General features: G+C 43.5%; 1 protein-coding gene across 1 annotated transcript; it reads right to left on the bottom strand.

Annotated features, from left to right (window-relative positions):
• Positions 1 to 20,198: 20,198 nt before the first annotated feature.
• LOC133111490 (A disintegrin and metalloproteinase with thrombospondin motifs 18-like) lies at positions 20,199 to 59,622 on the bottom strand. Its single transcript, XM_061221896.1, has 21 exons — positions 59,495 to 59,622; positions 49,424 to 49,677; positions 48,405 to 48,604; positions 48,076 to 48,159; positions 47,712 to 47,871; positions 47,243 to 47,348; positions 46,325 to 46,462; positions 45,735 to 45,888; positions 44,691 to 44,786; positions 44,288 to 44,436; positions 39,963 to 40,135; positions 37,654 to 37,784; positions 37,305 to 37,428; positions 35,752 to 35,996; positions 32,976 to 33,096; positions 32,403 to 32,529; positions 26,694 to 26,898; positions 24,018 to 24,212; positions 23,510 to 23,755; positions 23,005 to 23,158; positions 20,199 to 22,244 (listed from the first exon to the last, which is right to left on the bottom strand). Exons 2-21 carry the CDS (start codon positions 49,572 to 49,574, stop codon positions 22,123 to 22,125), a joined length of 3,081 nt encoding a protein of 1,026 aa, XP_061077880.1. The 5' UTR covers positions 49,575 to 49,677; positions 59,495 to 59,622; the 3' UTR covers positions 20,199 to 22,122.
• Between the last annotated feature and the right edge of the window lie 12,467 nt (positions 59,623 to 72,089).

The raw sequence follows: 72,089 nt of genomic DNA on the forward strand, positions 1-72,089 counted from the left end.
ATCCATGTTGCTGTGCATTCTGGCTTGTTTCCCTGTTCAGACTGAACTAAATGCCTGGCCCGGGCCTCCTCTGGGGGATAATTTAGTCTAGCCTCCATGGTCTCCCAGAGTAGTGGCATGCACAGGGCTCCAAATAAGATGAAGTCTGGTGTGTCTTCCTCTGAGATTCTTAAACAGTGGTCTCAAGAGCGCTCTTCAATTAGAACCTGTCGATATCAAGAGCCTAATAGGCACTGGCTTTCTGTCAACAACGGCAGCGGAAAACGCAAGGGTCACATCCAGACCCACCCCTGGTACTCTATGGGGTGTTTGTGAATATTACATGTCAACAGCTTTCTTACAATCTTACAAGGCACAGTTGAGTCATTAGAAAAGCCCTGGAAAATAAATAAATAAAATCATGGCAGAAATTCCATTACATTTAAATTGATTCAAGCAATGTGTCTATTGGGCTCAAGGGCTCAAGGCCCTAACTGACCTTAAATCAGAAATGGCAGTGTTGGTCCTACACAGTGCACTAGTTTCAACTTTCCAGACTTGATTGAAGTCAAAAGTGAAAATTGGTTTACAAAAGAGAGGCAAACTACGGTACTCAATGGCTCTTCAGGACTGGGCTTCTTGTCTTTTTAGTCTTTTAGCAGAATCAAACTACCTGCAGGGAGGATAGGAACTATACCTAATTATGCCAAACAGTGAACAATTACTGTTTGCTGAGCTGAGAATGTCATGTTCATAAGAGAGAGACTGTGATACTGACAATAGTATGCCTGCATGCTGAAGGAAATTCTAGATGTTTCCTTCAGTCAGAGACAGATTGCAGCGCACGCAGAGCCATGCAGAGACGGCAGGCCTACGAAGGATCCCCGCAGTGTTAGTGGTCGCAGCTGTGGTCAGGACCGCTCCTGCTCTTCTTCCGACCCCCCTGTGCTGCAGGCCTGGCTGCCTGCACGCTGACGTTCGAGGAAATGTTTGCGAACCGTGGTAATGAGCAGAGCCCTTGCATGTCCACTTGTGGAAATGGTGGGAACATAAACTCCTGGCAACAGCGATTCCCATTTGGCTCAATTAGGTCTGAAAAGAGAAGCTTCTGTGGCAGTATCGTTTGTGCGATTCCACCCTTGGGCACGGTGGGACACTGGCAACAAAATGGGTCTAATCAAAGTCAATAATTAGCTAGCCTAAAGAGCGGGGTTATGGCACATTTTGCTTGGCTCACTAAAGCCATAAAACCTTCAGATAATTTATATACCCTCTTGGTTATATCCTGTCATTACCTACAGTAGCTCTGGCATTAACCACCTGCACTTGGGATTTCCTCCCAGGCTGCATCGTATAACCAATAATTTATCACGCACAAAGCTGCACATGCTCTTTCGCGAGGAGGAGAATGGGTGAAAGTACGTATTATGTTGATTTTGTCCACAAATGAGCCTTCTGTATTGTGTGCACGCGTGTGTGTGCGTGTGTGTGTTTGGGGGGTTGATGGAGATAGGGTGTTGGAACCTGCATGGCCGGGCCAAGATCTGCTTCTGTCTGGGGGTCGGTATTAGGTCATTTCACTCCTGGTGCATTCCTAGTGGGGGGCAGGACTAATGATGAAATTGATTGCACGTACTTTTCATCCAGGCAGTTGGGAGGCAGGTGGTAGCCCTTTATAACAGAGCAGGCCTAGCAGCCTTCAAAATGGACTTCCATAACCGTGCCACAAAACCTCTGAGCATAAGGAAATTGACTTTTAATGCACTTTAAATGAATATTAATTCCAATGATGACAATCCAGTAGAAGATATGCTGTGGTTTTGCCTCGTTTAAAAGGGTTTGTAGGGAATCTAAAGTAGCTACTGATGTTTCTTGCCTAAAACTAGTAGATATAAGATGATACAGTATACTGCAAATGGCAGTGTGTCAATATGCACTTGCTGGACTGAGGTAGGGCTTATCGGTACCTGAAAGGAAAACATTTTATAAACAAAAACAAAAACAATTATATGAAAATTGAAACTATCTGTTAAACAAAAACCTATCCATGTGAAAGTCGATATTCCTGAAAAACACTCATCTTTCATTTAAAACTCACAAATGGCCTGTCACTTTTACTCAAATATCCTGAGGCTGGATAACATAGTAGGCCTTATTGTTTGACCAAAGGCATTTGGGAATTTAATTCTGAAATAAAGTACTTATTTACACCTCATTTTCAGACATTTGTTTTATTCGGTTAACATGCAATAAGCACTGGACTGAAGTGAATTACTTTCAACAAATAGTACAATTGGACTTCCTGGGATGGCCGCTCTCCATAATAAAACAATCATTAAATTGCCTCCCTTCGCCCCATGTCTGCGGTCTTGTTATGTGGTGCCTTACTGTGGGGGAAACGGTTTCTTTTAAAAAAGAAAATCAGTATGAGAGGGGGATTTTAATGGGTTGCAGTTCTTGTTCGCACCCTTGTAAGTTATTGTCTTGGGAGCGTGTGGCTGTCATGTTATCCGTTTGTTCCAGAGCAGCAGTGCTTCTGCAGACAGCAAAGTGCCCTGTAAACACGACACAGCACACCAGTGGGCCGTCTGCTTTGGCGCATTAGAAGCACAAAGTGCTATTTCATTTGACAGACTCCTCTATTGCAAACAAGTGGAACCTACAGCCAGAAATATTATGGCGCAGTAATGGGTAAGATGTTTATTCACGCAGAGTTTTCGGTTCTCGTTTCTCCTCAAGTGGGGAAGCCAGAGGCGGTTACCATGAGAAATAGAGGAGCACCATGTGAGCTGGAGACTGGTTCTTCTAATCAGGTCAGCCGCGGCAAGACATTGGAGCGGAAAACATAATGGCTAATTTTCCAACATTCAAATGTTACCACCGAATTGTTGTTGTCAGCTTATCTGTTTCACAGATGAGCAAAATCTCCACCTATAAAGCAGCCAACCGTAGGATTAAAATAAGATTAGAAATTGAGCTCGGAGTTCAGAGCCGAGGTCATAGATCTAATTTTTCAGGGAGGGAAGCGGTGTGCGTCAAAGCTGCGGAACACGTTGGACCCAGGGCGGGGTGTGCGTGTGCGGACGTGTGGATGCTGTGTGCTCTCGCACGATCAACGCACAGCCTCTGACCTCAGCGCTCTCTCGTCTGCATGTGCGCTGAGGACTGCCAAATGCACATTCGAGCAAAGAAAATTCTCATTATAAACTTTAATTATCATGGCAGCTGTGTGTACATATAGACCCATGAGGGAGGATGCTCTACAGAGGGATAGGGTTGATGGAGGTGACTCCTCGGACAGCAATTCCCCATAACGCTTCGCCATTTTCCCGGCAACAAAAATAATCAGCCTGCCTGCATTTTTCCTTTAAAAATAGAAGCCTGTGTCACGTGTACACTACTAACAATACTAACAAAGCGATGCTAACAAAGCGCTTACAAAAACAGGCGATACTGTAGCTCGTAGTACAGTGTCAGAGAAAGAAATGTCTTTCTCCTTCCCTGTGCTGCATGGTTTCCCTCTAATCGCGAGAAGCCATTTTCTGCTCTCCACTCCGCATCGGCCGTGTGACAGGTGGCTATTGGCAGTTTACCGCGTGCATCCAGAGCCGGTGTGTTTAACCCAGGGCTAAATTACTCCGGTTGCTTTCGGCTTAGTCTGCAGCACAACGGACACGGTCCACACGGAGAGACCACCTCCACGGCGGTGTGTAGGAGGCCCAGGGGCCACAGGGAATATGCAGGGGAGAGGCAGGGGGAAAGCGATGAGAGAGCCGGGCGCCAAACGAGAGGAACTTCCCCAGGTTTTTAGGTCAAGCTCTGTTTTTTTTTTCCCCCTTCTTGAAGAAGAGGGAGGGATGAGTATTGGTTGTTGAATGTTTAATCAATACCGTGGAGAGCCAGACTATCTGTCTCGCTATTTAGGGGGCCAACCAGAGAATGTCAACATCTGTCTAAAAATGTGACACTGAAAAGTCAATAGTTTCTGCCTCTTAGTAGCCCAGTCACAGATTGATTGCACCTGACCCTCTGCAGCCAGTGGAAGTGTGCTGTTCGGGAGGCAGTAGGGACTCGGTGCTCAGACAGTCATTAAAACAGATTGGAAGCCAAACATCTGGGGCTGGGAAATTTGAAAATAGATAATTGTACATGATGCAAAAGCCCTTATATAATGGCTTTTACTTTTGTATACTGCTCTCTCTCTCCCTCCCCCTCTCCCTCTCTCTCTCTCTCTATTGCTCGCTTTCTCTGAAACTCTCTTGCATCTCCCTCTCAGTATCTCAGTGTCACACAAATGTAAAGCTATGAATCTCAGCTGTAGTTCTTCACCACAATGCATTAGCTCTGTATGATGAGGAGTTGGAAGAGCTTGTCCTTTGTTGTTGTTCTATGAAGCATAATGTGGATGCCTAAACAGCCAATGGCAGTCAGGGTTTTTAAAAAATCTTTTCTTTGGCTGGATTGCATCCTACTGTCATTTTAAACTGCACTTTTATTCATGTAGTTTCCAAAGGTCAGGCGTATATATATGCTCTAACTAATCACATTTCTAAAGGTTTTGTCAGGCTCAACTGCCATTCATCTATGGAAAATACGGAATAGGTTGAAAAAGATCTTTTGAGATGCACTAGGCCTTTGAAAGCATTTTCAGAATGTGGTATCATGAAACCTAGGAGAGCTTTATGATGTTCAGAGAGGGGATATCAGACAGCGTTTCCTATTGATTGAAGGTGACATTTACACCCTGATGAAGGCATGTGGGAATTATTAATAAATTACAAGTGAACAAGAAAAAAAAGTTTACAACGTTTGAATGAGTAATGCCCTGACAATTGTAACCTTGCAAACTTTGGGTCAGCATCTACTACTGTATGCTCTGTCAGAACAAAATGACGGATGAGCAACAGTAAAAAATTGGTTATAATAATCACGTATCATAAAAATACGAATTTGTCAAGGGCACATACACAGCCACACATTTGATGGAAGCATCCTTTTCTGATGAAGCATTCAGAAAGAATAATTCACTATTATTTTTCGGTACAGCAAATCATGTTGCACAAGCCCAGTATATCCGCAAGCCTAATGCCCTCAGTAATGAGAAGGAAATCATATGACACAATAATTTATATTAGATATTGATTGATGATTTTGTTGTATTCATTAACAGGCATTGCAGCTTCTTTTTTTCCACAGTTTGAGGTCTCAAGTTAGCCAGCCAGCGTAATGACTGGAACAAAGTCTTTTTTAGTATGGTTATTGAGGAGGCATACTGCCATCTTGTGAGGAAGAGAGAGACAGGTTGCAGTCAAAGCTCAAATCGGGGGCCTGAACCGTCGATAACGCGCGGTTCTGTTACTTTGACTTGACAAACGCATTTCGTCAGGACTCACGAACCTCATTCGGCATTCTGCTTCAAGAGGAAAAACACCGATGTCCGGAGCAGTGCTGAAGTAGGGCTGTAATGAAGCTTTAGACACGAGCACTGCATCTACAATGCCAGCCTAATCAGGGTTCTCATTTGGAGAGACTGTCGAAAATCCTTTAATGTGCATTAGCATGACAAAGGCGTGATCTTGCACACGGGGAAATTAAAGCCGCGGCCATTGCCTTATAATTGGCAGGGCTCGATTATAAGTGGAGCGGGGGGGGGGGGAGAAGAGGAGGGAGGGATTCGCAGATAGATGCTCAGTCATTGCATTGTTGCGCTGCATTGTTCACCCCCCCCCCCCCCCCAGTGAAAAACCTGTTTGCTTCATTGACAGTGCAGCGCATCTGCAAATCTGGTTTTAAGACCGTCAGCGCTGATCTCAAAATTTTTTCTGTCCGCCCAGGCTTTAGCTGCGACTACCATTTCAGAGTTACGCAGTGTCATTTGTACCAGGACATTTATATAAATTATATCACAGGTTAGGGCGATGGTTTCCAAGAAAAATAAAATAGAAATATTTACGGTATTGTCGTGCACTGACTGCGCTGCAAATATATTCCGCAATATCACTACAGGACTTGTTACCATTAACGTTTTATGTGTTATCCCTGTGCAATTTCCCGCTGGCCTCTGTCTTTGATATTATCAATGCATCAGCCAATCATAAAAGAGGAAAGCTGTAAATAAAATGAATGCAGCCATGAATATATAATCACTAACCAGCAAGCAGAAAATGTAAAAGTCTAATTGCAGATAGAGGATGGTGATACTCAGGTCCGTATCTCTGCTATTCAATGAGACCCTGATGACTTTGATGATATTGCGGTGTTGATGTCATTATTTTTAATTGCACAGTGAAAAATGTTATTGCCTCATAATTATATGTGTCACAGCTACAGAAACATCTGTTCACGGTCTTACAGACTGGAGTCTGGCTGTAATCAATGGAGGAGAAAAAAAAAAAGAAATAAATATCTATTGAAATTCTCATTCTGTAAGATTTTTCATTAAGAAATACTCATACCCCTGTTGAGCAAAGCAGTTGCCATGGTGCACTCAATTCTTTTCATTAAATGATTGGATTTCTGGGTGAAGAGTTCATGGGGGTGGGATCGATGTGTGTCCCACAATGCTGTGTGTTCTCTGACAGACCGGGCACCAGACGTTGGCGGCTGAGGGAGAGGCCCTTTGGAAAAGGTCAGAGAATCTGACAGAACAGATATACCTGGATTGAGTTCCTGCTATATAGCATACATACAATCATACATACAATCCAGTCTGTAACTATTTGAACAGTAACACAATGACAGACCTTGACACTTTGCTTTTGTTCTTTTGACCATACAATCCAGCTGATTGGATTTGAAATGAAACAGTAGGTGGTTCAAGTGCACACTGTCAACTTTAACTTGATGGTGTTACATTTGAGGATATAAAAACACACTCTAGGTTATTATTTCTAAACACTTGACAGTTCCGAGGACCTCTATCAGTGGGGCATTAATCATTTTTTGACTGCTGGCTTTAGCATGCTGCTGCTATCATAATGGGGGGTGAGTCCGTGTAAACAGCTCATTATTACAGCCGAGAATTGTACTTACCAACATCATCCTCACAGGAGGGAACGTAGTGTGATACCTATAATTCAGTAATGAGATCATATAAAACACTTTTCACATTGCCAGCGAATGGAAAACGGCCACACCACACACGGTTAAATCTTAAAATCGATGAAATGCGAGGGATAGCTAACCGAAACGCAACAGGAAAGGGGGTGGGTGCCTGGCCTGCTCTTGGTGAAGCCTCGTTCGCCTCGTTGCATGTGTTTTTCTGGGTTTGTACGGAAGAGCTGGCGTTAGTCAAGGTGCGCTGCAGTGTATCCCGGACTTACGTACAGCGAGCCAGTCATTCTCCGGGGAGAAGCAGGGAGAGCGCTTCAGAGCATTGCTCTTCACAGCACCAGGCTTCAACTCGCCTCCCTCAGGACAACCATGTCTTCATGGTCTGCCACCTCCTACAGGAATATTTTGACACAGCCTCATCTCCTTCACCCCTGCTGACCCCCCCTCCCACTGCTGCTCGGCAGAACACTTTCTGTCTGCCTCGACCCCCGTACCCTTTCTCCGGCTCCTTCTCAGCTGGAGGAGCGGAGGGAGCCGTGTCTGGCAGCAGCACTGCGGCGGGACTGCGGCTGATTGACCAAGCGAAGGGACTGCTTTTCTTCTCCTGGAGGTGCTCAGTGAAGAGGATGAAAACACGCTGGCTCGTGGCGGTTTTATTAACATTTCGCTACAGTAATCGTCCCAACTGCACGTTGACTATAAAAACTAACAGTTATGAAGAAAGACTTAAGGCAATGCCTCTCTTTTCCAGATTTGTTATAATATACTTGGTGGCCAGGTCAGTTATAGAAGCCCAGATCGGAAAGGCCGGAGGAGGTAAAATCCTTGTCTGAAAGCTACTGCGACTCGAAAGCAGCAGACCTAGCATTAGCACCCAATGGTGCCTGCCTCCTTGCTGTCAACCCACTCAAACTGCCTTTTCACGTTTACCAGTGTACACAAAGAGTGAGCAGAAGGGAGAACACAACTTTTTCTGACAGCACACATCTCCTACTGTTAGGTAATACTAAAGGAGGAGAGCTTTTTTTATGATTGCTTTCTTGCTACGGTGTCTACCAGAAGATGCCTTCTGTCTGGGGAGAGCTACATGTTGCAAGGAAGGGATGACCAATTAGAAGCTCCCCCAGACGGACAGCCTCCGGCCTGTGTGGAATGGACTATTCCACCTCGGATCAGCTGCAACCATTTCTTTATTGTCAGGTGTCAATGTAAATGTAACTGCTGTTGTTCAAAACTGTAAAATATTATTGGGAAGATATAAACTTCTTTTCTCCTCCCACCAGCTGTGTACATTCATGTGTCTGAAATGTAAGCCACAAGGTACTTTAAAACATAAGTGTAACAAAATTTGACATCACCTTATTATCATTTTAATTTTAGATATTAAGAAAATAAAACTGCCGTATTAATTTAGCTGCCTTATTAAACTGCTCCAAAATGAAAAATGAAAAAGAAAAAAATGCATTGATTACAGTTCAAGCAGAGCCTGTGGCTTAGCACAATAAATACAATATATTAATTAAAAGCATCAAAACAGCAGCACATGGACTGTTAATTGGATGTGACTGATTTCAATGGGGCCCTGCAATGGATTGGTGACCTGTGCAGGGTGTATTCCTGCCTTTTTCCCAAAGCCTGCTGGGATAGACTCCAGCCATCTGTAGCCCTCACCATGAGTCAGCAGTTCAGAGGATGGGTGGATGGATGGATGATTATTGTGAATCATTACATTTTGAGAAACTTTTGAGACGGGATGTCATGTATCAAACATACTGTATATTTTGTAATACATAAACATTAGATTGTGAATAACAATTTATTTCCTCTTTCATATTTCCTCTATTTTATACTATAAGCACTCAGTTGTAAATGGTGTGTTTTCTATTTTTGTATTCATTTTTTAAGTAATATTTTCTCTCTTTTGTTTACCTGTTGGTAAGATTACAAATGACAGTCAATGGCTCGAGAAAATGAGAAAATGTTTTGCCAAAGAATGTACTCATAATGTATAGTAATGTGCAATATACAGACTGGCTTAAATTACAAAATCATGAAGCAGCTGTGTTGTTCAAAGTGATATCATCACATCATTGAGCCACAATGTTTCAGTTGATTTGACTTCATGAAATATTAATTTCAGCATCAAGTCTTGTTTTTATCAGGGTAAAATAAAAGTGTGGAAACTTAAAGCTACAAAAATAGCCAGTGCTCATAGGCAACAGGCATGTCCAAGTGCAAATGCTGTAGCAACATTTCCATTGCAAACTCCCCCACTGAGCATGTGCATAAGCAGATGTTTATCATTTTCAGATACAAAGGAAACAGTGAGGAAAATGGCCTTTGTAATACTGGCCTCCTCTGCCATTGCAGACCTCTGTGGAGAGCTTTGTGATGTTAGAACAGCTTGCAGCAAGGAGTCAACCTCCCTCACCCTACCACACCACACACGCAAACACACAGCCACCAATCCACATCTGATAACAATGCCTTTTGTTGCTGGGCTATGGACACTAAGGGTCATCAGATTTGATCAATGACAGCCAGCTGACAGTTCCTTAACAACCTTCTTCTCCTTCACTGGCACTAACGGAGGGGAGGGGGGTAAATACACTCAGGGAGCACTTTATTAGGTATTTATTAGATTTATTTTTTTACTTACTTTTTTACTTCTGCTGCTGTAGCCTATCCACTTTAGAGGTTTGACGCATTGTGTGTTGAGAGATGCTCTTCTGCATACCACTGTTGTAATGTGTGTTTTATTTGCATTTGTGCAAATCAGCTTTGACCAGTCTGGCCATTCTCCTCTGATCTCTCTCATTAACAATGCGTTTTTGCCCGCAGAACTGCTGCTCACTGGATGTTCTCTTTTTTCACACCATTCTCTGGAAGTCACTCAGATCACATTTCTTCCCCATTCTGACATTCTGTCTGAAAAACAACTGAACCTCTTCACCATTTCTACATGCTTTTATGCATTTAGTTGCTGCCACATGATTGGCTGACTAAATATTTGCATCGACATGCTGGTGTACAGGTCTACCTAATAAAGTGCTCACTGACTGTATGTGCTAGCTGAAAAACATCACCTTGTATGTTGCTTAAACATGTAACGCTATATATCAGATATAGAGCACATTATACATCCTGGATACCAACCATGAATACTTTCCTGTACCAGTTTGGACTGCATTTGTCGGCAACTCTACTGATTTCTGAACATGTTGTCTCTTATCTCCTTTTTATAATAATACTAGTGGTTTAGTTGGCTTAGACATTACCCACTTGTATGTGGCATCATTTCCCCGCAAATTTTCTCTCTGCAGTGTGCCAGACTGTCTTTGAGTCTACAGCTGCCATTACTCTGCTGAGAGTGGCCCTTATATTATTACCCATGGTGCTTAGCTCAGCATGACAGCAAATCATTACTCATTCCGAATGCAGCAGATGATGCTTGACTGTTCCTCTTTGAGTCTGTGGGGCTGAACTTACAGACAGGGTGGTTCTCATAGCAACCGCAGGTCGACGAGAGCTAACATTCTAGGAATTTTACACATCCACAAGGTTTACCCTCATTGTCTATGGGGAGGTCAGGGAGAAAACAGAACGCAGCGCTCTTCAAAAACGAGACAGGAGGATAGCGTCAGGCTCCCGGAGACCGGAGCTGTAATGAGTCTGCAGCAGCGTCTCTCTGTTTTTAATTAACAGACCTGGTTAAGCTTTTGACATTACAGAAAGCAAAGTGCTTCGCTGTTAAAATAGAGGGAAGCCGAAAGCTTAACCAGGCAGATAACCTTCCCCCTCTTCGGTGTCTGACCCCGGCTGCGGGAGAGGACTTGTCTGCCTTCCCCGCCACCAGAGAGGCGTCTTCGACACGAATCAAAAGGTGAGCGATAGATTGGGTCCCGCTGCAACGGAGGGATTTGCCATGAATGAAAACAGGACCTCTGACTCCCGGGTTCAGTCTAAAAGCGAATCAAGATTCTTTCCAGAACGTATGCTCTCAGGCCAGTGCTGCTGTGCTAATTCACTAACCTTCCCTGGAAAGGTTTAAACAACATCTTCAGATAAAGTGCATCAGCCACTGTGACTCTGGGGTATTAAGGGGCTGAAATGCAGCGAGAATGTCAAGCAGTCCAAGACAGCGGACCTCAGTGTTCACATCACAGCCGTTACCTCCACAATCAGCAGTTTTACAATCACATTATAAAGGCCTGACATTTTAATGCCGTCGTTGCGGTGAATGATTTGACCTTGCGGACGGTATACTGCACCTGTTTAATGTTTCGTGTTTTGACACGTTTTATGCTAATCGTGGAATTTAAATTAATTTTCCAAGTTCTTTAAGCAGCTTAAAATACCTGAGCTACATCAGGACCAAGTAGGTCTCTCCATCCTACATATAAAAAAAAAAAGCAAGAGTGTTTTTTTTGATGTAGCACGATGCCATACATAACAGATAATGATACTTATCTGATCCTGAAGTGCATACAGGTGGGCTGTTTGCAGGCTTACAGGAGTGCCAGCACTCCAAGTTTTTCCCAAATGCAGTCCTCTCCGGTCTACCGTTGGACAAAGCCCAGTGTACTCCTGAGCCTACTCTCTCGAGTGATTCTCTTCTGCCTTCGGTAGCAAATATGCATAGAGGTAACACAGATAAATGTTTAATGCCGGAGCGCTGAAGTGAAATTGTATTCCAAGAGAGGTACCATAACTCTCGCTAAATTATTGATCTGCTGAGATGATGCTCTTATCGAAGTCGTAATACATTTTACTTTTTTTCATTTTGTTTTACATATCGCGCAATCGGTTATTTGACGAGGCTGTTTCGGGTTAAGCATCGCACGCAGGAGGTACGACAACAAACACCCTGCCTGGGATTCAAACACAAAAGCTGTGTTGATAAAGCCGGTTCCCTGAGCGCCATTTCAGAGAGAGCAGGCCTGTTTTCTCTGTCGCGAGGCAGACATAATGGAGAAAGGAGGAGTCCTAGGCATCCCGGGGGAGCGGACCCTAACTGAAGTAAGGCCAGCAAAGATAACAGCAACCCCCCCTCCCCTCCAAAGCATGTCCCCAGAGATGAGTACATGAAAGTCATACCTTCCGAGAGAAAAATAAACATCAGCACATTAACATGTTAATAATTGTTTCCCCAGTGTGGTGGCTGTTTAACTGTTATATTTGCTATATGTGCTGCTATCGTGATCGGTTGACAGCGTTTCATACAGCATAAGCAAGCTTATAAGAGATCACACTTCTCTTACAGCTACTAATAAAAGAAACCAAGTACCATGTATTTACCCTAAGGTTATTATAGGCCTGTGCTTCTTTTGTTTTGCTTAATTCTGCGGCATGAGACGCTACAGCCCGTCAGAGCTGCGATCTCAATTCGGTGACAGTTGTTTTTCCTCCAATAATAATAGCAGGTACGGTTGCCGTGACATCACCGTCACTGATATTCTGTTCACAGAAGGAAACGCGTAAAAAAAGAAAAGAAAAAAAAGGAAAACATTGTCACAAATACTGGAACTATCCTCCGATTGCCATGTCGATGCTGACAGTCATAAGCCTTAGAAATCCAGGAAGTCTGATGCGGCTTGTCTTGAGAGATGTGGGATGGTTTTGAAGCCTGTACATGTATTATTGGCGCTTGTCATGTGTCAGAATGATGCATGTGCAATGACTGAAGACAATGGTAAAAAATAATTCCTTATACGAGTGTTATGAAGTATGTCATGCTGACAATGTTAGTTTATATCTGGGCTGATACTCACTTAAGCAGACCGAACAGATAGCAGAAAGCACTGTTGAATTTCAGGTACAAAATTCAACAGGGTATCCTGTTATCTGTTATCGCTTTCTTTAATAATTACTAAAAAGTATACTACAATAGCAGAAGTTCATACAATAACAAGTGCGTGGAAATGAGCAAATATCTATTTTTACAGCACAAACAGTAGCACAAACATAGGCTTGTTTCTTTGTATTCTGGGACAGCAAAGAGCAACATAAGTGCATTGTATGTTTGCACAGATGTTGGCAATTTGGAAAGCTTCATCAATTTCGTTTCTTGGCACTCTGTGGCCAGGACAGTCATTCGGAGGTGTGGATTGACACAAACAGATTTAACATAACTATCAGAAGCCTGTTGTTAGTGCAAATGCATACATTCCAGTTTGCCAGTTATGCCAAACACTAGATATGGGGAAATTGGGAGCTGAGAAAAATAAAATTGATTGAATATGTCATGGCATGGGTGACAAACTGCAGTCCTGGAGCTATCTGCTGGTTTTCAGTGTTTCAGCACAAGTGATTAATTTAAGGTATCGATTAGCGAAAGAGTCCACACACCTTGAGTTTTACAGGCCTGATTTACAGGGAAAGTGAAAGTTTGCGGATTGGCCAGCGAGCAATTCTACTTTCACTACACCTAGAATTCAGTGCAGAAATCACACAGATGAGCCATTCACTTCCTACATTGAACATGGAGCCTTCAGATACTGCTGCTGATTCAGACATGCCTCTTTTTTTATCTGCACCAGGGCTAAAGTTTGCTGACTGCTTTAGGTTATTCATTAGAATTGAATACCAAATACATGTAAGAATTATCATACATATTTAAGTATTTGAAATTGCACACAGTTAATACAGACTGTACATAAAATATTTCATTTGTGATGATCCTGTTGCTCTTTCAATGTGACACTTTCACTTGTAGTTGGATGAAAAAACTGTGATAATTCCAACCTTGTTTATTTGTGTGTACAAATGTTTCTCCTTGGGTAATTGTATTAAGTTCTGTCCTTGGCATAAGGAAGAGTATTGCACTAACTGTATAGCACTGATCTAAGTAAAGCACTCCTTTGTTCCCATAACTAAAGGAATGAACCTGCACTTTTACTGGTTTATTGTGAAACATGTGCAGGTTCATATTACTTTTCGATGTTCTTTTTGCCTAATGGTGTCAGTGAAGTGCCATTTATCCAGACTTCTCTCTAAAGGAACACGTAGCTCTGAGACAGACTGGAGAAATATCTTTTTGGGCATATTCTATTATTTCATTAATAATATTTTCTCTGTTTTCCTGTGCTTTGTTTTATTCTCTGCGGTGTCATATTCAAGGTTCAAACAATAGTGAGGGCTTTTTCTCCACCGACAGTTTGCCCTCAGCAGCAGTGACATTTCCAGACAAACAGCACCCTCCGGTGGAGGTTTGAGAAACTGCCACAGTCAGTAATTACGGTATGCTCATGAGTCATGACTAAACAATTAATCACAATTTTATTTGCCGAGGAACTTATTTTACAGTTCACGTCCCACATCCCACATCAATATGCATTAAGTGTTTAAATTAAACGGTAAACTGATCTGAGCATTACCTTGCAAGATGCTGTGAGAAATCGGTTCAGCTCCACTAACTGTCACCTACCAGCCCAGCGCTCATATTTGGGTAACGTTAAATAAACTCACAAACTTCCAAAGTCACAGACCACAAGAGAGGGTATACCGACGCACAAACCAAGCACACGTGGGCAATGTTGGAATTCACCGATGGCAACGAACTCACAACTTGGCAGTAAATGGATTACTTTAAAATGTATGAAAAGGGAAGGTGCGTATTGCTTTGGGTCATTAATGCGATGCAGCGGGACCGTGGCGAGGCAGCCTTGGCGCAAGAGGGCTGGCGCAGATCCCGAGGCACGCCGCGGTACCCGATTCCCCCAGCAGCCCAAGGTCAGAGCACCAAACACACAGCCACGGCAGCTGTGTGCGTCTGCGGGGACGCAGAATCTAATCAATTCTTACATTTCAAGGGAAAATGATCTGAATGAGCAGCTCTAAGGAAGATAGATGAGTGTGTACCGTTACCATCACTTAGATCAATAATATTCACAGCCTAAAGGACAAAGCAAAACCATGAATTAAAGTCTGAAATCAATGGGCTTAATGAATGTTGTAATTAATGGTTTGTTCTTTGTATTCAACATTCAGAGGGTTGAAATGGGATTGGTCGGAGCAATCATTTTGAAAACATAACCGTATGACTTGCTTTCATCAGTTCTTTTTATTAATACCACAAGAGTCGGTAATAACAGTGATATGAAGGTATAGTTCTTTTCAGTTAGATTGCTTGACCTTGAAAATAGAGAATTGATACTATAGAAAATGAGACGCTTTTATTCAAATTTTCAGACATGCAAGCATTTCCACTGTGCAGCTTAAACGCAGGCTTCCAAAGACCAACACAATCATCGTAAAATTAACAGTAAATGGAGTATGTTCTCCAAAGTGATTTGCCATGAGTATAGGCTTAACATTATAGTCCACTAGTGGTGTACTAGTTCATGTCTAATGGTGTCATTAGCAGACTATTTGAAGGACACGATTGACTCACAGGCCTAGATAGGTGCGGATTAGGGAAGGGTTCTACAGGTATCGATTCAGGAGCACGTTCAGGTCCTAGGGATCATACAGGCTACAAGTGGTCATCAATCTGCAAAAAACCCCTTCACTAACCAGCTCCATACTTTATGCAGTATGCACAGTGAGTAGTAGAAGTGCAGTAAAGCCCATGTAGTTGCAATGCTTTCAGAGTTACAGATGAGAATAAAATAATTCTCAAAATGGGTTAGCCTAGAAAGCCAAACTAGATTAGGTGGCCAAATAAAAGCTGCAATGTTGATGGCCTATGTGAGAAGACCTGCATGCAATGCCTATCATGAGACCGAATGACAAACTGGCTTCCTGTCACAAAGACAAATACATTATCCTTTTCAAGAAGTCTGGGAATCCAAGCCAAAGAAACCAAAATATCTGGCCCTATAGCTCCTCAGGAATAAATCCCACAGCCTCCTGAAAACCTGTATTTAATACACATTGATTGGGTATGCTAACAGGTGTGATCCAATTAACCAATTAGCAGTCTGTTAGCACCCTGTTCCAGTGGTTCTCAAACTCTGTCATGAGACACAACTGTGTATGCTGTGTTTCCTTCCAACCACAAGTGTAATCCCAGAATGTTACAAGCTGTTCATTTTTTCTAATTACATTATTTATGTTTTGAGGCATTATATACCTTCTTAAGCCACATTACGTCAGAAATAGCTATGCATATTTGCATTGGGCTATTACAAGCAATGTTTTAACTAATCCAATCTGATGTGACTAATTATGCTCCTAATTTGAGAAAGTGTAGACGCATGACCACTCAAACAATCCAATTGGTTTTGAAGAAATACATTTTGAAGAATTTAAAGACAAAACAAATTTACCAAAGCCAAAGATGCAATGTTTTAAGTTTAAGGAAATAAATACATATGAAAGAACCTCTTTTGTGTAATTTGCATATAGCAGTGTGAACCTTGGGCTTGTATTCTTCATGGCATGCATACGTATTTCTGACATGACGTAGCCTAAGTGGGGATATAATCCCTCTAAACATGAAAATCGTGTTTACCAAACCAATTTAACAGCTTTTGAAAACCACTGCACAAGTAACAAATATATCCCTGCAGAGAAAGCTGCAAATTATCGTGTACAAAGATTTAGTTGAATATTGCATTTATACTTAAATTTCACACATAAAGGTGTATTCATTTCCTTGAGCAGTGCAAAATAAATTAGGTTTCTTCTGCATAAAAGTAAAGAAAATACAAATAATTAATTGTACTTCCAGAACATACATGTCTAGTAACATTTGAAACTGTGATACTGTTTGACCTGACAGCTACCTCTCTTGGAATGTGTGAGTCACTGGAAAAGTAATGTTTTGAGCGGACGTATATAACATCATAGTCAAATGTAGCTTACGTGCTGTTCTTGTGTGACCTGAGTTGTTGAACAGAAATCTGTCTCAGCTAATTCCCAAAGCCATAAAGAGCTGAACAGGCGATTCATAGTCAGATGAGGACATTCATGACTGCAGTGCAGTGGGCAGGACTATGGACCATATGTTCAACATGCACATTCAACATTCAACATTCAACCACATATGCAGCATTGTTAGTTGAACTGTCGGCGTTACTCATTTTGAACTTTAGCTGTGAGAACACGTCTTTGAAATTACTGTGCTTTAGAGACGACTGTCTGTCATGAGATCGTTCATCAAGGTGCACAATTGTATGGCAGCAGTTTAAAGCAACTGATTGTGCATTTTTGTGTATTAATCATTTGCTGAGTAAGGTGAAAACAAACCCAGCTGATTGTCCTGGCCCAAGGTTGGGGACTGGGACCATCATTGGCTCAAATGATGTTACGATAGGTGGCGACACACACGCACACTTTATGAAATCGCTTTCCTATCTGAATTTGGCTCTTAACGCACTTTCAGCTGTTCACACTTTGCCTTGCAATACATTGAAACGTATCAACTTCCTTAATGCCTTGCAGCCCTCTGAGACAGCCCGACGAGTGTGTGCTGTTTCATAAACCGTGCTGTAAAGAGGAATTTCAGACAAAGCTACCTCCAGTCAAGTTTGCAAAGTTGGAGGAGTTTGTGTTCGGAGTGGGGAGGGGACTGGGCTCCTGGCTCTGTTGCTCCTGGCTGTTAAATGAGCCTATGCGATCAGAACAGAGGTGGGCCAGGCAGGGCTCTACTGCTTTGATATGATAATCTGAGCAAACCGCCCGTGACAAAGGGGGCCGATGAACCTGCCGTCTCTACTGCAGGAGAAAAAGGCCAACTCCACCTGACAGCTACAAATGGGCTCGGCTCGCACCGCGCTCTTTCAGCGAGCTCCCCCTCACCGCTCCCCCTCGCCGTCTCCAACGCCAAAACGCCTCCGGCCACCGCCGTTTGACAGACGGGTCTGAGAGGCGCGGACGGACTCGCTCCGCGGCGAACTGGCGGTGACAACGGAGGCGAGGTGTCGGAGTACAACAGCTCTCGCGTCGACCCGAGTGAGGCCCGGATCGCAGCCAAGCGAGGAGAGGGTGTGCAACAGTATAAACACTCACAGGCTGCGACGTGTGGGACCGTCAGTCCTAATGAGCACTCCAAAGCAACGCTGGCTGCTCGCTCAGGCAAAACAGAGTGGGCGAGGGGACTGAAAAAAGCTGTGGGCAGTCGGTGGCGATGATTCAAAATGGCCCGATGAAGACTGGCACTTCTACCGCGCAGCCAGAACACGAAAAAGACACCCAAATTAGTTTCCACAGAGAAAAACGGGTTTAAACAGCAAACTAGCCTCTTATACGTACTGCTATATATTCAAGCTGTGTCACCTACTTGCGTCACAGTTGCGATCGATCTGGTTGTTTTGTTCTAAAAGGCCACATAGACAGATGTTTTTTTTTTTCGAATTGGAGAGGGAGAACGTTTCCAAGAAAGGCTGAAATTCAATATTTTAGTTAATTAAAATATTTTAAGTTTATCTTTTAACTCTTACAAAGTCAATGCTACAATAGCATTGTACAGTAATTACGAGAATGGTCTTATTAAACACATAGTGTGAGTGACACTGTTTACACAGGTGGCTGGCCAGGACCTCAGCCATAGCAGCCCAATTAAACCAGAACCGTTCCAGAATCTTCTCTCAGTGTAAGATAAAACTTGATAAAAAGTTACTTCGCATAGCGCCAGAAATGTATGACAAGCCATAAAGGGAGTTACGCAAAAATAGTATCATGTACAGCACCCCAGGCCAAAAATGACATGCCGTTCCTTTAGACCCACCACTAATCTAGAGGAAAATGGCTTTACTTGTCTGGTTGCTTTCATGATGTGATTCACTCTGTCAGTGATGCTGGAAATAGCCGTGCAATGTTTTTCTTCATGACAGTTAGCCTGTTCAGGAATACTACAAGACTCTGTGTGCAATTAAGTGATGAATAAAGTTTTATTAAAACCTTTGAAAAATGAAATTGTACCCTCATGTTGTGCTATTTGTACATCATGAGGAGACTATTATCCATGTTTCATATACAGACCCAAAGTTGTGTCACCTTCAGGAACATGTTTATCCCAGAACCTATAAACACAGTAATACATTACATGTTTTACTTTACAATGACAGAAGGGTGGACATCACAAGAAAATAACTGAATGTGGAGTGTACCAAAGAAAACTATTAAATTCAAATTCAAAATCTCCCCTCCTAAAAATATATATTCCCACAGGTTCCAGCCTCTTTCCTCTTCTCCCCCGTGTTGTGTAACCTGACATGTTCTGGACTGTCCTGTTCCCTGCTTGTTCAGCCTGCTCATCCCGGTCAAAGGAGTCTGACATTGTTGGCAGATGCTAATTTTAAAAGGTGCCAAGAATAGTCAGAAGAGAGTGGACAAGAACACCCAGGGAAAGGGTTTAGCAGGACGCATCTGAGACGACTGTCATGAGATTGTTCCTCAGGGTGCCCAAATGTATGCCAGCAGTTAATTCATAAAATATTACATTACATTACATTAATGGCATTTGGCAGATGCTCATACAGTTGATTAGACTAAGCAGGGGACAATCCTCCCCTGGAGCAATGCAGGGTTAAGGGCCTTGCTCAAGGGCCCAATGGCTGTGGGGATCTTATTGTGGCTACACCGGGGATCGACCCACCAACCTTGCAGGTCCCAGTCATGTACCTTAACCACAACGCTACAGGCGGCCCTAAAAGAAACTAATTGATTGTATAGTTAATGCTGCTCACCTGGTTTTTGAGAATTAATTGTTTGCAGAGTAAGGTGAAAACAAACCCAGCTGATTGTCCGGGCCCAGAGTTTGGGACTGACCCAAATGCTGTTACAATAGGTGGCGACACACACATGCACACTTTATGAAATCACTTTCCTATCTGAAAATTAAATATTACCTATATGTTGTGCTATTTTTACATCATTACTTATTTTTACATGTTTCATAACAGACCCAAAGTTATGTCACCTTCAGGAACATGTTTATCCCAGAACCTATAAACACAGTAATACATTAAATGTTTTACTTTACAATGACAGAGGGGTGGAAATCATTAGAAAATAACACTTCCATAAAATTATAATTTGAGCATTCCCTTTAGTGTTGATGTCAAATTATCCCCTATCTCCCCTCCTTAAAATATGAAAACAATTTCAATTAGTCCATAAAAGGAGGTTTCAATTTTTATTCGTACCAAGGGCACAGGGCACAGAGCACTTTTACATTTACATTTGCTATTCACTTTCACCAAATGGACAAGGGTGTTCAGGGTAAACTGCAAATGTTTTTCATCGGTATTAATGTTGCAATGCAATGGCAAAACACAACCAGGAGAAAGCTGCCACGTCAACCTGTGATATTGGCCAGAAGCCCCTGTGACTGGAGCACACCATTAAATATAACTGGGACTAGCTAGGCATGTCCAGTCTTGCAATCCTGCTTCCCCATGCCTGTCTGGACCTGGCCATTTCCACATTTGAGGGAGTAGAGGGAGAATCACCATATTGGTTATGAGTTGGGCAGAACATCCAGATCCCTTTCTCACCATGGGGACCATGGGCCGCCAGAACTGCCTCCAGTTTGGACCGTGCAAGGAGAATGCAGGACCGTTACCGTCAACAACCGTCTACAGGTTCCAGGCTCTTTCCTGTTCTCCCCCATTGTTGTATAACCTGTATGACATGTTCCAGAATGTCCTGTTCCCTTCTTGTTTTTCCTGTTCTTTCAGGTCAAAGGAGTCTGACATTGTTGGCAGACGCTAATTTTAAAAGGCACTAAGAATAGTACGAAGAGAGTGGATAAGAACACCCAGGGAAAGGGTTTAGCTGGACGCATCACGCTTTCAGAATCCTGGCCTGTGGCCAGATGTATGCTTAGTTAGTCCAGGTAAACACCAGGTAAGGCAGTCCCCCAATTCTAAGAGAATAGTCTGAAGTGAGCCAAGGGCACAGGGAACTCACTGCAAAAAGCATTTTAGTCTTCTCATAAGACTTAAGATCTTATTTTTTAAGTATAATATGTTAGCTTGTTTTAAGTTATTGTTTGCTTGAAATGTTCATATTCCATCGGCAAATCTTGAAATAAGTGCCTTACCTCAATCTTATTCAGCAAAAAGAGTAAAAGAACAATTTCAAGTCTCACTATAAGACTAAAATACTTGTTCTTTTTTTATTTTTGCAGTGGTGTTCCTGTTCCTGGATAATACGTATCAAAGCAAAGGTCTGCCAGAGACCACCCCGCTAACCACAGTTCCCTCACTCATCACTCATCTCACTTCAAACCCTGACATCCCTCTGCGTTAATGAAGACAGGCAGATTAATCTGTGCTACCCGCACTGTCAGGCAGGAGTGATATGGACTCTGTCCTTGGTCATGGACAAAGAAAGACACATCCAAGAACATCCGCAGAATTCACCAGCCAAGCAAAGGACCGCGCATAACTGTAAACATTATTACTCCTGGCAGGGGGATAGGAAATGCAATCATTTAAAACAAACAAATTAACACACAAATACTACTGTGATTGTAACGTACACTTGATTGTGTAGGTTTACTTGCTCCAAAGCCAATCCAGCGATAGCATGGAGGGGCCGGGTAACATAAGTGCATGTGATAATTGCGATTAAAACAACAAGTAGAGTCGGAAGTGATGCATGGAAAACAAATCAATTAAGTCTATTAAGATGTGTTCACTTACATCTTATAAAGAGCTCACAAGGGCAAGCCTACCGTTTACATATAAGTTAATAATTGAATTCTCGCTGAAGTCTATTTGACTATATACACGTGTAAATAGACATCAACAAGAGTTCACAGGGGCTTCCTTAAAATTCTCATAATGGCTTAAAACAGATGGTTACCATCTCAAGACATAGTACACAAGAACGTCGATAACATATTTACATTATAAGTATCTTGCAGTATGTTACAATACTGAATTTCCAGTCAAGGGACAATAACTGATAGACAAAGAAACAGGAGCATTTCCCACCGACAGCCATAAACATTTGCCTTTTCTCCCCACTCATCAGTTATCAAGTACTCCAGGACAGAGACTCGCTTCAGTTATTCCCCTGCAAAGTCATCCCAAATCCAGTTTGGGCTGCCTGACACATCCCTGTGTTGTCATGACTTCAGTCAGCACGGTCCTGAAGTGTCAGCCGCTGGCTGGAGGCTGGGTCCGACAGGGAGGGCTACCGCCTCTTCAGGGAGCAGGATTTGCAGCACTGCTGCCCGTAGAACTTGTGGTTGCACACACCGTGCTGGGGAACCAAGTGGCACCAGCTGAAGGAGTCAATGCAAGGCTGTTCTGTGTCTACAGGGAATAAATAACCAAAACATCTGAATTAGTCCCCTGTTTAATCTCAATCAAGCTACACCAATGTTCAAGGCTCTGAGGCAGCAGGGCCCAATCGCTGAAGCGAGAAACAAAACCTACAACACGGCAGGTTTATTAACAATAAAGGAATAAAACAATGGCCCAGACTACCCCTTCATATGAAGAGTAGAGCTGTAGTCAGTTTGGGTAAAGGAAATGAGAACCTGTGTTTGTATCAATGGACTTTTTAGCATTGGTGCCCAGAAACTCTTTAAACCAGCCATATGAACACAATTAATATTGACACTTTCTGTCAGTCTGAAGATGTACTGATGCTAATTTAGAACATGTGACATGATGTCACATGAGTGATGCCACAGCTTTAATACTGTTCCTGAAATAGCGCAGGGCTCTACAAAATGCAGGGATGGAAAATGTGACAGAGCAGATCTGTACAGGACGCAGTGCTACAGGATGTGATTGGTCAGGCTCAGAGAGGAGTGAGCAGGGCTATGGCTCTGTACTCTACCTGTAAGGACAGGGCTGGAGAATGTGATTGGTCAGGCTCAGAGAGGAGAGAGCAGGGCTATGGCTCTGTACTCTACCTGTGAGGACAGGGCTGGAGAATGTGATTGGTCAGGCTCAGAGAGGAGAGAGCAGGGCTATGGCTCTGTACTCTACCAGTAAGGACAGGGCTGGAGAATGTGATTTGTCAGGCTCAGAGAGGAGAGAGCAGGGCTGTGGCTCTGTACTCTACCTGTGAGGACAGGACCGGGCGCTGGGCAGAAGTTGGTGTTGCAGGCGCGGGAGGCCACAGGCCTGTGATGGGGCAGACAGCCTGCCGCGGCCCGCCCCTGTCTCAAACACTGGACACTGCGCGTCTGTACTCCTCCCCCACACGACACTGAGCACTGCCAAACAGAGAGAGGACCAGAGAGGGTGAGAGAGAGAGAGAGAGAGAGAGAGAGCTGACCTGGGTTTGTATGCGTGTGTGTGTGTGTGTGTGTGTGTGTGAGAGAGAGAGAGAGAGAGTAGGTGTGTCTGTGTGTGTGGGGATTTGCATATGTATATGAGAAGGGGTTGTTAGTCTTTTTCTTCCCTCCTTTCTTGGTTGTGGGTGTTTGTTGTTGTTTGCAATGAATGTGTCTCAATGCTTTTGCAAACGTGTGAATTGGAGAGAATGTGTGTGAGAGAGAAAATGAGTGAGAGAAAGAAAGACTGAGAAAGAGAGAGAGAGAAAGATGGAGAAAGAGAGAGCTTACCTGCTGCCATGGAGAGGAGTACCACCCCAGCACCATGGTGGCTGTCCTCCCCGGGGTGGGCAGTGGGGGCCAGTGGGGTTGAGGTTCGGGGCAAGCCCCTCTGCTGCAGATCTGCTGGAGCTCCAGCGCTGGCTTGGCCAGGTTCCTGCACCTCCTCGGGGGGAACTCGGCGTGCTGGCCCTGGGGTCCCCTCTCCCCGCAGCGCAACTCCCTCCTCTGCACCCCCAGCCCGCAGGACGAGGAGCACTGCAGAGAAAGCACCGTTCAGCCAGGCCCGGTCAAGCTCCCTGTCCTCCCCGGAACATTAATAAGGCTCCATGGAAAAACAACAAAAGGCTGATTTGAACATCTGCAGATGGTGTGTTGGCACGCCGTCCCCGTTTAAAAGCGGTATCAGCCCTTTGGGGTGTGTTGAGGCAGCGGTAAGCCAGCTCGGAGACGGAGGTCAGTGAGCGCTCGGTCCAAACGGTGGTTAACCTGCGGCGTGTGTGCGAGCATGTCTCCTCACCTCGCCCCAGGGCGTGGCCAGCCACTGCAGCCTGTCGTTCTTGGGGCAGCGGCGCACCACGCAGGTCTCCTGGGACAGGGGCCGAGCGCTGGGCCGGCACGCGCTCTCCGGCAGGGTCACGGCTTTAGCCCCGGGGTCCGTGCTCCGGCAGAACACGCCGCGCTTCCTCAGACCCCGCCCGCAGGTCTTAGAGCACTGCAATACAGACACTCAGTGTGAACACTACAAGTACAGACACACAGTGTGAACACTACAAGTACAGACGCACAGTGTGAACACCGCAAGTACAGACACACAGAGACACTCTCAGTATGAGCACTGCAATGCAGACACAGTGTGAACACTACAAGTACAGACACACAGAGACACTCTCAGTATGAACACTGCAATACAGACACACAGTGTGAACACTGCAAGTACAGACACACAGTGTGAACACTACAAGTACAGACACACAGAGACACTCTCAGTATGAACACTGCAGGTACAGACACACAGTATGAACATGGCAAGTACAGACACACAGTATGAACACCACAAGTACAGACACACATAGACACTCTCAGGATGAACACTGCAAGTACAGACACACAGTATGAACACTGCAAGTACAGACACACAGAGACCCCCATTACATGTACATACATACAGAGATACTGTCAGTCAGTATGTAAATCAACAAGCTACCCACTTACTGCATGATGCCATATCCTGTCAAACCACTGTCAAACAGAGCTGCTATAAATGTAAACCCTGGTTGGTTTTTCTGTGTGTTAGACAACGTAGACAGGCTGGTGTATTGTATCAGGGTAGGCCTGCATTATTACACAGTTTTCTATGACACAGAATTCCCTAGTTCTAGTGCTGCCAAGAGGATAGACCTATATTTTACACCCAAGTGCACTACATGCAGGGCTGTTTCTTTATCCACGCTACTAACAAGAATGGGTGAGAAAAACCTTTTAAAAAGAGGACAAAATTAGGACAAGAGTACAGGGAGTACATTATTCTTTTTCTCCTATGCAGGAGAAGTGAAGACATCAGCCTCTTAATTGCACAAGGTGAAGATTTAATACAATGCTAAGTGGCACAGTATGAGGGGAAAAAATAACTTTGAAAGGGAACAGACAGAACAGAACTTTTATATTCTTTGCCACCTAATATTCTTCTGTTTCCGTCTCGCAGTACAAATAACATTTTCCTCTCACAGATTCCGTACGTCAGGAAGATAATGTCGACTGCTGACTAGGCAGAGGGAAAGGAACCACTGCCCTAAATGTATTGGTTGAGACACCCATTTCAAACAAGCCTCTTTAAGTTCTATTTCAGGACAGGTTTTCCAGGAAAACTGAAATAACAGGGAAAAAATAACACTATTTATTAAAGGCAGTTTCCAATGGGTAACAGCCACTGAACCAAAAATAAAAAAGAATCACCCTTACTTGAGAATCTCAACCGACAAACTGGCAAACGTAGGTTTATCAAATCATAGAAAATCTATGAGATGCTACAGGGGGGAACAGATGACTTATGCCGACACATAAATATTGTTAAGATAAACGCAGACAACACAGGAATAACCTCTCAAAACGTGCACACAATCTTAACTCAATCTGCAGTTTTAAAGACATGCACACGACGGTCCTTTTTCATGATAATGGACATGCCTCTCTCTAGACACTAAATGCTGGAAGTGATGTCATTTCAAGGTGCATGAGTGTTGCTGGTGATGGATGAACTTCCCCGAAGCATCAAAGTGACGGTTCTTGTCATGGCTGACGTAGATTAATGAGACTGTCACACTTTGCGATGACACGCACAGCTCATCCTGTGAGTGTCAGCGCATGAACTGTGCGGATCGAGAGAGTCTGGAGCATGCTGTAGGGTGAGGTCAGGGACTATCCTCATGAGATCAACACTGCGATGGTAATCATGTGCTGTGCTGATGCAGCCTTTTTTCACACCTAATCTCTTTGCGATTCAGAAAGTCACTGAAGTGCATTAAATTGCCGGCGTTAACGCGGAACCATTAAAAAAAGTTTACATCCCAGTTATTTTTTTTGTTCCCCAGTATAAAATGAATACTGATACAGGGAGAATCAGCACAAAACTAATTTTAACTTAATAGCTTGAAAAAGGATGCGAGATATCTGACTGCATTTGCAAAACATATGAAAACACAAAGTTCATCAGTTATCCAGCAGAGGGCAGTGTAGTTTTTTTTGGCAGTGACACAGTTTTGGAATGTTTTATTAAACGTACTAGTTCTTGCTTAAACCATAAAACGAGTTTCACTCCCTGGTTAAGATGCAGGGTCATCACATATTTATAGCATTTCAGTAGTGTGTGATCGCTTGTCAGCCCCTATGTGCAATGTTGATATGTGTCCTTTGGTAAACCTAACAAAAGTGTCAAATTGCAGAACACAGAGGCAGATCACACACCTAACCCAAGTTGACAAGTTGCTTCATTGTAGATCAATCCAGGTGAAAAAATATTCAGTTTGCACAGGAAAAAACCACCTGAAGTGCATCTGTATTCCTGTTTTTTCTAGGTAGAAAAGCTAATGATTGTAACACAGCACAGCGACCCTACTTACACCTGTACCCAGGTGTGTGCGGTGGGTTAGTCCGTAGTCCAGTTCGGAGAAGCGCTGAAGCTGAAGAGGGGGCTCACCTGTGACCAGGCTCCAGAGCTCCACTGCGGAGGGCAGGCCTGAAGGCCGCAGGCCTGCAGCTGGGCTGGAGCAGAGACGGGGCACAGGGAGTGCATCACGGGCTCCTCCCGCTGGTACGTCACCCTGCGCAGGCACCGGACCGGCCGCATCTGCTGGCCTCCCCCGCAACTGCGACTGCACGCCCCCCACTCCCCGGTCACCCAGCTGTGGAAGGGGGGAGGGAGGGAGAGAGAGTCAAAAGCCCGCTCCAGATTTCACTCACCAAATTAACGCAAAAACAGCAGAGTCTGCAGCTATGCTATTGACATAGCTATGTCAATCCGCCTTCTGTTGCCAAATGCATAATGCAAAGCAGCTCAAGGCCTGGGTGGGTTTTTTATGAGGGAAAACTAGGTTGCTGATATCACATGCCCAATAGGGGGCGCTCATGTCTCCATACCTCAAGTCACAGAGGAGTTAATCAGGATAGTTTACCATTATTACATGACATATGTTCCGCTTTCAAATACAGAACAGAGGAAGACAATATTGGAAAACTCTGCTAACAACATAACCTTTGATGCAATTCATTATGATCTGTTTGGTTAGCAAATGCCCTTATAATACTCTGTGTGATTTTACATTACCCATTCATAATATATGACTCCATATTTTACAGAAAAATTTGAAGTTTAATAGCTTGCTAAGGGGTACTATAGCAGTGTCTCCAATTTACTGAACTGCCAACATTTTGGTCATAAACCCATTCATTTAAGCACTGTTTCCTGTCAATAAAACATTAAAGATCCCATCGCACTTATAAACGAGTACGGTTCCTAACACTAGTTTAGAGAGGAGGCGCACTCTGATCTCCTGACGTCTCCTTACAGTTGAGTGTCTACACAATCCCTTTTTTCAGTGGGTCTTAGGCACTGGGGATTTGAAAATGCATTAATCTGCTGGCTCTGGTGAAGGATCCGCCCCGCTCTCTGCAGAGCACCTGAGGGAACGGCTGCTTTATTCCTCCATGCCAGCTCGGATCATCAGATTATCCGAAACCCTAAACCCCTTTTCAGCAGCTCGTCTGCCGCACAACGCAAATCACCGTTCAGCATCCTCAATCCAGTTTATTTTAGGGTTTTACATACGCTCGAGCCTCTCTCTCCATTACATGAGTGCACATCACTCACACACACACACACACACAGAGCAAATTCAGCAGGAATAAGGCATTAATGTACGGTAGTTAACGCCACGATCAAAGGTGCGATTCTCGATTCATCGTTAATCCCTTCCGGCAGTTTCTATCTTGGATACGGCCCAAAAGGATTGCTTCTTGTAACAGCGAAAAAGCTTTGGCAGGTGTTGCTGAACTGAACAGGAATAACCATAGGTGAGACATGGAAGTTCCCTCAGTAATTCCCCACAAACCGAGCTCCCAAATCCCATATGCGTGTGCCCTCCTTCTGACTCAACGGTCCGACCGCGGTATGCTGGAGTTCCGCGCGCTCCCACTCGGCTATTAAGATAGCTGCATGAAATCTGGGTAAATGGGAGGCACTGCTGGATTGAGATAAAAGCTTCTTCGAAAATAGAGGTTGTTTTGGGCCGGGGAGATTATGGTAAATGAGTGGTCTGACAATGGTGTGGTGAAGACGGCGGCCATCCGACACGGGTGGAGCTAGGGCTTGAGTTTTTGGCCCCGGAAACACCCCGGCACCCCTGCTGCCCACTCCGGGACCTGTGTCGAGACATGGTCTATTTATACCCCACTCCTTTTCAAATCCTTTGACAAATTGGAGGGAAAATGCTGAACTGTAATTTGAGGGGGGAAATGTGAACCACGCAGCATTGGCCAGAGGCAGATAAACTCGACAGGCGAAATGCAGCCAAAGGAAAAAGGTTTATTTTTTATCATCGTGCAAATAAAAATATGTCCGCTGTAAATCAGTAATCACTCACTGCTTCACTGCAAACCATTGTCAGACATGCTGTAATTTTCCATTTTGAAATCTTCAGGCAGATTAGATATTTCAGGCTATGCAATTAGGGAAACATATCTAGAGAATATTAAAAAGTGGCTCCCTGGTGATTTAGGCTGGGCTGGGCCTGATGGTCATACGATCAGCCTCGGCGTAGACGTTAATCGGTCTATGGCTGGGAGTCCAGCAGGCTGTGTGAAGTTAGGACCAGACACGTTTCCTCAGATTATTCCTCCCAACAACACCCCAAGAGCCAACAGTCTACCAGCTGAGGTCAGAGTGAAATATACTTCATCAGCTCACTCCTGTTCAGCTGCTGTGCTCCTTGCTCAGGGGGGGTCATTTTAAAGGTAGCTTCCCTGCTTGCACCTGTAAATTGAATTCTAGTTCCAAAGCACTCCCCTGACATGTTATACAACAGCAGGCATGCTGAGGCAGAGTACGGGGCACCTGACCTCCGAAGTTGATCGAATGGATATGGGCTAGCTATACCTGTAGTTATTCAAAGGCATTCAACAAACTAATGAAATCATGAAATCGTTCTAAAAAATGGTGGACCACAGCCACCCCGGCATTTCGCCAGTGAGACTAAGACACATAAAAAAAAGCTGGAAACTAATGTCTGTTCCTGCATTTTGAAACATTAACAGCCTGGAAATTTCACTACTTGTTTATTGTACTTTTTTCAAAACAAAGCCTCCTGCGTGGTTTGTTCCATTCGTATTGTAGGTAAGCGAGTCCACAGCTGCAGCCATTTTAAAGCCCTGTTCCGCTGCAGGAAAACCTCTGACGAAGCACTGCAAAACTCCTTAAACGTGAACATCCATCTTTTTGGTGACATTCCGGAGTTGGAGATGGAGTTGGCCCGTCTCCGTGCCGTTTGATCTCCGGCGTTCCGAGGTACACGGAAGCCTGTGGCCCTTACAAACGAGCACGCAGTGTCTGGCCTGAGTGGAGCAGCGGATTCCTGGCCGGCTAGACGAATCCGGCCCCATGAGGACCGCAGCCCTTTCGCTATAATAAAACACGGACAGGCCTGTCATCACTACATATATTTGTTGGAAAGATAAGCAAAGGATTTTCTTTCTCTCTCTCCATCCACTTTCTATTCTTTTTGCACGTTTTTGAATGCATGCCCACATATGTTTTTGGAAGTGTTTTTAAAGAGTTCCATTTTTTTTTTTTTTCTTCCCCCTCACTAAATTTTTATCACCCATAAATCCAAGCACTTAATCAGAAAAAACCGGGCCTGACAATTTCAGAGATCCAGTGCTGATGTGGAGGGCTCTTTTAGAATATATGTCAGTGTTATTTTAAAAGACGGCACGCTTTCTCTCAACTTCGTGCACATAGCAGTCATTAGCATGCCAAGACATTTATAAGCAGGAATAAAATATGGATTATGCAGTAAAGCACTTTGTAAATGATGGGGAGTTCCTTTTGAATGTGTAGTACTATGTTAAAAAATTATACGATATGGTTTGGTTTTACCATGAAAAGGGACTTTTATGACCTTACCAGACTATCTGTACTCCACAGTTAAGGAAATATATTTTAAAATGATGAGACAAGCATGTTGATTTAGGGAGGGTAATCAAAGTAGTAATCATTCTTATTACTACCAGAGGAAAGCTTAAATTGATTGGATGGCCTTTAATCTTCCAGAAAGATAGCAATATATCTTCAACCACAGACAATATAATACCAGTTCAGTAACAGCGGCGATGTAACCAGTTTCGTCCAGTATCAAGCTATTTGAAATATTCAATTTTATGTCACGATTTGTCAGGCTTTACATACAATAAATAAAATGTATTGTTCTTTTTCCTTTCAGTGAATAGTCATATGGTCTTGATTTCCGATTTGCTTGACATTTATTGCAATTGACATTGTACTCCACACAGACACAACAAGCATAGACTGTCAGCAAGATGTCTATGAAAATGGCCTGGCAGCTCTGTTACTGTTGGAGGCCTTTGAAGACACAAGTGTTTAGCTATTAAGGTGATGCTCTGAAACTGCCTTCACAACAGAGACGACAATAAAACGTTGCCGCTGACTGCTCTGCTTTCTGTACGCGTTTGATGATATAACTTTGCGTGGCTTCTGCGCTATGTTGGCCCAGCTGCGTTCAAGCAGTCAGACCCTGACAGTCCCACTGGACCATTCACCTTCATGCCTGCTTTTATGACAACCAGTCAATATTCATTTACTGGTCTTTAATGGCTCTTAAATATCCACTTCCCCAGTCAACCTGATGTCAGTTTAACGAGACAGCCAGTGTTAATTTTATTGCTTTCTTTTGGTCTTTCTCTTTGTGTGCGTGCCTGTGTGTATGTGTGCCTGTTCACACAAGCCTGTGTGTGTCAGCGCCTGCATGTATGTGCATATGTCTGCGTATGCGTGCGTACGTGTATGCGCATGCACATCTGTGTGTGTAAGGTTGCACACAACCGTGTGTGTGTGGGTGTGGGTGTGTATGTGTGTGTCTGAATATGAGGCTTTTGAAATGAGTAGAAATCAGTTGCTGAAGCTCACTGATACAGCAGAGAGGCTCCTCGCAGCTCTATGCATTTCTTCCCTCTCCACAGTGAACAGCAGCGCAGGCTGCCCACGTCTGGAGGCTGTGTTAATCCTGTTTGGTTTGGGAATGAAACGAGTACTGCCGAGACTTGTGGCAAGTATCCGTGGAGAAAACTCCAGACCGGTCCATGCCCACAGCAAAGTGCCCACAAAGACTACCAGACAAAGAGCAGGGGGCTCTGGGGCATGGATTTGAAATGAGCCAACTCCTCCTTGAGCTAACCTTAAATGAGCCAAGTCCTCCTTGAGCTAACCTTGAATGAGCTAACTCCTCCATTAGCTAACCTTGAATGAGCTAACTCCTCCTTGTGCTAACCTTGAATGAGCTAACTCCTCCATGAGCTGACCTTAAATTAGCCAACTCCTCCATGAGCTAACCTTCAATGAGCGAACTGTTCCTTGAGCTAACTTTCAATGAGCTAGCTCCTCCTTGATTTAACCTTAAATGAGCTAACTCTTCCTTGAGCTAACCTTAAATGAGCGAACTCCTCCAGCAGCGTGTATGGATAAGAGGCATCACGCGCATGCCCTGTGGTTCACAATACAAACACTAAACCACACACCCACACACATTCGCACATAATAGGGGTTAAATGTACAAACACACGCTCAGGCACACAAATGCAGAAACACAGATACACATATAGCCTATGTTACAAATCTGAGCACACATGCACATGCAGCGCAACCAGCAATTGAGGGTGATCTGTGGTTTCTGATTCATCATGCATCTCTTCCCGCAGTGCCTGTCCTTGGGCTTGTTACACACATATACAAACATCACAGACTCACACAACCACAAACACAAGCACTTGCACACAGTCAGTCATGTATACATATACAAATACACTCATGCACACACACAAACTCTCAGGCCCGGTGGAAGTCTTGGCGAGGGAGAGGCTGTGTGCTGGCAATATAAGACTGACACACAATGCTGTGTCCCTGTTCACCACATGGGCCAGCCAGTGGAGAGGAACTGTAAGCCAATGGGTTGCAAGCTGAAGCAGGCATGCCCCTTCCATCATGCAATACTGCGCTAGACACATCACAGCAACATGTGTGCATGAGTGCAAGCACACACATTCACACATACATACGACACACACACAGTCATCAGAGCACTGTGATGATGAGGTGTAGTAAAAGGGCACTTTGACTCACTAGGCTGGGCAGGGCTGTGTATTGCAGAGGACTGATCCCACTACAGGTCTTGTCTGGGGGTTGCAGAGAGTAGAGTTGACTTGCGTTCGCTGATCTTGTAAACAAACCGCTTTTGTCGATATCCGACCTGAGGGGGAAAAACAGGATATATATATATAAAACATGCTCCTGCGACAGCAGTTTTGTGGTTATGTGGACGGATGTGACAAAATGGCAGCTAAACCACAAAAGCACCAGACACAAAGATACCCACTGAACCGTATCTGCATTCTCAGTTTTCAGCAGTGCTGCACAGGCCACCAGCTCTATAGGCCTTTCATAAAGGGTCTACACAACAAGGACTGGAGGCCTACTGTGGTCCAGGCCAGGAGTTTCACAAGGGGCACAGCAAGAAAATAAGAATCCTGACAATCGCCGCAGTGCCATTGCAAAATGCCAGGGGGAGGGGGGCGCAGTGATTGGTGGGTCTGCCCCGGTCTTTCACTCCACACAAAAGCACTGTATTGAGCCTGGGCCTACATCCTCACCCCCACCCGCGCGCTTATAAAGGCCCCGTCAGGGGAATCTGCTCACCTCCAGCGCAGGGGGCGGAGCAGTCAGACCGCACCACCCCCCAGGTGTAGTTGGGCTTCCTTTCGCTGCGGGGCAGGGTGTACTCCCACGCCACGCCTGGATTCTTCCCCTGGAGCAGGATCTGGAAGGGGAGGGAGACAGTGAGGCTATAGGCCAGGTTTGTTACCTATGAGCTGGGATCGACAGAGTACTTTCAGTTGTATTTGAGAAACATATAGCCCGCACACACACGCACACATACATGCACATCACAGCTGTTAGATGGCTGAAATGATGACATGATGAGATATACTTTATTTATAATCTGTAAATGGTCCACTGTCTCTATTGACACAGTATGGGGGCACAAGATGTACATGCTTTCACAAATAGCTGGAAGGAAATAAACACAAAATACTTTTGTGTTACAAATTGTACCATAATATGATTTATAACCATAGATTTCAGTGCGATAAATTGTATAACCCTTTTTTTATTTGAAGAGTTTTTGTATTTAAAAACACATCACAGGGAGACTCCACGACAAGTTCTGGAAAGGACACGCTAAAGTGGAGGACATTTAAATGAACCCCCAGAACGATCTATTACCATGGCCGTGTTCCATGGGGCCTGGCCAGCCAGCCTGAGATTCCAATCCAAGTTTACCCCCAAAAAAAGCTCCTTGCACTTCCAGTCCCCAGCAGTGTCTGGCCTCTACCTGGATCACACTCCACGCCTGTTTTCACACACAGCAACAGGAGGTGAGATTTACGGCTCTGGAAGTTACTCCGAATATCACTGCTGGAACCTGACAGGCTGTCTATGAGCTGCAGACCTACTCAACCCCCATCACTCTGGCTTCCGATCCGGGCACTCCACAGAGACTGCTCTCCTGGCTGTGATGGAGGTGCTAGCCACTGCACGAGCCTCATCCCTCTCTTCTGTCCTGATCCTCATTGACCTGTCTGCAGCATTTAACACGGTCAATCACCAACTCCTGATTTCCACCCTGGCTGAGATAGGCATTTCTGGGGCGGCCCTGTCTCGGTTTGTGTCCTATCTAGCAGATCAGTCCTGCCAGGTCACCTGGAGGAGGTCTGTCTCTGCTCCTCATCTCCTTCTCACAGGAGTCCCACACGGCTCGGTTCTGGGGCCTCTGCTGTTTTCCCTCTACACAAAATCTCTTAGCTCAGTAATTACATCACATGGCTTTTCGTATCACAGTTATGCTCATGATACTCCATGTCTCCTCTCTTTCCCTACCTCTGCCACACAGGTCAATGAGGAAATATCTGCCTGCCAGGCCGACATCTCATCATGGATGACCAGGCATCACCTGAAGCTCAACCTCAATAAGACGGAGCTGCTCTTCATCTCTCAGAGTATCCCTACTACAAGAACTCTCCGTCACTGTTGATGGTACTACAGTGACTGGAACTACAGTGATTTGGAAAAATCATCATCTTGTTCAGGTTTTCAGCTTTGCACAGAACAATTCTGAATGCCTTCAAAGAATGTGAGTGAACTCTTTAAAAACATCCACAAACCTAAATAACCCCTCAGTAAGACAGCAATGAACCTTCTTTATGTCCACAGAATAGTGGCAGATGAAATTCAATCGAAATTGCTTTGACATTGGCAGTGTATTTATGAGCAGGAGTCTGTTTTAACCTCGATGGCAGGTCAGAGAGAGCTTGAGGCATTGCTGAAACAAGCTTTTGAGGTGACTGTTTTGCACCATGTCGATGTTGAATAATGTGCTATTCACAATTATGGCTATTCTAACCTGCTTCCATGCAATGTAGAAAGCTGTTCAAAAACAATACAGGGACACAGAGCTCCAGGCATCTCACACATGATGTTCATTACAGTAATTTACACACCACTGCAACTTCATTCCTGTCTCACTTAGAAACTACACGACCTCAACTAACACAATTTTAAACGACAACTTTGTTCTATTGCATTCCATTGTCTACTGGCTTTGCAAAAGCTACAATCCAGCAAGCATACATTACACACCTTATGCATAATATCCCACCAATGTCATCCATTTATGAATTTACTGAAGAAATTCACTTTGGATGCTAAACTCAGGGGAGCCACGGTAATGTAAAAGTATGTCATTTTAATCTGTGGCATAGTAGCACTGGAGCAATATATCCCCTTGACTAATTTAGACTTGATGATATTAACATTGCAATCCGGGTACTGTTTTAAGATATCATTGACAGAACGAATGTAATTGAGTGTAGTATACGCAGGTCATAATGTAATAAAATGTAGTATTGTGCATGGTAATCAATGTAGTGCCCTCAATATCAGTCGGTAGCCACCTCCACATTAATGGATATTCTGTCCTGTGCTATTTTTTCTACCGTCTCAGTGCCCACAAGGTACCACAAGTACTGTAGGCAGTCAGACAGTGGGTAAGTCTGTTTTCTCAACAGAGCCAGATATCGCCGCATGGCTCAGGGGCAGTGTAATTTGACTTTTCTGACTTGTGGCCTCCGCTAACCAGAAGGAACTGGAATGTTTGGGCCTCTGGGTGCAAACTATCTCACGCAGCACTCCCACTGGTGGAGGCCTCAGCTGGCCCATACCCTCCACTGAGTTGAAAGCCCTTCCAACGTAGCAGGATCAGAGCGCAATTAATCCCGAACAGTAGCATTACTACATCGTACAGTTAGCCACCGCCCCCCCTCCCCACCCCTTCAGCCTTTTTCATGCCAAAGCCCTGTCACCGCTAATTCCCTAACGGACATCAGGGGACGGCGCCCGCAGAAGGAAATCTCACTTCAAAGACCAGCGTCTCATTAGTCGGACCCGCCGCGTACAGGCTCTCCGGCCGATTGAAGGAGCGCCGATAGTCGAACACTGTCCCCGCGAATTGGAATGTTCCAGGCCAGTCAACAGTCCAGTCCCCTGTCAGATGGTATTTCTTCTTGAGGCTGCGGACAGCCAGATAGCTGGTGGAGATCTCCACTTCCTGCACGCGGATGCTCCGGGCTCCAGCCGGGACAGTGACCACCGTGTAGTATTCTGGGGAAAGAGGTCAGAGAGAGAGGGACAGCTTGGTCACTCTTCTGGGAGCAAGCACCAGCTTTAAGCTCAGAGTAATCTCTGTCCAGCTATACTTATCATTGTGATTTATAATTAGTAATTAGATGATTGGTCTGTATTTGACAATTCAAAAATTGCTCTTCTTGCACAAAAATAATTTGAGTATTGTTGCTGACCATTCATCGACACAGTGTGCCCATCTTCTAATGGCTATTTCCAGCATGACAATGCACCATGTCACAAAGCAAAAATTGTCTCAGACTGGCTTCATGAACATGAAAATGAGTTCTATGTTCTTCAATGGCCTTCCCAGTCGCCGGGTCTGAATCCAATAGAACGGGAGATTTGCAGCATGAATGTGCAAGTGAGAAATCTGCAGAAATTGCATGATGCAATCATGCCAATATAGAACAGAACCTCAAAGGAATGTTTTAAATATCTTGTAGAATCCATGCCACAAATAATTGAGGCTGGTTAGAGACGCCCTACCCAGTATTCCTAATAAAATTCCTAATAATGTGACTCAGTGAGTGTATATAAGGTCTCTTGGAACATGGAAATACTAGCACACACAGTGGGGACTGTCCCTGTGTGACACTAAGACTAGTTGTGTTGGACTGTTTAAGAGCAGGATGTAGACATATACGGTCTCTCCACCCCAAAGATACTGCTTTGGCTGGGTACAGCTCTGGCGAGCACCTGAAATGAACTTAATAATTTTAATGTCTAAAGCTACAAGGTAATGTTGGGTATGTTTATTAGGTTGCATTAGAGCCCAGGTTCAGTCCAGCACATTCAGGGCATGGTTTTCCTCTTAACCTCATGTTTTGAAAAACTCTTTCTGAGTCTACTGAATGCAGGCTGAAGGAAATGCCTGCGCTTTTTCATCAAAGCACACACAACATTAATGCAGGCATGTGCTGTGGATCAAGTCTGCCCTGGGACCCCACCCAGGGGAAGGGCTGCTAAGGGAGGTTCTCTGGAGCGAACTCCCTGGAGAAGCCCCGGTCCCCGAGTGGCGTCTGCTATAGAGCTCACACCGTCATGCACGGATGGCTCTGGGATAACTGCTGCCAAAAAGGGCCCTAGCTCGTCATCGCCCATCCGTCAGGCTCACAATAAGTGGCATGGCAGTAAACAAGACCCGAGATCTTCTGTTCTGTCCCCCAGCTCAGCGATCAATCTCTAGCACTGCTCTTAACTGAACCCAGTAAATTGCCCCCGGCTACAGAGGCAAGGGACAGGGGTACATTTTATGACAGCCTTCCGGTGAGCCGTCTGCCGTACCATTGGACCGGTGCTGCAGGAAGTACTGGCCCTTGAAGAACTTGCAGGTGGAGTTGTCCCCTTTGCAGACACCACAGGCATCCACAGTCGACTTTGAACCCAAAATCTGGTCACATCCAACAGGCTACAATTCAAAAATATTGTTGTTAAGCGACATATGTAACGCTTTGAGACAACAATGACATAATTAGATCTGTATGGTTTGTCACCAGCTGGAATTTTGGTCCATATGCAATGTAAATGTAAGGATTCAGTTTTTTTGGAAGCCAATGGCTTTTACAGGGCTATGTGTTCAGCTAAACACAATCATGTTACAGTATTTTAATAGACTCAAATAAAGATGACGTGCCTCACATATCCCATCAATGCACACATCCCCTTTGAGATCGGAGCAGGATGTCCCATCTTTGACTTTGCTGGACATGGCGAAGAAAAAGTCGAAATCCTCTGCGATGCAATACAGCTTACAGATGTCCTCATCTGTAGGGACATGGAACAGGTTGGTCTACTTGTCAAATGTTTGTTTTCAAAGATGCTACACCATCAACTGTGCCTATACATTCACGGCAAGTGCTCAATTAGCACATACCCTCTGTTGTTTTTACAAGATTGAGAATGCTCCATATGTTTAATATTAGCGTAGCTGTATGAGAGTGTGCATAAAAAAATAAAACAACAAATACTACACTTACTCAGTCTATATTGTTGATGTGCTTTCACATCTGTTGGTAGTACACTTTTTAAATGATGCCTGTAGGCTATTTAATGCTACATCAAACTAGGATATAAAGCAACCACTTGTACACAACACAGATTAGAAATGTACGGATACATATGAGCAGAATGAATGGATGGACAAACAGAATAAAGGTGAGGGAGGGTAGCTGCTATGCTTGATTATTCCTGATAGACAGCGACAGAGACTGCATCACATTTGTTCATCCACAGATCAAAACCGGCTGCTGAGCACTGCCTCAGCCTCCGGTTCGCTCTGCTGCTGATATGAACGAGGGCCCCGGCCCCGATGACCTGTACACACTGACAAGTGGCCTTGATCTCTCTCCAACAGCTGGTCACAGTACAGAGCCACAGCTTAGCCGAGGTCAATGATAAACAAGCCACTACAACACAAGAGAAAATCTCAGTCTAATGTTGGAAAAAAGAGATGTCTTTGGAATACAGAACAAATGGTACATCATTTGTTCATCTGGTAAAAAGGCTGACAGCAGGGTTCCTCGTTAGAAGCTTGTAACAATGTTGGCAGTCCTGTTGAACTGAGAAAAGCCGGTAACAGTGCGGCTCAACAGCAGAAGCCTGTAATACTGTTAACAGTACAATTCAACTGTAAAAACCTGTAACCTCTAGTTACACATTTCAGTTATAAGGACATGCAACAATGCTAACCATACGGTTTGGCTGGTAATGGTAACAGTGGAGACTGATGTTCCACAACACAGAGAAGAACGAATGAAACTCCCATTCCTGTACATTTCTGAGAGGGAATGCTGGGAAGGCAGTGTCTCTACAGATCATGCAGGGATCCTCAGACTTGAGTTCAAGTCAGGATGCTCTGTGGCCTGGGGTAGCCCTGTAAGCAGTACCATCGTCAAGCTAAGGATGCACAAGCTTTCTGAAGCACTTCAGTTACATATTCATTAACGCTGCATTGTCAGTACGGTCTGGTGGAAGCCAAATGGGAATTTGCATTCTTCTGGATATATATTTTTTTTCTGTAACAAAAGAGTCATCCATGAAACATCCATATTTGCAATATGCGTATAGGAGCAAACCTAAGAAACCACCACTAGGAGCTGTCTGAAGAAGCTGAAGACATCTACTCACAGAACACACAGTCTGTGTGAGATCTGTGCTTTTAATTGGATTTTGTGCTTAAAGCTCAGTTACTTGGGGGTAAGTATCTTTACCTCCAGGAGTATTCACCCTGTGAAAACACCAAGACCCAGAGCAGACGGACATGAACGGACGTGCCGCATGTTCACCTGGAAGATCATCTCCACTTTGACCGGGATGACCCAGTCTGCCTTTGAAAATGGCAGACCTCGTTCCATATCCCAGTTGTCTTTTCAGGACTGACTCTCCATCTTCATTTATCAGCATTTCGCCCTAATAGGCTGACACAGGTAACCTTGCCTCAGGGCATCGTTGTGTTCCAGCATTCAGTCTCTTTAGAGCACAAGCAGGCAGATACATGTCTCCTGTGTGGAATGGAAGCTTAGCTCCCGCTCCCTATAGACGCATCCAGCATCACTAGGAACGCCATTTCAAAAGATGCACAAGCATAATGTCAAGCCTTAAGAATTCAAGGATATGCTTTGTGCCATATAAAAAAAGAATTTGGCTGGATAGACACATATTTTGTGCCAGCACAATCAATTAAAGAATGTAAAGCATGCAGAGACGCAAACATTTTGTGTAATCATAGCCATAATTTCACAAGCTCATTTTAACAGGATTGTACTGTGCAAAGCTAACTGCAATATTTAGCATCCCTTGATTTACAAAATTTGCATTTCCTGTCTCCCAGAGAGCATGTCAGAAAAAAGGTTGAATGGGTTATTGCAAGAATGGAGGTGTACAGCTTAGTTGATATTCCTGATCTCTGACATTTAAGGGCAGGACATGAAAATATTCCCATACCTTCCACCTTTGTGTAAGGCTTCCATTTGTAGTACCAGCCCCGGAAGGGCTTGCTGTTGTACTCTGCACACTGCTGTGCCCGGAAGTCCACTCCATTGGGCTGGCAGGCCTTGGTGTTGCACAGCTCATACACACGGCTGGCTCCTTGGCAGAACTTGCCACTGTACTGCGGCCTGTGGGAACAGTCACCAGTTACAAGCGATACTTTACAGATTTGATAACGCCAACCTTATTCGACACATGAAGGAATCTGCAGGTGACAGTGCCAGCTACAGTGTGAATTACATTACATTTGTGGGGTGACATTAGCTAAGGTGGTAAGAGCAGTCGTCTGACAGTCGGACGGTTGCTGGTTCAATTCCTGCCCTGGGTGTGTTGAAGTGTAAGACACCTAACCCCTAAATGCACCCGGCGAGCTGGCTGGTGCCTCGCATGGCAGCCAATCGCCGTTGGTGTGTGAATGCGTGAATGAATGAGTGAATGAGAAGTAAAAATTGTACAGCGCTTTGGATAAAGGCTCAATATAAATGCCAACCATTTACCATTTACTATGTATTGTTTAAGTTCTATAGTCAGTTTTAAAGGGCAACGCTATGGTTACAATTCTGTCAAGTATATTACAGTTTCTGCAATCCATAAACACAGCGTAGATATCGTAAAAATCCTTACTTTAATAAATGTCAAACCCCGAATGAGGGCCACACCCAGTATTTCAGGCCGGAGTCCTGTGGTCCGAGGTTCAGGCCTCTAACTACTACTCTACATTACTGCAGGAAAGTACAGACCAGGCGAGCTACCATTTCCCAAAGAGCAGGAACCAGAAGAATCTCTGATGCCACATAAGAGGAGACTGTCCAAACAAAGAACATACCCATGCACTCAGGCCTTAAGCAGAAAGTCAGCATCATTTTTTCTCAGGCATATACTTAACTGAGAGCATCGTGGGCATGCCTCCACTGTGAAACCTCAAAGCAAATAAGTCTGGTCTAGAATCCTGACTGCTGGATCTCAGCGTGCTCCTACAGCAGGGGTATTTGTTAGCAGCCAGTATACTGTTCTATTCAGGCGTGTTTGAATTGTGCACCGTTCGTAAAGCTGACTGATTCGGCCTGGCACAAAGGCCTTGATGTTGATCTGTGCTTCTTTTTTTTTTTATTTCAAAAAGGGCAAATTAATTAGCATTAGCGTGACGGCGCAGACACCGCTTCAGTCAGCCCCGCTGGCCCGAACCTTTCGGCTCTGAGCTCGTTTGAGCCACGTCTCGGGGCAAGCTCACAGTCCGATCCAATTACAGGCAGAGCACGGAGAGGCGCGGGTCCCGTGTGCTGGAGCGTTTACAGGCAGGCCGGTGAGGAAACGCCGCTCCATGTCTCAGGGATTTCAGCGAGAGACTCCACTGGTCGGTTCCCACACTGAGGAAGCAGGACCAGGCACGGGCCGTGAGTTACGCCAGTTTCAATCAGCCGTTCACAGGAAACCCACCGCCTAAGGGAGGCCTGATGCGAAAATGAACAAGGAAAGTCTTCTGGCCTGTATTTTCGTCACCCTCTTGTCTAGCCCAATATCAGGAACATCCCAATGGAAGAGGGGCAGGGTTTGTAAACGTCAGCCTTTCCCCGTCTAGCCGACCCCCCTCCCTCCCCATTCCACAACACGCACCCCCCCCCCCCCCCCCCCGCCTCTCTGCTCGTCAAAGCAGAGACACCTTCTCTGACTTCATTATCAAAGTCCTGTTTGAGTGAAGGCACAACACGCCCTCGCCTGACCTCTCCTGCACCCTCACCCTCTCCTCCTTCCCCCCGTGACCCCGCCTTCATCTCCCCGCCTTTTAGCGTAGGTCTGGAACCCGATAACATCTGAGGCAGTGTGCTGTCAATTAGAGCTGTGTTTTCACAATCGTAAAAATCCTTTACGAGAGTGGACAGCCTCACAGGCTAGCCGATCGGTTACAATCGCTTCCTGGGTGTTTGGGTTTGAGTCCAGCTGTTTTACTACTGTTTTGTAGAAAAAAGTTAAGTGTTGATATCACTAAAACTGGTGAAGAGAGGGTATAGCCAGCACATGTGTATGTGTTCTGCATTTCATATTTATCAACAAATATAACACTATTTTATGTCAAGAGCATATTTAGCAGTTCACAGGACTGAATAAGAACACAGGACTCTTCTTTGATATAACTTCCTGCATGTTGTATGATAATCCTTCAATTTCCCATATGAATCTGCCAGACTCAAATACATTGATACATCTCATATGTTATTGATCAATCTATAACATATGGGGGTCTATTGTAAATGTCAAGGCACAACTGCCAAAAGCTACTTGTAACTCAAGGCGCTGGCAAACTTGGGCATGTTCAACTCAATTTCAGTATGTTAATATTGTGATACCAGACTTTAGCTATGGTCCGGCTGCTTTAATAGGAATAAATGAACCATGGGGGTTTGCTTTCATTATTGCCAATCACATAAATATTATGTTTGGACGAATATACAAAATATTTTAAATAGCACAACTATTTTCAACTATATTTCTTTAATTGTATCGTGTTGTATGTACTTGAGACAAATGTACACTCACGAGAAACAACTCCACAGCCTGTCAGTCCCTACTCTCAAACATTTTTTACATTCACTCATACACAGCTTTGGCATTTTTTACATCTGTTTATACAGCTGGATATATACTGATGCAATTCAGGTTAAGTACCCTACTCAAGGCTAACACAGCATCGTCCTCGCTGGGAATTGAACCCAGGTTACAAGCACAGTTCCTTAATCATCATACTACAATGCCACCATTACATTGTGTCGAATACTGCATGCCAAAGAATTCACTGACTTTCTGACGGCTATATTGCAATGCACCACCCGACCTGTCCAAACATCTGAAATGCATTTTTAACATTTTCAGTCATTGACCTAACCCTTCCAAATGCACAAATAAAAGAAAGTTCTTGGCTTAATGTATAGAGTAAATGGACACAATTTTAATGGATATCCAGTCATTGTAAATTGAGTGCCTATAGCACCACCTCATATGAAATCCCATTATGTACTCAATTTGAATATGAAATAAATGTACAATAACCAGTCAGTAAATTAAGAAATGTGTATCTAAACAAGGCTAACAATTCCACTTCCGCCCCGGCGACTTTGCACTTACGTTGTCAGGAAAATAGGGCCTGTGGTCTAACATTCTGGGGGTCTGGGAAGCATAATTGTGGTCTAACCCGTCTCATTTAGTCCACAATGTCATATGTAAAGCTATGACTGGGACAAACTTGTAAAACTGCCTGAAGAACTCTGTCTTTATTCAACAAATTGGCTTTTTGATGTGGCAGAATAGATCTTGGGTGTAATCGTTTACACATTGTACATACTTTTTTCCCCTGACTTCCCTGACTCCATAGAAATGTAGGCTCTGAGGCTATAAGTCTGGGAGATGCTATCCTTTGTTTTATCAGGGGGTGAACATTCTCCACCCCCAGGCAAGGAGAAAACTATTCTTATTTCTACATTTTATATCGGAAGAATGTAAAATCATATGGGAGTGACAATGGGAATGAGTAATGTATGAGCTCCATATACATATAGTTTATTGAAGGAATGGTATGACATGTTTTCTCCAAGGAACATGTATGAAATTAAGGATGATGTAATTCTAATATAAATGTAACCTCTCAATTTGTTTTTAGTACAGGTCAAGATCATTTTCAGCAAGCAACACATGTTAATGCTTGTCGGACAATAAAATCTCTCCAGTAACATACTTCATCAATTTACTCATGGTTTACACTTTGCTCTGGCATTTAAAGGGGGTTTTCATCAAATGCCATCCGTAATCTGAGATTAGTTAGGGGGTCAAAGTTTAGATTTAATCCTGCTTTGTTTCTTCTCTAAAATCTTCCCTTCTGGAGTTCCAGCAGTGCATACAAGATGGTAAACATTTTTCAGATGTCTCTGTCTGTAAAACTGAGTAGAGCAAGGAAGCAATCCACTCTAGAATAAAGCCAGTGGATTCAATTCAATTACATGACATTTTATTTGTAGTGTGCTCTTCACAGAACACTGTCCCAAAGATGCTTTACAGATTAACAGAAGGGAAGAAAAAATACCAGCCCTAAGACCCCAAATAGCATTTGAGGTAAGCAACTCCCTAGTGGGGAGAAAACCTTCAAGCAGCGATAAAAAACCCCCCGATGGGACAAAATTTCGGGAGGAACACGGCTATAGGGGGATGCCCATCCTCCGCTGGCCTATAGGTTAAGATAGTAACAGTTGAGGTAAAGTGGATGACTGGTGGTAACTCATATACGGTCGTACCTGGGGCTGTTGCAGGACCTCTCCTTGTACATCACGCCCCCTCCACAAGACCGGGAACAGTCGGACCACCCAGACCACTGCGACCACTGACCATGGACTGCTTTCGGGCCGTGGTCCCCGAACTTCACACATTGGCCTCTCCGACACCACTGCACACACCCGTCCCCACAACAGGAGGAGAAACCGGTCATCCTGGCTCAAATTGCCAGCAACCCAAACACCAAGGCACCGGGTTAAGAAGCGTACAGTACCCACCCACCAACACAACTGGAAACCTAGAAAACGTTCTGCCAAAGGGAAGCATTCTGGCCAAACTAGACATTTTTACATTCATTAGTTTTCCTTCTTGCTTGTGTCCATGTTGTTGGATAAACGGCATCACTTTACAAAGAGACACGCTCACCATATCCATTCCACAGATGGTTCCTTCTGCAGCCGGCATAAACTTGGTTTCACATCTGTGTCCCACCCGGTGACACCACAGTGACTTGCAGATGTCCTGTGTAAACAAAATAGCCTTTAAGCATAGCATCAGACTTCAGTTGACTTAAATTACTGTCCATCCAAAAGCAACTATCAAACTATCATCCGATGATATGGTTGTACAAATAACTGGTAATCTAATTTTTATATATTAGAAATTAAGCAAAATCTGTCAGCACTATTCCGTCACATTTTTTGGGGAACATCACACTTAATCTGAGACTACGGCCAGCTAGGAGCTCTGCTGTGGATGCGCGCCATGTTGGCCCTTTGCCCGATTGCATCTGGCAGACAGAGGGGGCTCTGAAAGGCAGTCCCACTGTGCTAATCTAGTGCTGAAGACCGTTCAGCACTGCACTGGAGTCCATAAGAATGCATGGCTAATTAAGTCTCTCCTGTTCGGCACGATGCAGCCAGAATCCCAAAGGCTAGCCCACAGATAGCCCACAGATCCCTTTAATTAAGATGTGGGGTAGGTCATGTCTGAACCTTGTTCTCAAAGGCCCAGGCTTCAAGTTCACAGACAAAAGGCAATGGGTGCATTCAATGGCCTGGTCCATTCCATAAGGCTAATCCTAAATTTTGAGATTCTAAGGCACGTTCAATTCCCAAGCTTGTGTCCTTTTAAAGTTAATAATTATTCAAAAGATTTGCATGTTAATGAAATGCCAAGATGTTGAAGGTATAGGAGATTTTGAGTCTACATTTTTTTGTCTAGTTTTGCATTTCTTAGATTTCACTCTTTAGCCAAGGGCGCTGACTAATAACTAGTTTGCTGTTCATTAAAAGTTATTATGTTTAGGCTGTAGAAAACAGACATCAACAATTACATTATAGTTCAGCCAAAATACCAACGTGGTAAAACAACTTTTTGTAGTGGAGCCTTTCGTAATTTGCATCACAAATCACCTCACCGGGGGATCGCAAATAGCTTGCAGGTCCATTATGCAGTCAGGTAGCCTACCTTCACAAAGTCCAGATTACAGAGTTTTGCCTTGGAGCCAAACTGCCATTTGCACTGTGTGTCAGCATCGTACAACTGGCCAGGGAGCTGCTCTGGGTACTTGTACTGTCCAATTTGTTTTGGCTCATCCACCAGACAAGAAGCTTGAGCTGTACTGTGAAAAAACACACAGCGTATTAACAAGAACAAGAACAATGCTCAAACTCACACCACAGTGACACAGAGATAAACCAGGCCTTATTTGATGAATATACCAAACTAGCCTTGGCTTGGCATGTCTAGTGTGTTACCATCTTTCTTATCCAGGGTAACATTTTGGATTTCACTTTAATACAACAAAATGATTCAGGATAAGCACCTTACACAAGCGTACAATGATTGTGACACACCAGCGATTCAAATCTGCAACCATTTTAAGTTACCATTACAAGCTGTAACCATTACAAGATACAGGTTCTGGGCCATGACTCCCTAATATACCTGGTTACACATGTAGGTTTTTCTAAATACAAAAGTAATACAAAATAAAAAGTAAATGTAGAACAAATAACTTGGCTAGTACAGATGAGTCAGTACTAGATTGGGCATACCCAAGGAATTTGCTGAGGTACTGGCGACTGCAGGCAGACCAGGAGAAGACTCCGTTGTTACCGGCCAACGTGGGCGACATGATGTTCCCCTCTGCCTTCCTGCACGGGTTCCCCTCGCCATCGTGAACCATCCCGAAACTAGAGCATGGAGGGGAAGACTGTTACCCAAGAGGCCTGCTGACCAGAGGACTCAGATCACAGCTCACTCCACTGTTACATTATCACCACTCTATATAGTGTGATTATCATGTATAGTCCTATGAGAAGGGGTGGATTTTGCTTAGTATTGGGACAGATTATGTGTTTTTGAAAAATACATGCTGCTCTGTAACTCTTGCTCTGAGCCCTAACTGTAGTGTCGGTCTCTTAAATTAATTGGTGATTGACGGTTTGTGCTTAAATCATTAAAATGTTTACATATTCTAAGATGTCATGGGGTGACTACTTCTTGCAAAGTTCTTTCCAGTTTATGCCAAATGAGGAATAATAAAATAAACTACAATAATCTCAAAAGTGAAATATAAAGTCCTTCTAATCACTATGGCAATGCATGAACAAGCAAAAGACCATTTCCCTGAGGCATCATGTGTGACACTTTCACGGCGTGATGATGTAATATGTTATAATCGGTAACAATTTAAGAATTTGTTCCAGTTTGCATCATTCTGTTTCACTAAACCCTTCTCTCAATTCTTTCTATTTGCAAATTATCATGTTTTTGCTTACATGCTATTTTCACAATATCATTACCATATTGTGAAATGCGTAAATGAAGCTCGGTTGAAAGACAAAGAACTTAAAGATGTCAACAGACCATTAGCCATAATATACAGTGCAATCAACAATACCATCTTTATGACCAATTAAAACCCAAGTTTTCTTGGTTGTAAATATGAATACAGAGAGATGTGCGCATACTTGTGCCCTGATTCGTGCGCTATGGTGAACGCCAGGCCCAGTCCTGTGTCTTCATTAATGGTGCAGCTCCGATACTTACTGCACATCCCACTGATAGGGGCGAACCCTGCGTGAACGAGAAGGAGCAGCAGTTGTGAAGCTGTGTGTGTCCAAACACTATGCTTAAGACAGTTGTGTCCACAAAGCATAAAATACGTGGTTTACAGTCCGTTAAAACCAGCCGATGTTTACCCCTAAAGAAACTGCCCAACACTGGTACTTAAGTCTGCTCTGCGGAGGAGTTCAGAAGACGTTCCCGACTTAAGGAGACACAGATGCCCCTTTCCCAAGGATCTAAACCTGCAACCTAAAGGTCACAAATCCTGAGCCCATGCCCCTAATCAGCACTCCGACCCCATTACCTCCAGAGCCCTGCCCTACTTATCCCCCAGGGCGGGGAGAATAATCCCACAGACCCCCGGGCCCTCACCCAGAGTGTCACACGGCTCGTTCTTCCAGGAGCAGATGTCCAGGCCTGTCAGCAGCACGGCGTGGTCGTGCCGTTTCCCGTTCCGTCCTACCAAGCCCGACTGCCACTGGCAGAAGCTGTTGAGGGACTGGTCGGCGTGGTGGTTTATCGTCAAGCCCAGCTGCCTCACAGCACAACAAATCTTGGATTAGCTCTCGCCAGGCATTAGCATACGCATTACCCAGGCAGACACATGGAAAGGAAATTATCTACGGAATTAACCGGGTTCCTTCAGCGGCCATGCATATTGTTGAACAGATGTTGGATTTCTGAATGTACAGTGTGTATTATGAATACTGCAGTGATTATTTAGTGTGTTTCTTACAGGATCGAGTTCCAGAAGAAGGAGGCTGACGACCACAATGTTGATATCGGTTCCAATGGTGCCATCTTTGAAAAGACTTGATACCTACAAACACAGCAAAACAAAACATGACATATTACACAATTAGAAACAGCACATTTTGTTTCTGATTCACCAAAAGTTAGTAATAGATCAAATTAGTTTTGAGGCCTTGTTTTGATTATTTTTATCATTTCAATCCCCTCAGTCCAAAAACTTCACAGCCTTATACTCATTACAATTTACAAACTGTAAATAATTAACTTAAGCTATGTCATTTTGTCTTTGAGAGCCCCACCCTCCCAAATCACCATGTTCATGACGGTCAGGACGTAGGTGGTGACGTTCTCCCTGCCGTGCTTCTCCAGCATTTTCCGGTCAGCCACCACCAGCGTCTCCACGTTCAGCCCCCCCACCTTGTTGTCGGTGATAGGAGATCGTTTAGCCCTGCCTGGAGGCTCGAACTCATCAGGCATAATGGGCCGATCCTCCGCGGGAGGCTTAGGAGCGTCTGCGGTCACAAGCAGAATGGAGAGGAAAGCGGTTCAGATACACTTTTTCCCTTCCTAAGGCAATCCCAGATAACAGGGTCTGGATAGTGTCCAGAGATAGAGACATATTCAGCTCTTTCGCTTAATGTCCTGCTTCCACACAATTTTGTCAACATGACAGGTAGTCATTCCAGGACATTGTGGCACCTGAGACATACACAGAGACTTACATTTCATAAATTTCCAAATTACTGTACATTTACATTTGGCCTGCAGTGTATCTGTACATTTACAAGGACACTGACAACAAAACGATCCAGAATTCTAACTGAAGCTTTTCAAATTCAAGGAGGAGTCCAGTCCACATTTCCAGCATGTTATATACTGTATAGTTAAAGCACACTAATGGCTGTTTTGCGTTAGCTTGTGATCCAATAGCACAGAATGGGGCTTTTACACACATAATTGCTAACAGAGACTCAAGTTCTTTAGTAAAAATAAAGACGAATGTGGCCATGAAGCACATGGAACGTTTTTGCTAAGACATGCACACACCACAGCAAGCAAATAACCCCTCCAATGCAGACTTGTAAGTGTTTGGAGCATATAGCCACTTATTGTGTGCCATTTACTATATTAATAATGTCCCCTTGAGCTTAAGAAAGTGTAGATATAAAATGTATATCTGAGAAACACTTTAGAATTATTGTGTGAATGCACCAAGACAACCATTTCAGACTTTGGATGAGAAAAACAGCTCACAGTCTCACAGAAAGACTCAAACTGATTTTAACTGGGGAGCACTCCTGTTACGTTATATATGGACAAAGTTTCCTTACATACATTGCTTGCGTCGTCCACAGAAGTGCTGCCTCTGCGTTTCCCCGTGGTGGTGAAGGTGGTGCCGGTAGTGGTTGGTTGGTCTCTCCATTTGAGGCACTTTTGTGCTCCTGTGGATTTGATGTTCAGCTGAACGCTTGTAGAGCACATGCGGGTGATGTCCACTAGGGGCGCTGTAGTTATGCTCCACAGCCAGGTGCCGGGGCAGTGGAGTGATGAAGAACTCGTCGTCTGAAGTCCGGATCAAACCTGACTGGGAAAGCACAACGGGTGGGTGAAGGCGGGGAGGTCACATGACAATAGCAGTAGCATTTCAGGAGCCTGTTAAGTGATATCTGAGAGTTGATATCTGTCATCTTAAGGCAATGGGTTCAGAACCCTTGACTAAAATACCTTCAGTTAAAAAATATCTAGCTTTACAAAATGTAAGCAATGCCAAAAGCGAAGGATATGAGCATAATTACTGTACACTGAAATTAGTTGCAAAAAAATAAAACTGTATAACGCATGGGAATTAAAGGTGTGAATAAGAACCATGCACTGTGTCTGGGTAACACATTCACACACAACACTCGCTACGCCAATGGTCCAATTTCCTATGAGACTCTGAAGTTCCAGACTATACATTACAGGCAATGACAGGTTAGAATTTTGTTTTAAAAAATAAAAAGACGACGTAGAAGCATTTCAAAACACAGCTTCCCCGCAGTCACTACTCTTTAATTAAACAGGGTTTCCTGTGAGGACTCCCAGACACCGCGTAGAGGTGCAGAGGGGATGCTGGAAAAAGAAAAAGTCGAAACACGCTTTGAGAATCTCAGCTGCCTGTAAAAACACATTATGGCCGGTGGTTATTAATCTTCCGCCATCGCCGGCCTTGTTATCTCGGCATCTGTTTAAAAGGCTCTATCAGTTTGATTAGCATCACGGGCGTCTCCCCGGCTGTGTCTGCTTACGCTCACGCGTTCGGGGAGGGGCTCAGTGTGTGCGAGGGCTCTCGGGAGCACTCTACCGCGGGCGGTCGTTTAAAGCACAGGAGACTGAAAGGATGCAGTATTGGTTTTGGTAATTCTAAGAGCCTGTCACTGCGGAGGGCTGACGACTCTCTTCGCTCTCCAGCGGTAATGTGCGTTTCTCTTACGTTTGGCAACATAAAGATCACGAGGGAGGCTGGGTCAAGAGCTCTGCTTTCTGTTGATAATTGAGGAGGGGCCATAGGTCATGGAGCACTTAAACATCTGTGCTTCGTTGCTATGGACGAGCACTACGTGTGGGCATGCACACACACACACACACACACAAACTCACCCACAGACACGCACAGACACACACATTCTTTTTTAACATGCTTCTTCTGTCTGCCTAAAATATGTCACAACACTAGCAATAAGTGTTTTTTTTTTCCTGTTTGGCAGTGCTACTTTGCTAAGTGAGTTTTTGTGACATATTTTTTGCCTTTGACATTAAATGTGTTCATGTCTAGATAAATATCACTGGGGTTTAATTGCATAAATGATTCAATGACTTACTATTGATGGCAATGATGATTTGTGCAGTCACAACATTGGCAGAATCTCATGCTTTTCTTAGAGAAGCCAGCAGCAAGGCTATAGGAATGACACGATCATGCATGCTTTAGATGAGCTATCACTGGCTAACATTAACTTACCTGAATTGTGTCACATGCATCTGTTCTGAACACCTACATTATTCTATATTCTTAATAATTGGCGAATTCAAACCTTTAAGTTTTATCAAGAGAAGCCGACATATTGATCATGTATTCATTATCTATGGAATTATGGATTATTATGAAATAGCTGTTCTAATAAAACAGCCAAAGTTAATTTAATTGGTTTTAAGTTATTCTCAGAATGCATCATTTAAACTCATGAAACTCATGTTTACTGTCAATAATTGATGAAATTCTTGCTAAAAATTCAGATTCAGATTCAGTGTTTAAGTTAGCTGTGGGCATAATCACGAATGAAGTAGTTGTTCAGACGGATGAGTCATGTGACTAAAATGCTTAGTTATGATGCGTTTTACGTATCAGCGCTACAACTTGACTTAATTTACTTGATTTAATTGAATTCTCAGCCTGTCTTTTTGCCCTGAGGACAGTGTGTCTGACTGTGTCTGTTCTACACCATGTCTGAAGCCACCAAGAAAAGTGCTGAACTTTTTCACATTCCGTCCCCCCAACCCTGCTAACCCCCTCCCCCTGGAAAACTAACAAAACAGTTGTGCATTCAGTCACTCATTTGTGCCACCAGTCAGACCCTGTGGTTGCTGGTCTCTCCCCACCCCCAACAAGCACAACTCAACCACCCCCCGTCCCCCCATCCCCTTTTCCCTGACTCGCAAGTAAACATTGGGAAGACAAAGGGAGACTAAGGCAGAACCACATGTTGTGAGAAGAGTGGCCAGGAATGGCAGGCTGCCACCCTCAGGCAGACATATGGATGCGGCAACAGCAAGTTTACTGTGGCTTCATCAAGCCACATTATAGAAAAATTCAGGTGCCCTTTACCATGGATGGATTCCACTTGTGATAATAATCCAAGAATATTGCTTTGGAATGCTGCCTTAAAGTCACTGTTAAACATGTAATCAAATGGACAGTCTCTCTCAGAAGAGTGGCCACTGAGTAAACAGTGATCATTGAGCCAGCCACAGTGCCCCCTGACAATCACAATTCAGACAGTGGGTCAGGAGGGAACCGCTAACAGACCCCACGCTTGATGTAGAAATAATGAAGCTGGCTAAGTAGCCTCAAAGCTTCTCACCTTGCTTGGAGGGCCATATACCCTAACTGGTAATTTAGTATAATTTCCAATGTAAAGTGAATCTCTGTCTGGATCGCATTCAGAGCATTGAAATGCTGGACTCAGTTTTTACTAACGGAAACACTGTAGTGGTATTATAATGGTGCTCTAAACGTTTGTCCTGAGGGCTTGCATCTGGTAGGGTTTTCTAACTATCTTTAAACCCCTAACCCCCTCCAAACCGGGGAGCTAAATTTGGTAAATCAGGACAGTAACTGCTGAATGAAGGGTTTCGGGGTCTGGTATGAGAGCTAACAGCAACAGTCTAGAATCAGCTGTGTACATCAGTATACATTGTTATGTCTGATCAGATGCATTCAGCCACTCAATATTGTTTATATCGTTATATTATCAAAGAGGCTCTTGTACTTAAACATCCCTAAATTGTTGCAACTCTTAAACTGCAACATTGGGAAATCTAGTTATCAAATGTAATTTGCATATACCCTATATTGTTTATACATGTCTATATGGGGATAATTGATAATTATACTAAAGTTGTTTTCAGTCATTGAATCAGTTTCACACACCTTGGTAATTTGTTTAGTGTTGATAATGCAGTCACACGCTGAATTCAGAGTGCCAGTCCCTTGCTTATGTCATGACCTCATGTTACCTTTTTCAGGACCGTTTCATTCTCATAGAAAGAAGCACACAGTGTCCCTTCATGACTTGGAGGAATTATCAGCATCATATTGTTTATCCATCACACAATTTCACAGTTCTTCCCAGACTGACTCCACGGGCATTCATAAATCAGTCACTGGGAGAATGATTCCCGCTATACTGTATGTGACAGGAACACAGAGCCAAAACTAAACAATGTAGACCAAAGACACAATAAAGTTTTATACCCTTCCTTCACTAACTTAATAAGCTAGTGAGTCATTAGCGAAGGTCCTCGTTAGCATCTTCCCAGGTTGGCGTGTCCCTGGGGATCCTGTGGACACCCCCCGTGAACATTAACATCCGAGAAGAACTCCCTTACCACTTCCCATTCTGCCCCAGCTGTGCCCAGTTTTCACACATGTATTGCATTTGTGTCAGAGACATGCCACACTTTACTGTAAAAATAGCTAACAAAGTCTCCTGGTAGTTAGCAGATATAGGTGCCTACACTGCGTTTGATAATTGGAGGAAATTGATTCCATCTGTGGTGATGTGGACTTTTTCTGAATGTCTGGAAGTCTGGAGAATTACGGTAAAACACACAAACTCATGACATAAAATGCAGATTTATGTAGATGTACATTATATTATATTACAGACTGACATAGGCACCTATCATAGAAAGTTGATATACAAACCAAAAAATATATACTGTCAAATTTGGAAATGGAATTCCATAAGACCAGACTGACAGGATTTAACACTGAGCCTTTACTCTTAAATCTTTGCTATACATTGAAGTTCCATGTCTCCAGTAATCGCTAGGTATACATCCGTAAGACTGTATTTTAGATGCTATCGGCTTAGTTGAAGACAATTTTACACCAAATATTCCGATATGAGATGTCTCCCACTCAGCCATAGTGAATAACATATGAAATCCCCCATGAATACAAATACTTCTCACCATTTCTTTCATATTAGTAAATTGTCACTTCTATTAAATGTTATATTACAGGAAAACCAATACATGTGACATACATTTCCTACACAAAATATTGTACATGGATTTTGAAAGGCATTTAACCACTATGACAATCTGCTGAGGCTTGCACAACATTTAAAATTCTCGCAACAAAATGCATCTTTGGTGTTAGTGTGGGAAGTGGTCCATAACTTGTCTGTCTTCCTTTAAGTCCATAATGAACACAATTAGTTTGTCTTTGTGTAAACTATAACTTCTTTTAAAGCTGCCAACCATGACATTATATTCCAAATTAGTAAGTGCTTACATGCTGTTAACGTCTGAGAAACCTGGGAGAAACTCAAAGCCAGTTATTATGCTAAATGACATCTGCATTCCTCCTACCAGTGAAGAATGAGGTGCAGGAGATAATTCTACAACTGAAGAACATCTACATTCACACTCTACATGGGTAGCATTCTGGAACAAAATATCTATCTGGTGTCTTCAGTTGACTAGAAGGACCCAATGGTCTCATATTTTCACATAGCACCTATTTGCTTCATCGAATGTGGTGTCAGGAATGACTTGATTTAATGTTCAATATTTTTACTGGAAGGCCAATTGTAATAAATCTACTCGTTTAAATTAGCACCGGACGTCATATAGAACTGTATAACCAGCAGACGTTTGACCAATACCGATTCAGAGGCAGGGTGAAGTCAAAAGAGAAGAAGAGATTAACCTGTTGTACTATGGGTAACTCTGTTCTAGCACTGTAGACAAATAGCAGAGCATCATGAACTGTCCTCCTGTGCACTGTTTTCTTCCAGACACAAAAGCAAGGTGAGCCAGCTTTAAACTCACTTCACTAATGTGGTTATATGACCCTTTATCAGTGGAACAAATGGGCATGGTCATAAATATTCTAAAATGTTCCTGTGGGGATAGGTGTGACTGATCCCAAAAAAAGGAAGACTTTGCTGCAGGCAACACAGCCAGGAAGTAATCAATTTCCTATGAGGCCACTCTCCAATTCAGGCAGAGACAGATAAAGAGATATACATAGAGAGAGATAAAGAGAAAGATAGAGAGAGAGAAGGAGAGAGTGTATGTGAGTGAGATATAGATATATGGTTACCTTATGATTGCAACATGATATTGCTTTATCATGTGGCTTTTCTAAAGTCAATTTTTCATGCCATGAACCCACAATGCAGGAATCATCAAAGGAGTTTATGCTGAATAGTATCGAACAGTATACTACAGTATAGAACAGGTATGTTTTAAACCAACCAATTGTGGGAACCAACCAATCCTGGGATAGAGATGCTATCAATGTCCCTTGTACTCTGGCCATCGCTACCACTGACTCACTGAAACCGCTGTATTAAGCACCAACCTGCACAGTTGTCTATGGCGGCACTCGCTTTGCAGATTTCGTCATTGAAGGTTTTCTGAAAATCTAAAGCAACAAAGAAATATTTGGGAAAACTCTGAGGATAACACTGTCTAATTGGCTTCTTTAATGAATACAGCGGTCTGTGCCAACCCTCAGTAATATGTACGGCCCCACATTTCCATGGCGTAGCCCTTCTACCTTCCCCATTTATCTTGGTCTTCTCTGAGAGCCAGGGCACAATGCTGTTGACAGGATGTGAATGCAACGAGCTCGGTTCCTTTTCTGGCATCTCACATAGGGCACTACATCACTGTCACTCCAAGGACCTCTGGGAATGGCTTTCAGTGCTACACACAAGATGACTGGTTGAACCGTCCGTACGTAATGGACTGAGAGTTATGAAAGAGGAAGAGGCGGGGGAATTGTCACGTCAAGTGCAAAAAGCCCCAGACGTTGAATCTTCTTTTCATTTGACTGCCTCCAAAGGACAAGCATCAATGTGTGGTGCCACCCATGAATCTGCTTTTGTTGCTCTGTCCCCAGAGCAGCTCTCAAACATACGTACAAACTAAGCTGTGAATGTTCTGCTTCGGCTTTCGATGCAGGTGGCCACCACCAGCGAGAGCCCTGGGGCTTTCTCATACTGGGCCAGCGTGTGTGAGCAGGAAACCAGACGTGTTGGGCAGGGCCAGCAGCCACAGCACTGCAAGTCTGCAGAGGCCAAAGAAGGGAAGAAACTGCAGTGCCGCAGCAGCAAATTATGTTCAGCCATCTTGTTTTTCCTGGACCACTCATCAGCACCAAGGGAACCAAAGCATGGAGAAGTTCAACATGGGACAACCAGCCACCACAATGCCCTCCCATGACACTGAAGTTTCAAGTTAAAGTTTCCATACTACCAATGCATTCATGATGCTGTTGCAAAATGACTGATTCCGCCATACACGTTGTTATGGACTGAAATGTTAAGCCACCGATTCAATGTTACATATATACTCACTGAGCACTTTATTAGGTAGACCTGTACCCCAGCTTGTTAATGCAAATATTTAATCAGCCAATCATGTGGCAGCAACTAAATGAATAAAAGCATGCAAACATGTTCAAGAGGTTCAATTGTTTTTCAGGCCAAATGTAAGAATGGGGAAGAAATGTAATCTAAGTGACTTTGACCATGGAATGATTGTTGATGCCAGACAGGGTGGTTTGAATATCTCAGAAACTGTTGGCCTCCTGGGACACACAGTCTCTATAGTTTGCAGAGAATGGTGTGAAAAACAAAACATCCAGTGAGCAGCAGTTGATGGTTGATGGTTGGCATTTCCATAGCGCCTTTATCCAAAGTGCTGTACAATTGATGCGTCTCATTCACCCATTCATACACACACTCACACACCAACAGCGATTGGCTGCCATGCAAGACTGCAACCAGTTATGCTGGTAAAAATGCCTTCAATGCCTCCATGGTCAAAGCTGACAGGAAGGTGACAGAAATGCAAATAACCACACATTACAATTTCTTAATTTTGAGCTAGCAACATTACTCATTAACTGCATTGTTTGTTTTATATAGCCTTTGCAGTGCACCCATATGTACACACACACAATTGACAAAATACATTTAAACACAGGCCTGAAGCCTGGCAACAGCTTTCAGTGCTTCAGTGAAGTGTACCTGGGGTATTAAGTGACTTCCCACATGTTACACCAGCAGTGGCAACCAGCAACCCCCAAACTGAATAAACACAGCTTGCTCAGGCAGCCGAGAGCCAAGATCACAAGCATAGAGGGTGCAATCTGAACACCTCCACCTCCTGAGTTACACAGCCTATGGACAGCCCCAGTTAGCCATTAAAAAGACTGCATGAATGGTTCCACATGGCTGTGGGAAGCAATTGCCACCTTGGCTCCCATAGACAGCCATTCAACACAGTGGTGGAGTGCACCACTTTTAGGGCAGGGAGTGCAGACAGGCAGAAATATTTTCCTTCTGACTGACCATAGCCGACAACTGAACTTCAAAGATATGTTTGTAACTTCATGGCTATGAACATAACGTGACACAGGGCTTGGGAAAGGTCATGTCCATGTTTGTCAGGCCTGGACACGCTAGCCTGAGCATTGGAATCTGCTAAAGGGGCAGACAGAAAGCTCAACTATCCACCAATACCGCCAGACTCACACATCTCAGGATCCCCACCCCAGTCCAATAAGATCATGAATGCTATGTAAACTGAGGTTTCCTAAGGTGCCTCCAAACCTTTGTCTAACAATGGAAGAATCGGTGGTCAGGTTGACCATGCTGAGTTTGGCTGTCTGTCAAAGAAAACTGCATTGCATTTGGCAGATAGCAGAAGATCTCATAGATGCTACGTTTTCACATACAATTACTTTATAGAGACATTTTACTGAACCATTTCAGGTTTAGTGCCTTGTTAGGGGTACCTGTGAATGAAACCCCCAAACTCTGCGCCAAGAACCCAGTTCCCGAACTATTGTTTTACTCTGCCGCCAAAACTACACGCCAATACATCAAGTTGAGACCTGTGGGTAATTCTGCCCTCTAGGCAGGAAGATCAGTACCACAGCCCTTGGCACTAAGGAATATACTGTCATTCTGAAGGTGCCAGGTAGCCTCTGCTCACCTGGCTCCACTGGTTCATTCTTTATGTCCCTGGAACAGAATCACCTGAGCTTTTGTTGATTCACTCATTATGTTTGAAATGTATTAGCACATGCTTCTGATCATGGGCCCATGAAATAAAGTATCCTCATAAAACTAACTCAATTATAAGGATTTAAAATCTTAAATGTTAACTGCTGAATTTCCATCACCAAGTCTAAGATGGCCCTCCGCAGGACTGGCTGACAGCTGTTTGCTCAGGCCCCTGCTCTGCATGCCAGCGTGTCACACAATGCCCAACGAGTGCATGTGTGACGGAGGCGACAGAATCCCTGTACACCAAAGAGCACTTAAAACTCTGAATTAACATTCTTCAAGCACAAGACCCTCTCGCTTGAGACTGACTGCCAGTTATCCTTGGGGTTTCCAAGCAGAAGAGGCAGGCAGGGATCAAGGGGATGAATAAGTCCTCGTTTGTATTAATCCAAAGCTCCTTGAGAAGAAACATGGCATGTAGGGTTAAACTCTTCACAGCTAGGCACCGTGTGTAGGGGGGGGGGGGGGGGGGGGGGAGTATTTTTTTCAAAGTGTATAGTTTCATTTTAAATAGAAAAAAGAAAACCATTGACCTTTTAACGCAATATCTCTTCATGCTCAAAATCGGGATATGTGAGCATGTAAAGGATGGCAGAAAAAAAATGAATCGCCGATGCCCCCTAGGTCATCCTCCAAGAAGAGAAAAATAATAGGGAGGGGAAAAAATAGATCAAAGAGCGCTTCCAGTCTATTCAAATGCAATTGCTTCCAAATCACATTGTGTTGTCGCGCAGTTTTAAAGAATGGGCCACTGCTGTTTTATTGTAGAGAAGCTACCACTAATGAAAGGGACAATGCATAGATTAGTGCTGCCATCCAAGCGGCTAAAACTTCACTCTGGCTTTAATTGCACCGAACAAGGGGGATAGAGAAACAGGGAAAACAAGGAACAAAAGAAGGAGTATGGTGCAGAGAAAGAAGTGGAGGTTTTTTTTTTTTTTTTAAAGGTATGTTTATCGCAGTTTAGTGTCCGAGGTGGACATGTCATCGCCCAGCAGAAGAACGGGGAGGTGAACACTGAGCCAGGAAATGTTTCAAGTGAACCATTTCCTGTGTGTCCTTACTGACCCGCCAAGATCCATTCAGAGAAAAGAGCCCATTTATGACTTCATATACAGCACCGCATTCAGGGCTCCTACCGCTCACACAGGTGTGTGGTTTTGCGACAATGAAAGGTCATTCACTGGAGACAAAGGCATGCTGACTGATCTCTTCCTGGACTCAAGCAGCCAATTGTTAACCCAGACCCTTGTGCAGGTATGAAAGGTTTTGAAGGCAGGCACTGTCTGGAGCTGTCTACTCAATGAAGACATATTTCAATCAAAAATGGTCTCAAAATGTAGCAGTACTTGGTTTTGGTCTCATTAATAAGCACAAACAGATCAGGTTAGAGGGTAATGCAGGGATTTCATTGGCTGAATGAGACGATGGAGAAGATGATATTCGTACATACAGAAAGCAGAGAAAGATACACATACAACATGGAGATCCTTCTTTGGCAAATGGAGGGACAGCGATAGGGGATACAGACAGAGAAAGAGAACTTACCAGCCCTGAGCAGGTGGATATGGCGACGGACGAAGTGGTGTGGTTTTGTATAAATCCCTGATAAAAGCAGTTGTATGAATCAGGCTCCTGTGCTGCAGCAGTAAAGCCCTCTGTGCCAAACGTCTGTATGGTAAACCCATCGGAGACCACCTTGGAAGGCCTCAAGTCCAGGTGCATGTCTTTCCCAAAGGCTGACAGTTTGTAGTGCAGGGTGCCCCTGGCAGACAAGGATCTCCTCTTCCGACTGGCAGCCATCATGTCGTGCGAGATGTAACCTCCCGTGGAGTCCACCTCGACAGGGGTCACAAATGTGTAATCTACACAGAAGTCAACACACATTACAGATATCTGTTGGGAGCATTCACCCTATGACAACTGATCAGATGCATAATGGTAACTAAATGTTGGTGATGTTTTTAGACAGCCTTTCATTAACAGACTATTATTTCTGACTGACAATTGTATTTCTGCCTTATAGTCTGTTTTCTAATTTACACTCAGTGAGCACTTTATTTGGTATTTATTACACTTATTTTTTAGACTTATTAAGTCTTCTGCTGCTGTAGCCTATCCACTTAGTGTTATGATACATTGTGTGTTCAGAGATGCTCATCTGCATACCACTGTTATAATGTGTGGTTATTTGCATTGCTGTCACCTTCCTGTTTCTTCCCTCACAACTGCTTCTCACTGGATGTATTTTTTTTTTTTTTTTTGCTTTTCGCACCATTCTCTGGCAACTTCAGAGACTGTTGTACATGACAATCCAAGGAGATCAGCATCACGGCCAAAGTCACTTTGATCACATTTTTTCCCCATTCTGATGGTTGATGTGAACATTAACTGAAGCTCCTGACTGATATCTACATGATTGTATGCATTAAAGTGCTGCCATGCAATTGGCTGATTAGATGATCGTATGAATAAGTCGATGTACATGTATTTCTAATAAAGTGCTCAATGAGTGCATGTACTTATGGAACATAAGTATAGTAATAATTTTAAAATAAATCACATAAATGTCTCTCTCACACACGTGCGCGCGCACACACACATACGCCCGCAATAATAAATCAAAGTATCATCCCAGCTGCACTGCGTGTGCCTTGAATTGTCCACTCTGATAGGATGTACCGTGATACAGCTATTAGAGGGAATCCCCTTCGTACAGACCTGCCTGGCAACGGTTACCACGGAAGAGAACTAGAAGGCAGCTTGCAATGTATGACATCCTGAAGTTTTCAACAGGTTATCAACGGGTTTTCTTCACTCAGCTAAAATGTGTTATGCCCTACTTGTTTATCTGTTATCCCTGGTGAAATCACTGCAATGTGTTTGATGTCCATGGCAACTACGATCGGTGTTTCAAAGACATTTTAAGTTCATAGTTCAACGTTGATAAATGCATGAAAGAGATCGCATTATTAAAGGCATGGAATCCATTTATTAACAGCATCGTTTTTGTTTTGTTTTTTACTTCATTTTTTCCCGATAAAAATAAGTGAATTTACTGACCATGATTGAGTCCGCTGGTGACACTGGGGAATGCGGCTGTGACAGAGGATACCGAAAAGTAGCAGCATATCTGCAAAGTCTAAAAAATAACAGGTAGAATGTATGGTCAAAGATAATGACAATAACCACAGGATAAGAACTTGATTGATGCAATTGAATTGCAATCATAGCTACTTCGAAAAAAAATGAATGTCACCTGCCTTCATAATATTCCCAAACCACAACGTGGATAACTTCACTGATGTGCAGCTGACTAATGGAAAAGGTAAAGTCCATATCAAAAGGAAAAGGCAATCCATGTTTTATGCATGCACCTCTTCTGTTACCTCCTCTTTGAAAGTCGCAAAAATAACCCACGGCAGCGTATAATGCAATTGTCAGACATTGTTAATTGCGTTTTGCCTTTGCTTGCTCCTTACGTGAAGTCCATCGAATCCATTTCCTTCAATGCAAGAAACTGTTTCCTACGGCGTGCTGAGACAGGTAGATAGCTCCTGGAGTGCTGAGTTTGCTCTGCCGGTGCAGAACAGCCACAGTCGGCTCGTGCAGCCACAGAACAGGAGCAAAAACCCCTGCGGGAGGGAAGCGGCGTGACCAATCATCGCTCCGAATTCTCCAAGAGGTGAGCATATCACGGCGCTGCACTGTCACACGATCTATCAACAAAGAACAGAGTTCATGGAGTTCCCCCTACCATCGCTAGGCATGATCAAATTGATAATATTAACCATTTGCCAGCTGCGACAAATTATATTCTATTGTAACACATTAAGACAATCCCAGAAGTTTACGAGGACGCATTTAAACCCATCTCTAAAACATTGTAGCATGTCCTTTGTTCAGTTATGCAGTTATGAGTTCAACTGTGTTTTTTGGAATCCAAATTTTGAATGCCCAGTTTTAGAGCAATGGTGCTCAGCACTACATATTCCTACATTTGGGAGAAAGCCATGTCCTATCCACCAAAGAGAATATAAATGTATGCTTTCAAGAAAAAAAAAAAGGAATTGGTGCTGTTACAGAGCAGTGATAATGGTTTTATTTTTTTTCTTCATCCCCCCCCCCAATTTCAAATGCCCAATGACATACAGTGGCACTCAATAATGGGGCGACATTGGCTCAGATGGCAAGAGCTGTCATCAAGAGGGTTGCCTGTTCGATCCCTCCCAGGGTGTGTCAAAGTGTCCCTGAGCAAGATACCTAACCACCAAATGCTCCTGACGAGCTGGTTGGTGCCTTACATGGCAGCCAATCATCAGTGTGTGTGAGTACGACTGTGTGAATGAGAAGCATCAATTGTTAAGGTGCTATTTAAATGCCAACCATTTACCATTCAATACTGGAATCTCTGGCGTAATTTTGGAAGAGTGCAGACAGCACATGCTCGCCTCCAAAGGATGCAATTCCTGGCACCACCTTCTATCCCACCACAGCTCGCAAGTGAAGCATTCCATGTGTAGTTTAACAGCTAGCAGGCACGCAATCGACCAGCGTCACCAGCGACCAGAGTCACTCGAGTGACGATGTGGAACCCTGCTGAATGAACCCTCCCTGACCTTGGGTGACGCAACCACCAATTATGTGTCACCCCACAGGGCAACTGGACACGGTCACTGGCACGGTCAGGTTTGGTCCCACGGTGTGAACGAGAATCGTGCCATAACTGGTTGACCTGGCAAGACCTCATGCCACCCAACAGCCCACACAATAGTAATACAATTTCCATCCTAATTCATAACTTAGATGTGACACTTCTGATAGTGGGTTATACCACAGTCTGGGGAGAGAAAAAGCACCTCCTCAATGCAAGAACAACTCCGATAGCTTTGGAATAATGAGATGAAAGCAAACCGACTATTTTATTGGCTGTGAGTCGGCATGGTAATAACCAATGATCATACACCATTGTTTCATCAAAGGGAAGGCGGTAATTGTCCAAGCCAAATCACAAAAACAGTGACGCTTGTGTAGCCCCTTCTCACTTCAAACTGCTGCTTCAAAGCAAGGTTAATCGTTTTGTAATACACAGCACTGGAAGTAATCAGCTGTGGCCTCTCCCACTGATTGAAAGCTCTTTCCTCTATTAAAGACTTTCCTCTATTGCATATGAAGTAATTAACAAACCTTTTGTTTGTTAATTAGTTTGCTAATTTGTTGATGCATTCTCCCATAACCTGGCTGGTATTGTTATACTTTGAGGCAAACATTACCTCCAGGAAAGCTAAAAAGACATGTAATTGAACTGCAATTAACAAACAGCCGAAATTACAGGAAAAGTCCTATTTATGCAATTACCAAGAAAATATGTGGAAGTTCACTCTTTTCCACCGCAGTCCTTTTTATTTAAACATCATAATCAATGTACAGTATCTTTCAGTGATTGACCTAGATAATGGATTGTCTCCATTACGAGACAGGATTTTTATTTATTTTTTTCTAATTCTTCCAAAATCATTTGCAAGCATCTGTCTTGTTAAACATCTCTGTTCAGCTCCTTTTCTAGAAGACTCAGACTGATATTGGTGGGTGATATTGATAATTCTGCCAGTGCGTTATACTATATCTCTCTCTTATGGGCTGATCATGCTGGAGAGGGGTGATTCCAGCACCAAGCTGCTCCTTGGTGAGAGGTGAGAAGTGCTGGCAGATGAGTTTCAATACAGTGCATTGACATTTGACAATGTCATTTAATCACTGCCATCAATTTTTACTGTATAAATGAATGCAGTGAATCAGCGAGGAAATGTTTCTATTAGCTTCTGAGTTATTTTTAAATTTGTTTTTTTTGTCATGCTCTATTCAGTCAGCAACTGGGTTCTGATATTATTGCTCCATCCAGAGCTGGCTGCTGGTCATTTAGGGCCACAGGCACAGATGGGACACACAGCTCATGGTATAATTTATTACATTTTTCTGACAGACATTTTAATTGGGCTGTATTCAGCGGACACAAAACATTTTTTGATGCTTTTGTTCTTGTGCCAGTTCCCCAGATCCTGATCACTGGCAAATCCCCCCCCGTCAGTCAGCGATTACTTCTGCCACCCCCCATTACCACCACCAACCCCGCCCCCCCCCCCCCTCCAGTCCACCTCGAAAATCCTCGAGCAAGCTCAGGCCGCATCTCAGCCTGGTATCTGTTACTAATTTACGGTTGATGTTTTTTAGTTTTTTTTCTCGTAACGGGTCCTTGTAATTTCATTGCCGCTTGAATCTGCAAGAGGGGTTCGGTTTCTTAAGTTTCTTTTAGATTATTTTGGGCATGGTAAGTGGTTGCCACTGTGGCAGCCACATATTGGCTTGTCACTCAGATTTTGCTGTGTTCTGTGTTTTTGTATTGGATAGCCTTTTCATGAATGTAAAGCCCATCTCCCCTTGGCCGATTGCAATGTTTCAGCAATCTTTCTTGATAAAGACTGCTTTAGCATTTCACAAACAAAGTCTTAGAAACAAAGAAAAGAAGATTGCCGTGTCGTTTTTCTGCTTGTGGTCTGAATTGGTTTACCTACCCCATGTTTTGAACGACATGGAAATCTTGCATCTCGGACAGATTACTATGTTTTATTGCTTTCAGATTTTCCATTATGCTTTTGTTGCAATTAAGCCCATAGGCAGCAGTGTAGAACAATACAGGTACTGTGTAAAGCATATGCCTTTTTGAAGTCTAGAATGGACATATATTTCTGTATTAATATTTTGTAAAACATGTAATTAATTTATTTTGCAATGTTCACAGCAGTTATGCATCCAAGAACAAACAAGCAAAGAGCAAGGGCCAAAGCCTTTACCCATGAATCATGACCAGCATGCTTGTTTGAATCTGTTCTTCTCACCAAAACAATACAGGGTACTTTAAGGCTGAATTAATTCTGAATCCTTCTCGCCATCACGAATATACTAGTAGGCATGTTCCTCTTAGACCAAAGTCTGTTGTGCAATAATGACAGCTGCTCAAGTTATTAGTGTTCATATTATGCTCACAATTACTATTGCACAATAGGCTGGTTATAAAATAGTTATTCTGAACTAAACTGTTATTTCCAGCAATGTACTAGAGTAAAATATTGGGGCATTAATAAGGTGCTTACCAACTGCATTAATTCAGAATAAACTAGAAAGGCAGAGGGCCATTGCAGGGCAATTTGCTGTTGGCCGGTTTTCCTCCTTGCAGTGACCAATGGCAGGCACATCACACGTATCCTTATTTACTGTTTCTTTGTCTTCACTGGAGTCCTTGTTTGCATGCTGGGTACTTCACCTAGATCAAAAGCTTGGTTTGGAAACAAAAGACTGAGCTAACAATACCCAAATTTGTAACTGTACTGAGTAATGAGCTGTGATGGGGGAATAATAAAGGATCAGAGAGGAAGTGGGGTGCAGATGTACATTAAACAACGATTTAAGATCTGTAAGATGTCTGCTAATCACTCCTAATGTCTGTCTTAATCCCACATGAAGCCTCCTTTCCCCCTCTTAAAACAATGTGTTCTGACCTAAAAACGGCAAACCAGATTCTTTAAAGCTCTGTTTGTTACTGGGTGTACCTTAGACATAGACAGCTTAAGTGTATGAATAATAATAGTGCTGACTTCAGTCTTACTCATACAGAATACAGAGCAGTTATCTGCTTCCTCACCATCTTCACATTTAAAATGTACTCGCCTACATGTAAAAAGACAAAATCCATTCAACTAAGCTCTAGAGAGCTTTTCCTGTAGCAATATGGTGTGCAGTGTGTGAGGTGGGGTTTCCCCATATATATTTTGATCTCTGAGTTATTAGGTAATGATATGTTTGAAATGTCCTCACTCATCAGCAAGATATTAAGGGAGAAAAGCCCAATGCATTTCATTTTTGAAGCTATCTCCATTTTGGAGCTATCTCTCCATACTAATGATAAAACCAACTGTTACATATGCGCTTAGAATGTGTAATTCTGTGGTCTGTCACCCTGCAAACATATTACAATTACATGTGCTGTGTGCCAAAACAACTCCGGCCAAATCTAGGAATGAAAGACGGGGGGAAAGTTTAGAGTTTCTCTATTTTTCTCCCTCCATACCCTCTGTGCACTGAGTGAACATTCTAAAATAATGGAAGCTAAAATCACAGAGTCACCTTTTCAGTGTATCCAGATGAATGGGCAAACGGGAACTGTGCAAATTGCTTTCTCAGACACATTCCTGCTCTAAGCTCCTTAATCACAGTTTGGATGATGTGATCAGAAAGCATATTATTTGGCCAGGCTCCAAACCATCTGGGAATCCTTGCTAAGAGGTCTATGTAGGACAGGGAGAGAGGGGGGTCTACCTCCAGACAGTACCAGTGCAAGAGTGCGCTGTAGGTGGTCATGGGGGATATAATGGTCTGCACCTTCTAGTCCAGGCACCTGTCTAGTCCCCCACCCCGGAACACTGGAGGCTGCTGTTTAAGTGCATCACACTTAAAACTTAGTGAAACACATGCAACACTGTTCACGTGATAGTTCAACACACACACACACGCGCGCACACACACACACCAAGGCTCGTTTTAATTTGAGTTTTATTCTCTTTTAATGCGGCTCATGGAAATTTGGGTTTGTGCATGTCTGTGTGCATGTACATGCCTATGTGCGTGTGTTTTCTCAATATTCTGTATTTCTCTAGAGCTTCATTCATCCATTCAGAGTCACTTCTAGTGTCCGTGCTCATGCCTCAGCGTATCAGTGCCAAACTATGCTGACCATTGGCTCTTATTTCTGGCCTGGTGGTCAGTGCATTTCAGCTTTCTAAAGTGGTGTGGGACCTTTGTAAACCATCCTATTGCCAATGTGAAGATGCGGTTTCCAAACGTCTTTTTTCGTAAGTGTGGAAATATGAAATTGCATGAGGAGGCACAAAGTTAAGAACCAAAAGGAGGACTGTAATTTGGCCTTAAGCTGTGCCTTCTGAACCATCATCCCTGGCACTGTGTCAGGCAAAATACAGCATATAGCGCTACACCAGATTCTGCTAGATCATGCTGCATACATCAATGTCAAGTGCAGCGCTTAGTCCTTGCGGAATGACAGTATGTATGTTCTAGCTTGGGGTCCATTTTGTGTCAATGTCCGTGCATACAGTGACACTGCATTTTGGAGGATATATTGCATACGCACAGTTTGCCTCACACCTAAATCAGAAATAGCCACTGAAGGCATTTTATTTGGATGGGGTTTGTATTGTAGCTGAGTGTGCATCTTGAAGACTCACCAGTGATACATTATGTAAGGTGACTCACTTCTGTACAGCAAGTTGAGGTTATTTTTCCTTGGGGAACAGGACATACCACTTGCCATCAGTTGCATTGTATCTCTGAATTTATTTCCCTGACTAACATATACAAATAACCTTTAGACCACAGTAAAATGAAGTGGAGCTGAAATTCAGAGGATCCACTGAGGGGCACATAAGTGATAAGTACATCATTTAATTCTTATTACCAACAGTCAGGTAGCATGTGTCCTGAGTCTGCCTGTTTTAATGGCTCACTTCTCACTGTGCCATAAATTAGGCACTCTCTTTTCCAAGCTGGCACGCTCTCATTGTCCCGTCGTATCCTACAAACATTATTTATTTCACCAAAATAAATTCCCTGGATCCATGCAGGGCGGAGGTGAAATGGTCCAGTGATTGTAAATCTGCTTCACCCTCAGAGGGCTGCAGTTGTTGCATGTGCTCCCAGTGTGGCCTTGGAGACAAAGCTTAACCCAGAGCCCTTGGGTGTGTTTAGATACCTGCTGGACACTACATCAGTCCTTTTCTTCTGAAACACGATATGTGGAAAATTGAGCTTTGAAGACCATTTTTATTTATTCTCAAATGTGTATTTTTGTGTGTGTCTGTGTGTGTGTATACACATGCTGGGTCGACATGCTGCTTGGATACCTCATGTAATGGCAATATGGAAAAATTGATGAGACATATGACAACACATTTTTTATTTGCGCTGTTTTTACCATTCTGGTAATAGTCACTATTAGACTGCAGGTATCAAGGACTCCCAAGTTTGGATTCTATACTAATGCAATGTCATTTCAGGTAAGAAACTCGCTGTGCTGATATTTGCCAACTTAGGAAAGAGTATTACTTCCAGTTCCAGGCCAAGTAGGGTAAGTGAGCATTCAGAGCAGGCAGAGGAGCAGTAGACATGTTTATGACCATTGCCCTGGCAAACCTGACATCCTCTCGCCTCCCACTGCTCTGTGCCAGGCCGGGAGGGCTGCTCCTCCTTTCAGCCAAGACTGTAGTGCCAGCCCTCAACTTCATCAGTACTCCAGACCCATTCTTCAATTTACATCATTTACCTACCACATTGGTTAATCTTAAAGCAAAAATGAGGTTCATTTGATTTAGCATGCTTTTGCCATTGTTGCTACGATCTTTCAGAAGAGCTTCCCATTATAATGCAGAATTATTTTGCTATTATGTAAAGAACTTGAGTAGGGCACTAGCTCATCCTTCCTCTTCCTCTTCTGATTGGAGTGTTCTTCCAGCACAAAAGTCCACAAGGAAAACAGTACATCTTTGTTGAGCTTCACATATGCTGAATAGAACATCACATATCTTGAGAGAACGAGAGAGAGAGAGAGAGAGGGAGACAGAGAGAGTGTGAGCGGGAGAGCGAAAGAGAGTGGGAGAGAGAGAGATAAAGCTACAAGTGTTCCAGGAAGTTGAATAGGATTTAAGTGGATCAAGAGCTGGACTGGAGCATTCTCATGGACAACAGAGAGATTCTCATTGGTCCGTATGGGTCTTAGTCACAGCAGGCAGGCCGGGCATCCGCTGAGCTCCCGCAGGTGTCCTTTCAGCGCAGTAAATACCCAGTGGCCTTTCTGGTCTCTTCCCTAGCTCCCGCTTCCAACAGCTCACATGTTTTATTCCCTCTGCCCCCAAGACAGATCTGTGTGAAAATGGCTGGCGTGAACCTCATTGAATTAAGGTCCTCCAATAAGGCTTCCCCCAAATAGCACAGTGTGTGCCATCCGGTTTTATCCAAAATGGCAGTTTATCTTTCTTCTCTGTGAGGAAGCGTAAAGAGATGTCTCCACAAATCAACTTTAGCTTGGCCCCGGCTGGCCTCGGCTCATTCAGCCACAGACAGGGCTGTCACTGTCCACTCAGCAGTGCGGTTAACATGGACCTCACAATTTCTTTATTGTGCCTGTGGAACAATCCAGAAGGACCATGTTTGCGGTTAGTAGTCTCATTCACGAATCATCGGTTATATTCCATAACATATGACCGATAAGGCATTGTTCAGAAAAATGTTTAATTGAGGAAAAAGACAAGAAGCACAACTTTCTATGGACATTTTTGTCCATATTTGTCCAATTGGAAAAATAAAAACAATCAATTGCACATGACTATCCCAATACTTTTGCATATGCCAGTATATGCAGTATGCGGTATATACAGAAGATGCACCCTGAAAACATGAGGTAGCATGTCCAAGTAAAAATTCTACATTAAAAGGAGACACATAAAAGGAGACAATCATCTGTACAAAGTACGAGCACCATCAGTGTCATCTATTCATTTATGTTTAGCAGGAGCAGGCTTGTGAGAACAGCTCAAATTTCCCTTAAACAATGTAACACTGAACAAGTATTAGTGAGCACCTTTTTTGTGAATGAAAAGCATTACCTCATTTTGGGCCTGGAGTTAAAAAAGACAATCGACATTTGTCACTATTACATGAAATCTCCTACCCTTCTGTGGCCGGGATAGCAGTGAGAATCACTCAACAGGTTAAACAAGGGAGGTTCAAGTTGCAAGCCATTCAGTCTTAAGTCTCATGACAATACATTTCTCATTGAATTCAGATTAATGGTGCCGTCTTTATTGGTAGATTGCGTATTTCAGGGGAAATGGTGAATTGCCAATATACAGTACATAGTCTCTCAGTATTATTCTACTGAGATCAATGATAAAACTGCACGTGCAAGGAGTACATTTCTTTGCTCCTCTTCAGAATAAAATTCATCCGTTTTTTTATGATAAAAATAGATTTATATGAACATTATTATTCCGCTCCATGACCAAGCATTTTCTATTGCCTGTTGTTTAGAAAGGTGCTGTAACAGGACACATAACTGCTGGGCTGCACAGAAAACATGCCAAAGCTGCCAGTCACATGTGTTGCGCACTGCCAACATTTAACATTAGCAGATGTCTGCAGTGATGCAGAAATCTCTAATTCCCTCCAAGATTGCATTACATTACAATCACTCAGCAGAGAACATCAGATTTAGTCTCAGGAACGCAATACCAAGTAGGCAAAGAAGCCCGTTTACATCCAGTAGGTATTACATTACATGTTATTTTTCTGACGTTTTTATCAAAAGTGACTTACAGTTGATTAGACTAAGTGGGGGAGAAACCCCCTGGAGCAATGTGGGGTGAAGGGCCTTGTTCAAGGGCCCAACAGCTGTGCAGATCTTATCCTGGCTACACTGGGGATTGAACAGTCCACCTTGCGGGTCCCAGTACCTTAACCACTAGGCTACAAGCTGCCTCCATTTTAATGGTATAAAGCTCTTAGCATTGTATAACCAATAACAGCTGTATAACCAACAATCAAAAAGGGACATAAAGTTCAGTAATGGCCAAACTCATGTACAATGTTTGGCAACTTGTACAGAGCATTGGTGATAAAGAGGCAAAGTTGTCATCTCTTCTGTGTGCCATGAAATTGATATCACAATTTAGTTGCTACACTGGGGCCAAAAGGTACTGCTGAACAGAAACTGCAATGGAATGTCACTCCAAATCCATTGGCTTTTCTCATCAGGACATCATAGAAGTGAAATGTTGTCTGCCTTAATGGCGCAGAAGGTCAGTGTGATAAGCAGAATGGAAGGGGCATCATTAAAGGTTATCTCTGCAAAATATCTCTGAGGGGCTTTCTGAAAGCTCCTTCTGATAGCAGGCATAACTCTGGACCGACAGCTTTTGAATTCTATCTCTATCTGCATCATTAAACACAATCTCTTATTATTGGAAATTACCTGTACCAGTATTACTCATGTCATGAGTGGAACTTGTTTTGTACAATCATGAGTGGAACTTATAATTCAGTCTGTGATGAAGTTGTTTTTTTAAAGAAGAGCAGAGAGAATATTCTCTATCCCTCACCACACAAAAAAAGAGCCTTCTAGGCCAGATCACGATCCCCTTCTATATTTGCAAAGCCATAAATTATGATTTAGGCATTGCAATTGGCTTATTTTGTTGTGCTCATTTCTCCGGTGGAGACAGAGACAGGGTAAATATAGAAAATAAGTATAAGGAGTCCTGAAATGCAAATGGACACAGTTGGATTGGCATACAGGCTTCATTCAAACCAAAGAGTCACTTAAGAAAGAGGAAAATGTAAATTGCGAATAGTACTTTTAGAATGTATTTAAGTGGCTTATTAAAGAGAGACTCTCCGTCATCTGGATTGAGTTTGTCAGTAGGTCAAGGTGGACACCCAAGGCGCCTCTTGTGCCTTGCATGGGTAGACTTACTTTCATGAACATTGTCTGAATGGGTAACAAGGGACAGGGGGGAAAAAACCATGGCCATTAAACACAATGTAAAAAGAAAATCCTGACAGACTGATCGCTCTGAGCTGTAAATATCTTGAAAGGGGAGAGAAAAAGTCTGCTTCAAAGAAACACCAAGGGATTAACCATTTGAAGAGCATGCTTACAAATGGAGCCAGTCAAGTACACTGCAAACCATTATTTCATTAAGCCACCTCGCACAAATCGATAGAGTGAGTTTTGTTTTTGTACTGCTGACATTTTCTTTGTGCGCTTTGTGGTGTCAAGATATGTCAAGTTGTGGGATGTGATCAAGTGTATAATAGTTCAGGGAAGCTTTTATGAATATTATTTGATCCAGAAAGAATTTCTGAAATGGATTACCAAATTAATTTGGATGTATGTCTTGTAAGCGGATAAGTGAGCCTTTGTGCTTTGGCCGGTGGCTGTCAGCCATTATTGGAAATGAGAATATAGACATCAGATTGACTCAGGACCCTGTGGGGAATGCAATAATGCATTTACAAGTAC

Source organism: Conger conger, chromosome 15 (genome assembly GCF_963514075.1).
Source record: "Conger conger chromosome 15, fConCon1.1, whole genome shotgun sequence".
Lineage (NCBI taxonomy): Eukaryota > Metazoa > Chordata > Actinopteri > Anguilliformes > Congridae > Conger > Conger conger.

Coding starts and splice junctions, on each gene's coding strand:
- LOC133111490 (XM_061221896.1), bottom strand. CDS start 49,574: ATGTGCTCTACAAGCGTTCAGCTGAACATCAAATCCACAGGAGCACAA. Junction 33,097..35,751: donor ATGAGACGCTGGTCTTTGAA/GTGAGATTTCCT, acceptor CTCCCCTTCCAG/ATCCTGCTCCAGGGGAAGAA. Junction 32,530..32,975: donor CTCCGCCCCCTGCGCTGGAG/GTGAGCAGATTC, acceptor TTTCCCCCTCAG/GTCGGATATCGACAAAAGCG.